This window comes from Mangifera indica, chromosome 7 (genome assembly GCF_011075055.1).
Source record: "Mangifera indica cultivar Alphonso chromosome 7, CATAS_Mindica_2.1, whole genome shotgun sequence".
Classification (NCBI taxonomy): Eukaryota; Viridiplantae; Streptophyta; class Magnoliopsida; order Sapindales; family Anacardiaceae; genus Mangifera; species Mangifera indica.
Genome location: NC_058143.1, coordinates 1,932,565 through 1,992,951, shown reverse-complemented (window position 1 = coordinate 1,992,951; position 60,387 = coordinate 1,932,565). Strand labels below are relative to the sequence as shown.

General features: G+C 31.4%; 9 protein-coding genes, 1 long non-coding RNA gene, 2 other non-coding genes and 2 pseudogenes across 13 annotated transcripts; 8 read left to right on the top strand and 6 right to left on the bottom strand.

Annotated features, from left to right (window-relative positions):
• The first annotated feature begins 1,447 nt into the window (after window positions 1-1,447).
• Window positions 1,448-4,310, top strand: LOC123220173 (stearoyl-[acyl-carrier-protein] 9-desaturase, chloroplastic-like). The gene is made up of 3 exons (XM_044642212.1): window positions 1,448-1,603; window positions 2,165-2,642; window positions 3,634-4,310. The coding sequence occupies exons 1-3, from the start codon at window positions 1,491-1,493 to the stop codon at window positions 4,186-4,188; spliced, it is 1,146 nt and encodes a 381-aa protein (XP_044498147.1). The 5' UTR covers window positions 1,448-1,490; the 3' UTR covers window positions 4,189-4,310.
• Window positions 4,311-5,632: 1,322 nt separating this feature from the next.
• Window positions 5,633-5,759, bottom strand: LOC123222235. The gene has a single exon (XR_006503558.1). It is a non-coding gene; the product is annotated as a small nucleolar RNA snoR86 (small nucleolar RNA).
• Window positions 5,760-9,460: 3,701 nt separating this feature from the next.
• Window positions 9,461-12,645, top strand: LOC123220356 (stearoyl-[acyl-carrier-protein] 9-desaturase 1, chloroplastic-like). 2 transcript variants are annotated; one of them, XM_044642552.1, is made up of 3 exons: window positions 9,461-9,636; window positions 10,180-10,657; window positions 11,944-12,645. In XM_044642552.1, exons 1-3 carry the CDS (start codon window positions 9,524-9,526, stop codon window positions 12,496-12,498), a joined length of 1,146 nt encoding a protein of 381 aa, XP_044498487.1. In that variant the 5' UTR covers window positions 9,461-9,523; the 3' UTR covers window positions 12,499-12,645. The 2 variants fall into 2 exon arrangements, with proteins under 2 accessions (XP_044498487.1, XP_044498488.1); XM_044642553.1 differs by lacking the exon at window positions 9,461-9,636 and adding an exon at window positions 9,889-10,030.
• Window positions 12,646-13,978: 1,333 nt separating this feature from the next.
• On the bottom strand, window positions 13,979-14,105 carry LOC123222236. Its single transcript, XR_006503559.1, has one exon. It is a non-coding gene; the product is annotated as a small nucleolar RNA snoR86 (small nucleolar RNA).
• Window positions 14,106-16,862: 2,757 nt separating this feature from the next.
• LOC123220863 (shewanella-like protein phosphatase 2) lies at window positions 16,863-18,706 on the bottom strand. The gene is made up of 2 exons (XM_044643451.1): window positions 18,684-18,706; window positions 16,863-18,417 (listed from the first exon to the last, which is right to left on the bottom strand). Exons 1-2 carry the CDS (start codon window positions 18,704-18,706, stop codon window positions 17,184-17,186), a joined length of 1,257 nt encoding a protein of 418 aa, XP_044499386.1. The 3' UTR covers window positions 16,863-17,183.
• Window positions 18,707-20,203: 1,497 nt separating this feature from the next.
• On the top strand, window positions 20,204-23,385 carry LOC123220418 (protein FAM136A-like). The gene is made up of 3 exons (XM_044642640.1): window positions 20,204-20,401; window positions 21,725-21,862; window positions 22,916-23,385. Exons 1-3 carry the CDS (start codon window positions 20,273-20,275, stop codon window positions 23,096-23,098), a joined length of 450 nt encoding a protein of 149 aa, XP_044498575.1. The 5' UTR covers window positions 20,204-20,272; the 3' UTR covers window positions 23,099-23,385.
• A 1,750-nt stretch (window positions 23,386-25,135) lies between these two features.
• Window positions 25,136-27,723, top strand: LOC123221226 (trafficking protein particle complex subunit 2-like). Its single transcript, XM_044643997.1, has 6 exons — window positions 25,136-25,242; window positions 25,758-25,857; window positions 26,502-26,587; window positions 26,687-26,748; window positions 27,147-27,232; window positions 27,412-27,723. The coding sequence occupies exons 2-6, from the start codon at window positions 25,777-25,779 to the stop codon at window positions 27,535-27,537; spliced, it is 441 nt and encodes a 146-aa protein (XP_044499932.1). The 5' UTR covers window positions 25,136-25,242; window positions 25,758-25,776; the 3' UTR covers window positions 27,538-27,723.
• A 4,940-nt stretch (window positions 27,724-32,663) lies between these two features.
• On the top strand, window positions 32,664-33,473 carry LOC123220862 (probable E3 ubiquitin-protein ligase RNF144A). Its single transcript, XM_044643450.1, has 2 exons — window positions 32,664-33,288; window positions 33,431-33,473. The coding sequence occupies exons 1-2, from the start codon at window positions 32,684-32,686 to the stop codon at window positions 33,471-33,473; spliced, it is 648 nt and encodes a 215-aa protein (XP_044499385.1). The 5' UTR covers window positions 32,664-32,683.
• A 3,917-nt stretch (window positions 33,474-37,390) lies between these two features.
• Window positions 37,391-38,298, top strand: LOC123221227. The gene is made up of 3 exons (XM_044643998.1): window positions 37,391-37,531; window positions 37,607-37,706; window positions 37,952-38,298. Exons 1-2 carry the CDS (start codon window positions 37,464-37,466, stop codon window positions 37,701-37,703), a joined length of 165 nt encoding a protein of 54 aa, XP_044499933.1. The 5' UTR covers window positions 37,391-37,463; the 3' UTR covers window positions 37,704-37,706; window positions 37,952-38,298.
• A 465-nt stretch (window positions 38,299-38,763) lies between these two features.
• Window positions 38,764-39,897, bottom strand: LOC123220861 (annotated as a pseudogene).
• On the top strand, window positions 39,233-42,135 carry LOC123221224 (annotated as a pseudogene).
• Window positions 42,136-43,032: 897 nt separating this feature from the next.
• On the top strand, window positions 43,033-44,573 carry LOC123220860 (putative pumilio homolog 19). Its single transcript, XM_044643448.1, has one exon. It carries the CDS (start codon window positions 43,033-43,035, stop codon window positions 44,386-44,388), a length of 1,356 nt encoding a protein of 451 aa, XP_044499383.1. The 3' UTR covers window positions 44,389-44,573.
• A 1,657-nt stretch (window positions 44,574-46,230) lies between these two features.
• On the bottom strand, window positions 46,231-48,504 carry LOC123221228. The gene is made up of 2 exons (XR_006503241.1): window positions 48,391-48,504; window positions 46,231-46,595 (listed from the first exon to the last, which is right to left on the bottom strand). It is a non-coding gene; the product is annotated as an uncharacterized LOC123221228 (long non-coding RNA).
• A 508-nt stretch (window positions 48,505-49,012) lies between these two features.
• On the bottom strand, window positions 49,013-53,636 carry LOC123221223 (salutaridine reductase). Its single transcript, XM_044643996.1, has 4 exons — window positions 53,458-53,636; window positions 52,264-52,531; window positions 50,215-50,397; window positions 49,013-49,562 (listed from the first exon to the last, which is right to left on the bottom strand). Exons 1-4 carry the CDS (start codon window positions 53,520-53,522, stop codon window positions 49,170-49,172), a joined length of 909 nt encoding a protein of 302 aa, XP_044499931.1. The 5' UTR covers window positions 53,523-53,636; the 3' UTR covers window positions 49,013-49,169.
• Between the last annotated feature and the right edge of the window lie 6,751 nt (window positions 53,637-60,387).

Here is a 60,387-nt window from a genome sequence, read left to right as displayed (position 1 = left end):
AACTTTCATATTTTATATAAAAGGGATCAAACTTTCAATATTTTATATTGAAGGTATTAAATAAACACATTTAAGGATTACTCTAGTAATTTATCTTTTATTATTTACAATTTTTTTATTTATAAGTAATAAAAGATTCTGATAGTGTTCTATTATTAATGATGATGTGATATGTAATATAAGAAATAATTTGATTGTCACCTCTACCTTAAATATTAAAATATTACTAAGGTAATCTTCATTTTATTATAATTATATTTTTATATATTAATTTTTTAGGAAAAAAATAATCTCATTTTCAATTAATATAACAAATAATATAAAAAAATATTTTAGAATAATTATATCCAAGGGTATTTAAGTAAAATGATATAATAGTATTATTTTATTACCCATAACTAAATACACTAATTATTTATACCCACTTAGTTTTATCAAATATAGTTATAATTTATATTCAGTAATCCTTAAGATAAACTATCTTCAAGGTAATCCTCCAATTTTGGTAATAAAATATTTCCCAAACAAAAAACCCCCATAGAATTGTTTGTTTTGAAAGCAAAGTGATTAATTTTGTGTCTTTAATAAGATATAGGAAAATATGAAAGTTTGTTTTTTAAATAAGAATTTTTTTTTCAAAGTTCAACCTTTTCAATAAAAATAAATTTAGTTCCTTTAATACAAAAAAGTGATAATTCAATAACTTAAAGTGTTGTTTTCCTAAGAACTAAATGATAAGACATTAGCACTATTTGAAGAATGCATCAATAACATGTTGTAGGTGATAAATTTTAGAGATAAAATAAATAATTATATTATTGAATGGTATGATGATATATCAGTCGTTAGTAAATGAAGTATCACTTCATGCATTAACTCTTTATTGTATTGTTAGAATTAAACAGTAATGTTAGGTTTAAATTAACTTAAAACTTGTATCAATATGATTACAGGTGCATTCATCTAAATTGAGCCAAGCTTGAGATCAGTTCGGGCTTGAATTGAATTCATAATATCTAATTCGAGCTTATTCAAATTGATGCATTGTGTCATTAAAGGGCTATTGGATGATATAAATTTTATTTTCGTCAGCAAGATAAATAATATCATCAAATAGACAGATGAGTTAATCTTAATTTGAACTATCAAGCTAAAGTTATATACCGCAGCTTGTATTGAATCCACCTGTTAAATGTTTCCAACAAGAAATCCAAAAAAAACATCTAATTCCACTGAAATCTACTATTGATAATCTCACCTACTTTTGGAACCAAGATAGTTGGTGGTTGAACTCAAATATTTAACGTTTAGATCAATTTAAATAACAATTTAGCATATCCTATAAACTACAAGAAAAAAGAATACGCTATGCCGTTGGATCATCATCCACGTAAAAGATCTAAGAATCCAAAACCATAAATAGAGAAGAGAGCAAAGAAGAACTTGCCCTTTACAATAATAATAATATTATTATTTCTACGCAATTCATCATGTGTAGCATTCAGTCTATTCCATCACTCGCCGCTTTTCCAAAAATGGCAACAAATAGTCCAAGCTTTTCCAAGTTTTCCATGGCTTCCACCCTGGTCCATTCTGGTTCTAAGTGAGTTCATCTTTGCTTTATTTTAATTTTATATAAATTTTTTTATTTGTAAGACTTGTTGCATGCAAATATATATAAGAAGTTAGAGCAGCATTATATGCACAAATAATGAACACTAACTTATGCAAAAACAATGACATATCACCATATAATTGATTGTAGTTTTATCTCTAATTCAAAATTATCTGATATATAATAACATGTTATTGTTTATATTTATTATTTGTGTATATAGTTTTATTAAAGAAGTTACTCTGAAAGGTTCAAATTCGACATTGCTTAATTATAAATAAGTTTTTTTCTAGTGATTTATAAACAATTTCATTTCATTTGTGGGTTCTCCCCTGGAAATTTCAAAAAGAGCTTATTGAATCCTGAAAGATTATTTTCTTTGCGTATGTTTTTTGAAAAATTCCAGGATGGTTTGTTGAATCCGTGGGTTTTTTTTTTTTTTTTTCTAAATAAAATCCTTAAAACAATGACGATTTATAATCGCGTCTCGAGCTTTTGTTCAGCTATTTTTGTTTATTTTATCTTGACTAATTAAAATTCCAATTTTAGAGAGGCAAGAGACCTGAAGAAGGTGTCCTATGCCAATTCCATGGCCCCGGAAAAGGCTGAACTATTCAAATCAATAGAGGGTTGGGCAAGAGACAACATTTTGCCTCTACTAAAACCAGTTGAAAAATCCTGGCAGCCTGGAGACCTTCTACCGGATTCGGCGTCGGAGGGATTTTTCGAACAAGTTAAGGAATTGAGAGAGAGAGCAAAGGAGATTCCAGACGATTACTTGGTAGCTATAGTTGGGAATATGATAACAGAAGAAGCCCTGCCAATGTATCAGTCAAGAGTGAGTACGGCAGATGTATATCGTGATGAAACCGGCAGGGATGAGACTCCGTGGGCGATTTGGAGTAGAGGATGGAGCTCTGAAGAGAATCGCCATGGAGATCTTCTCAATAAGTATCTGTATCTTTCAGGAAGAGTTGATATTCAACAGGTGGAGAGGACTATCCACTATATGATTTCTTCAGGAACAGTAAGATATCTATCCGAAAATACCTTTTCGCAATTTTTCAATTACAGAGAATGCGGTTAGATGTGATTTTATTTTTAATTTAAAATTATTTAATTATACAATGATACATAATTATTAATACATTAATTAGTTATATTAATATTTATTATAAGTATACAAAGTTGGTGAATATTAATTACGCCTAAAATTGTGTCATGCATGTTATGAGCCTTTATGATTTTCAGTTACAATTATGGTGCCTAGATCGCATCTATGGTTTAGCATGAATCAGTCAATTTCAAGTTGGAGCTTTAGTTCAATAATTTGGTTTGAGATCTACTTTACCGGGCGATATTGTTCATTCTACTCATGATATTGTGCACCAATCTAATGATGTTATTCATCTAGTTAATGACCCTTCATTGATATTGTGCAGTAGCTTGAATGAACTTGAGTTTAAGTTGAGTATTATGGTTTCGATTTGAATACAAATCGACCTCTGGTTTAACATGATTTGGATCAAATTAACCCCAATAAGGAATAATTTAAAAATAGTAATAATTTTTAAAATATTAAAATCTCTTTCTTCTATTAAAAAATATAGTTATAGATGTATTTGAAGGTGTTACGTCTGTATTAAAGGGAGAGATCGTGGGCTAGTCTCTCAAGATTTACTAATTTGGTGATCCGACAAGATAACAAAATGACAATTCTATTTTTCTTTTTCAATTAATAATAGGATATTGAAAAAAATACTACTTTTTTATTTGTCTATACAATTTTACCACACATTCTTTTTATTAAATATTTATATCACTTTGTTAGTTAAACACCTAAACTACCATTGTCTGCAATAGGCAATATCGTATGAAATCAAACTTTGGCCATAACAGGAGTAATTTAGAAACTGTAAAACTTTTATGGTATAATTGTTATGTTTATAATTGTTAATATCTCATTAATAATATTTTTGTACCATCAATTTAAATATTTTCATATTATTTTGTGGCAGAATTTTGGCTTTGGAGACAACCCTTACCATTTTACAGTTTACACATCAATACAAGAAAGAGGAACTGGTATAGCTCATGGCAACACAGCCAAGCTTGCTCTAAAACATGGAGACTCAAAGCTAGCTCAAGTATGTGGCACAATTGCTGCCGATGAGAAGCGCCATGAAACCGCCTATAGCAGGATTGTCGGGAAGCTCTTCGAGCTCGATCCTAACGAAGCAATGGTGGCATTTGCTGACATGTTGAAAATGAGAATAATCATGCCTGGAGATTCAATGTACGATGGTCAAGATGAGAACTTGTTCAATCATGCCACAAATGTTTGGATGCGAACGGGCGTGTACACGATTACGGATTATATTAATATCTTGAAACATTTTCAGAGTCTTTGGAATATCGGAAAACTTGAGGGGCTTAAGAGTGATGGGAAATTTGCCCAAGATTATATTTGTGGGTTGCCTGAAAGGGTGGGAAAAATGGAGGAAAGAGCCATGGCTAGGGCTAAACAAGCACCAGCAGTTCCAATTAGCTGGATTTTTAATAGAGAAGTATAGCTGTATCCCGGCTTTGATGGAGTTGACTTGAGATCGCCATAATAAATTTTACGTGTGCTTCATTGTCACATTTTAGAATAAAAGGAGGCAATCGTAACAATTTTAAATGCCATTTACGAAAAGAAATAATATCCTATACTTTTAGGATTAGGCATGCCAATCTATAATATTATATATATTTTTATTTTTTAATTATTTTTCTGACCACCCCACAAGCCGAGCTACACAATATTAAAAAGGCTTATTCTCAACTCAAGTTTGGTGCAAATACAAACTTCTACTCACAACGATTTAAAATTTAAATACCTATCTATCATTTAATTTTTGTTTAAATTGTTTGTTACGGTTAAAGGTAAAATATTAATTTTATCATTAAATCTTAAAAGTTTATATCATTTTCACTTTTGGTTTGGAAAACTAACAATTTTCTCTCAAGATTAAATTTTAAAATGTTACCATTTTATCTTAAGGTTTGAAAAAATTAATTTGGCTAATTTTCGATGAATGATGGTCGCTTCTTTTGATGATGTCTCTTCCTCTCTGATGATTTCTCTCCTAATGACGCTATCTCCTGACAACATCGTACAAACGAAACTTTTGTTTAGAGGGCAAAGATATCGTTTAAACAATTACTCATTGTCCAAACAAAGATGATTCGTTCATCTTTGTTTGGATGATGATGAATCATCTAAATAAATGTTTCGTATAATTTGGAGAGAGAGTCAGAGAGGGAGAGACATTGTCGGAGGGAGAGAGCAACCACCATACTTCGAATTACTTTTCCAAAATCTAAGAGAAAAATGATAACTTTTTTAAACTAAATTTTGAAAAAACTGTTAGTTTTCTAAATCAAGAGAAAACATTATATAAAAGTTTATATTTTTTAATATTACTGATTAAATAACAATTTTATCCTTACCGTAATGAAAAATTATAACCGAAGTTAAATAACGAGTGAATGTTTGAGTTTTAAAAACCCTACAAGTGAAAGTTTGTATTTACACCAAACCTTGGATCTAAATAAGTCCTTCGGCCTATTAAAAACCAATCCAGCCCAAGTTCAAGAGCCCTTTAAAATTCTTAAATTGCTCAAATACGCCAATATCATTACTTTTTTTTTGTGTATCGAAGAAGAATTTTTTATACAACTAAAGATGCATATATTATTTTTCACATGTATTATTCATGTATCATATATCATGTAATTTATATGAACAAGAGAAATTCTGTTAGCTCAAAGGCATATACCAAATTCTAAAGGGTAAATTTTTACGCAATCCTCTTCCATTAATAAAATTAAGGTAAAAGGGTATCACGATATAATTTTAAAACTTATGGGACCAAATTGTTAGGGAGTCGTCCCATAATCCGGCAAAAATAATCAAATTTGTATTTTCTCGGAAAACAAACAGATTAAGAATCGGAAAATAAAAACACGGGAGAAAATGTAGCGACTTGTTCGAGGCCATAATCAAAACAAGATGTTAAATTTGATAGGCACGGAGAATCGCTGATTGATATTGCCAACCTTCAATGCAAATTACGCCATTATTAATCTGACGCCCTTGCTCTGCAAATTGGCTTTTAATTCAACAGAATTCTAACTACAAAAACCCAAACCCAAACCAAAGAAGAGAACTCCAGTGAGTCGGCGACTGCGAATAGGGAGGTTTATATAGAAAATGAAGAAGAAGACCTAGGTCTTGTGAAATGACAATAATGACCTATTGGGCTTGGGTTTTGCTTATGTTATCATCTGCCCAATATTATTTTATTTTAAAATTTATTATCTAGAGTTTTATATAGTTTAAAGTTTTTTTAATCATTTTTAATACAAACAATACTAAAATATTCAATCAAATGTTTTGATTTAAGATTAAAATTAAATTTAACCAAAAAAGAGTATTTCGTTTATAGATTTTAGTTTTTGTCAAACTCAAATTTGAGCTTTAATTCGATAGATAGACCTAATTTCAACTTCGATGACATTATTTATTTTGCAAATGGTATTTTTTTTCCTATTTATGGTACTATTTATTATGTCGATGATACTATTCATCTTATCAATAATTTTCGATTTGAACCGAAGTCATGCTAACCAGTTTGATCAAACTTAAACTCAAATTGAGCATTTAAGATTTGAACCGAAGTCATGCTTACCCATATTCGGGCTAATTAGTAATAATAAAGAATTACAACAATTTTCTAATTTTACACTTACTTTCAGTGTCATATAATTTATATCCAAAACGAGTACACAAAGTCCTAGTAAATTAACATAACCAAAGGTATAAATAGTCGAGCCATTGGCAGCTCAACTATTGTCGAGTTGAAAAAAGTGAATTTGAATAAGCTAAGACAATATTATTTTGATTAATACACATTAAAATGATATCGTTTCAATTAATCTTGATTCAGCTACAATACCTAGTCGAGCTCAGCTTGAGCTTGGTTGGGTATTGTAGTTGAATTCAAACTTGATTCCCTTAAAACTAAATTAAATTCAAATTGATTTGAGAGAAACCCATTGAGCTCGAGTATAAGCTTCAACCTCAACTCTTTTAAGTCAAACTAAACTCGGCTAACTTAATTCAAGTTTGACTCAATTCGAATCCACCCCTATTATCTTCAATTAAAAAAATCAAAACTTTAATCCTTACTCTAACTAGTTCCAAATTCATAATTGCATCGATTATACTTAAAATTATGATTAAAATCATACTAGAATGATGCAATTACAGGTGGAATTTGTTTTCTTGTAGTTTGTTGCTTTCATATTCTTCGAATCATCATTCTGAAATGCTAAATGCTAGGCATTAAAAATAAAATTTGGCATTCATTTTAAGTTAATCTTGTTTAGTCCAAATTCATAGTCAATTTCAGTATATCTTTGGTGATCTTGTGTATATTACCAAGGGCATCCGGACTTAAGGTAAAAGAATATGATCATTTCCAAAAGCATATCCATTCCAAGGGGCAAATGATAATTTTACAATGCATTTACTTTGCTTGAGAAAATTGTTTCAAGGAGTTGTTCTATGTTATGAGTGTGACATTTTATGACGTTAGTTTTAAGCAATGTTATTTACTTTGCTCAAAAAAATTGTTTCGAGAAGCCGTTCTATGTTAAGAGTATAACATTCTATGTTGCTAGTTTTAAAGGGTGTTATTTACTGTGCTTAAAAAGATTATTTTGAAGAGCCCTTCAATTTTACGAGTGTAACCTTTCATGTTGCAAGTTTTAGGGGATATTATTTACCATGCTCGAAAAAATTGTTTTGAGGACTCATTCTATGTTATGAGTGGGACATTCTTCACTGCAAGTTTTAAAAGATGTTATTTACTATACTTAAAAGAATTGTTTTGAAAAGTTATTCTCTATTACAAGTGTGACATTCTATATTGTCAGTTTAAAGTATTGTTATTTATTGCCCTTCTATGTTACTAGTGTGACCTTTTATGCTGTAAGTCTTAAAAGATGTTATTTATTGTGCTCGATAGAATTGTTTCGAGAAGTCATTCTATGTTACAAGTCTTAAGGGATTTATTTACTGTGCTTGAAAGAATTGTTTCAAAGAGTTATTTTCTGTTACTAGTATGACATTCTATGTTGCCAATCTTAAATGATGTTATCTATCATGTTTAAAAGAATTATTTCGAGGAGTTATTCTATGCTACAAGTCTTAATAGATGTTGCTCAAAATAATTGTTTTGCTAAGTCGTTTTATGTTATGAATATGACATTATATGTTATGTGTCATATGATTGATGTTACACATGTACATGTGATATTACAAAGTTGTGTTAAAGTATCAATCACCTATTGAACTTTCTTATTTTATATAAAAGGGATCAAACTTTCAATATTTCCTATTGAAGGTATTAAATAAACACATTTAGGGATTACTTTAATAATTTATCTTTTATTATTTACATTACTTTGTTTAATTTATAAGTAATAAAATATTCTGGTAATGTTCTATTATCAAAGATAATATGACATGTAATATAAAAAATAATCTAATTGTCACTTCTACCTTAGATATTAAAATATTACCAAGACAATTTTCAATTTATTATAATTATATTTTTATTTATTAATTTTTTTAGAACAAAAATAAACTTATTTTCAATTAATATAACAAATAATATAAAAAAATATTTTAGAATAATTATATCCAAGAGTATTTAAGTAAAATGATATAATAATATTATTTTATTACCCATAATCAAACACACTAATTATTTATATCTACTTAGTTTTATCAAATTTTATCAAATATAGTTATAATTTTTACTCAGTAATCCTTAAGGTAATCTATCTTCAAGGTAATCCTCTAATTTTGATAATAAAATATTTCTCAAACCAAGAACCCCCGTCGAATTGTTTGTTTTGAAAGCAAAGTAATTAATTTCGTGCCTTTAAAAAGATATAGGAAAATATGAAAGTTTGTTTATTTCAATAAGAATTTTTTTTTTAAAAGTTCAACATTTTCAATAAAAAGAAATTTAGTTCCTTTAATACAAAAAGTTATAATTCAATACCTTAAAGTGTTGTTGTTTTCCTATGAACTAAATGATAAGACATTAGTATTATTTGAAGAATGCATCACCAATATGTTGTAGGTGAGACATTTTAGAGATAAAATAAATAATTATATCACTGAATAATATGATGATATATCAGTCATTAGTAAATGACATATCACTTTATGCATTAATTCTTTTTTGTATTGTTAGAATTAAATAGTAATGTTAGGTTTAAATTAACTTAAAACTTGTATCAATGTGATTAGAGGTGCATTCATCTGAATTGAGTCAAGCTTAGGATCAGTTCGGGCTTGAATTGAATTCATAATATCTAATTCGAGCTCGTTTGAACTGATGCATTGTGTCATCAAAGGGCTATTGGATGATGTAAACAATATTACCGTCAGCAAGATAAATAATATCATCAAATGAACAAACAAGTTAATTTTAATTTGAACTATCAAGCTAAAGCTATATACCGCAGCTTGTATTGAATCCACCTGTTAAATGTTTCCAACAAGAAATCCAAAAAAAACATCTAATTCCACTGAAATCTACTATTGATAATCTCACCTACTTTTGGAACCAAGATAGTTGGTGGTTGAACTCAAATATTTAACGTTTAGATCAATTTAAATAATAATTTAGCATATCCTATAAACTACAAGAAAAAAGAATACGCTATGCCGTTGGATCATCATCTACGTAAAAGATCTAAGAATCCAAAACCATAAATAGAGAAGAGAGCAAAGAAGAACTTGCCCATTACAATAATAATATTATTATTATTTCAACGCAATTCATCATGTGTAGCATTCAGTCTATTCCTTCACTCGCCGCTTTTCCAAAAATGGCAACAAATAGTCCAAGCTTTTCCAAGTTTTCCATGGCTTCCACCCTGGTCCATTCTGGTTCTAAGTGAGTTCATCTTTGCTTTATTTTAATTTTATATAAATTTTTTTATTTGTAAGACTTGTTGTATGCAAATATATATAAGAAGTTAGAGCAACATTATATGCACAAATAATGAACATAACTTATGCATAAATAATGACATGTCACTATATAATTGATTGTTGTTTTATTTTTAATTCAAAATTATCTGATATATAATAATATGTTATTGTTTATATTTATTATTTATGTATATAATTTTATTAAAGAAGTTATTCTAAGAGGTTTGAATCCGACATTGCTTAATTATAAACAAGTTATTTTCTAGTGATTTATAAACAACTTCATTTCATTTGTGGGTTCTCCCCTGGAAATTTCAAAAAGAGCTTGTTGAATCCTGAAAGATTATTATCTTTGCGTATGTTTTTCGAAAAATTCCAGGATGGTTTGTTGAATCCGTGGGTTTTTTTCTTTCAAATAAAATCCTTAAAACAATGATGATTTATGATCACGTCTCGAGCTTTTGTTCATGCTATTTTTGTTTATCTTTACTAATTCCAATTTTAGAGAGGCAAGAGACCTGAAGAAGGTGTCCTATGCCAATTCCATGGCCCCGGAAAAGGCTGAACTATTCAAATCAATAGAGGGTTGGGCAAGAGACAACATTTTGCCTCTACTAAAACCAGTTGAAAAATCCTGGCAGCCTGGAGACCTTCTACCAGATTCACCATCGGAGGGATTTTTCGAACAAGTTAAGGAATTGAGAGAGAGAGCAAAGGAGATACCTGACGATTGCTTGGTAGCTATAGTTGGGAATATGATAACAGAAGAAGCCCTACCAATGTATCAGTCAAGAGTGAGTACGATGGATGTGTTTCGTGATGAAACTGGCAGAGACGAGACTCCATGGGCGATTTGGAGTAGAGGATGGAGCTCTGAAGAGAATCGCCATGGAGATCTTCTCAATAAGTATCTGTATCTTTCAGGAAGAGTTGATATTCAACAGGTGGAGAGGACTATTCACCATATGATTTCTTCAGGAACGGTAAGATATCCACGCAAAAAAACTTTTTAACAATTTTTTAATTATGGGTGATGCAATTAGACGTATTTTTATTTTTAATTTAAAATTATTTAATTATATAATAATATATAATTATTAATATATTAATTAATTATATTAGTATTTATTATAAGTATATATAGTTTTATTAAAAGAAAAAAAATTAAATTTGATGAATATTGATTACATGTAAAATTGTGTCATGTATGTTATGAGCCTTTACGTTTTTAGTTACAATTATGGGTGTCTAGATCGAATCTATGATTCAGTATAAATGAGTCAATTTTGATTTAGAGCTCTAGTTTTGCAATTTGACTTGAGATCTATTTTATTAGGTGATATTGCTCATCTTATCAATGATATTATGCGTCAATCTAATGATATTTTTCATCTAGTTAACGATCTTTCATTGATACTATATACTAGCTTGAATGAGCTTAAGTTGAGTATTATGGTTTTGATCCAAACTTAAATTGACCTTTGGTTTGACTCGATTCGGATCAAATTCATCCCAATAAAGAATAATTTGAAAATAGTAATAAAAAATTTTAAAATCTCTTTCTTCTATTAAAAAATATTGTTAGGACATATTTGAAGGCATTATGTATGTTTTAATGTGAGAGGTCATGGGCTAGTCTCTCATAATTTACTAATTTGGTGATCCAACAAGATAATAAAATAACAATTCTTTTTTTTTTTTCAATTAATAATGAGATATTGAAAAAAATGCCACTTTTTTGGCCTGCTTATATAATTTTACACACATTTTTTTTATTAAACGTTTATATCATTTTGTTAGTTAAATACTTAAACTATCATTGTCTACAGTAGGAGATAAACAGTAAAAATTGTCTACCATAAACAATAACAGTAGACGGTGAACAATAATATTTTATACAAAGATTACTGTAAACAGTATAGTAGACGATAAATAGTAAAAATTGTCTAACTGTGAACAGTATATAGGTGATAAATAGTAACATTTTATACAAAAGTCTATTATGAACAATATAATAGACAATAAACAGTTGAAATCGTCTATTGTAAACAGTACAATAGGTGATAAACAGTACCATTGTAAGAATTCAAACTTTGGTTATAACAGGAGTATTTTAGGAATTGTAAAGTTTTTATGATATAATTATTATGTGTATAAAAAGTATGATAAAATTGTATAGGCCGGCCCAAAAAATGGTATTTCTTTCAATATCCCATTAATAATATTTTTGTGCCATCAATTTAAATATTTTCATGTTATTTTGTGACAGAATTTTGGCTGTGGAGACAACCCTTACCATTTTACAGTTTACACATCAATACAAGAAAGAGCAACAGGTATAGCTCATGGCAACACAGCCAAGCTTGCTCTAAAACATGGAGATTCAAAGCTAGCTCAAGTATGTGGCACAATTGCTGCCGATGAGAAGCGCCATGAAACTGCCTATAGCAGGATTGTCGGGAAGCTCTTCGAGCTCGATCCTAACGAAGCAATGGTGGCATTTGCCGACATGTTGAAAATGAGACTAATCATGCCTGGAGATTCAATGTACGATGGTCAGGATGAGCACTTGTTCGATCATGCCACAAATGTTTGGATGCGAACCGGCGTGTATACGATTACGGATTATATTAATATCTTGAAACATTTTCAGAGTCTTTGGAATATTGAAAAAGTCGAGGGGCTTAAGAATGATGGGAAATTTGCTCAGGATTATATTTGTGGGTTGCCTGAAAGGGTGGGAAAAATGGAGGAAAGAGCCATGGCTAGGGCTAAACAAGCACCAGCAGTTCCGATCAGCTGGATTTTTAATAGAGAAGTATAGCTGTTTCCGGTTTTGATGGAGTTGACTTGAGATCGCCATAAGAAATTTTACGTGTGCTTCACTGTAACATTTTAGAATAAAAGGAGGCACACTGTAAGTATTTTAAAGGCCATTTATAAAAAGAAATAATGTCCTATGCTTTCATCATTAGCCATGCCAATCTATAATATTATATATTTTTTAATTATTTTTCTGACCATCCCACAGGCCAAGCTACACCACATTAAAAAGGTTAAAATATTATTCTCGCCTAAAGTTTGGTGAAAATACAAACTTTCACTCAAGTTTTTAAAATTCAAACACCTAAAAGCAATTTTTTTTTGTTAAGGTTTAAAATAAAATCGTTATTTAACTATTAAACTCTAAAAGTTTATATTACTTTTGTTTATTAGTTTGAAAAACTAATAATTTTTTCTTAAAATTAAGTTTTAAAATATTATCATTTTCCCCTTAGAAAAAACTAATCTATCTAATTTCCAATGAACGATGGTCGCTCTCTCTTCCTTCTGACAATGTCTCTCCCTCTTTGACTATTTCTCTCCCAACATTGCTCTCTCCTAACAACATCGTTCAGACAAAACCTTTGTTCAGATGACAGAAACATCCTCTAGATAAATTGTCTTCGTTTAAATGATTAGTTGTTGTCTAGACGAAGATAATTCATTCAAGAATCACTTTGGTCTTTGTTTGGACAATAACGAATTGTCCAAATAAATGTTTTGTCTAGATTCATCTGTTGAGAGAGAGAGTGCTAGAGAAGGAGAAACATCACTAAAAAGGAAAGAGCAATCACCGTTTGCAAAATTAGTTTTCTAAAACCTAAGAGAAAAATGATAACTTTTTTAAACAAAATTTTGAAAAAATTGTTAGTTTTTTAAACAAAAAAAAATGATATAAAATGTATATTTTTTAATATTAGTGATTAAATAATAATTTTATTTTTAACCGTAATGAAAAATTATAACCGAAATTGAGTAACGAGTGAATATTTAAGTTTTAAAAACCCAGGATAGCAATTATATTTGCACCAAACCTTTGATGGAAAAAAGTCTTTTAGCCTACTAAAAACCAATCCAGCCCAAGTTTAAAAGCCCTTTAAATTTCTTAAATTACTTAAACCCATACACCAATATCATCACTTTTTTTTGGGTGTATCGAAGAAGAATTTTTTATACAACTAAAGACGCATGTATTATTTTTCACACGTATTAATCATGTGTATCATGTAATTTATATGAACAAGAGAAATTCTGTTAACTCAAAGGCATATACCAAATTCTACAGGGTAAATTTTTACACAATCCTCTTCCATTAATAAAATCAAGGTAAAAGGGTATCACGATATAATTTAAAACTTATGGGACCAAATTGAATTTGTAAAAACTTAGGGAGTCGTCCGATAATCCGGCGAAAATATTGAAATTTGTATTTTCTCGGAAAACAAACAGATTAAGAATCGGAAAATAAAAACACGGGAGAAAATGTAGCGACTTGTTCGAGGCCATAATCAAAACAAGATGTTAAATTTGATAGGCACGGAGAATCGCTGATTGATATTGCCAACCTTCAATGCAAATCACGCCATTATTAATCTGACGCCCTTGCTCTGCAAATTGGCTTTTAATTTAACAGAATTCTAACTACAGAAACCCAAACCCAAACCCAAACCAAAGAAGAGAACTCCAGTGAATTGGCGACTGAGAGGAGGGAGGTTTATATCGAAAATGAAGAAGAAGACCTAGGTCTTGTGAAATGACAATAATAACCTATTGGGCTTGGGTTTTGCTTATGTTATCATCTGCCCAATATTATTTTATTTTAAAATTTATTATCTAGAGTTTTATATAGTTTAAAGTTTTTTTTAATCATTTTTAATACAAACAATACTAAAATATTAAATCAAATGTTTTGATTTAGATTAAAATCAAATTTAACCAAAAAAAGAAGTATTTTGTTTATAGATTTTAGTTTTTGTTCAATGCATTATTAGAGTTGGATTTAAATAAAGTTAATTCGATTTGGTTTGATACCAAATTCAAATTTGATCTTCAATTCGATAGTTAGACCTGACTTTAATTTTGACAATACTATTTATTTTTGCAAGTGGTATTATTTTTCCTATTTATGATAATATTTATTATATCGATGATACTATTCATCTTATCAACAAATTCTGATAATATTTTTGATCAGTTTGAATAAATTTAAACTTAAATTAAGTATTTAAGATTTGAACCAAAGTCATGCTAAGCCATATTCGAGCTAATTAGTAATGATAAGGAATTACAATAGTTTTCTAATTTACACTTACTTTCAAGGTCATATAATTTGTATTCAATACAAATACACAAATCCCAGTAAATTAACGTAACTAAAGGTATAAAGAGTCAAGCCATTGGCAACTCAACTATCATCGAGCAGAACTCAAGCTTACTGTTGGCGGTTCAATGAGCTCACCAACTCACAACTCAATTCAAATAAAATATTAATAAATCTATAAAAGTTTTAAATTTTACATTTAAACCTCTAAATCTTACTTTATAACTATGAATACGAAAGATAATTGATAATTATACAAGTTATAGAGTTTAAATAATGTTTTTATTTACGTTAGGGGGTTAAATTAATTTTTTGAGTCAAACTCCAGTAAGTTGTTTTTATCTTGAATTTGAGTCCAAAACTTCACAGCTCAACAAACTTGAGCTTGAGTTTTGCTTAATGTCATTATGCCGGGCTCAGTTTGGCTCAGCTTATTACACCTCTAGCATCAACACGAACTTTCAAATTTATGTGGTTGAATCCTATAAATTTGCAGTTGAAACATGGAAAATAACAGGAACTCAATTTCATGTACTCAAAACAGGAAGAAATGTCTTCTACAATGGAAAACGCTCAGTGACTCGAGTTCAAAACTAGATTTCTATCGAAACTGTAGAATTAAGTGATCGACAAACATTGAACTATTAATTAGAGCAACTGTATGCAAAATTCCATAGTAGACTAAACAATGTTCATCCAGTTCTTGATAGCTGCTAAACGATTATGAACTTTCCTTGATGTGTGGCAGTGAACATTAAGATAGTGTTCACCATTCATGTTTTCTGTTCTAGGTAACAAAAATCAGAAACAAACAGAATACCAGAACAGTTGAAATCAAGCACACCAGTTGTTTGTCGATCCTGTCTTTCTGCAATACTCGAGCCTTCAAATGTGTTGGAACTCACAACTTGACAAAAACGACCGGTGCTCTTGATTTCAACCATTAAAGATTCGCTACACACTAGCTGCATATTTCACACTCCGAACCTCAATAAAAGCATTCTGCTTACAATCAACAAGAAGAATCTTGAACAGTTGAAATCAAGTACACCAGTTGTTTGTCGATCTTGTCTTTCTACAATACTCGAGCCTTCAAATGTGTTGAGACTCACAACTTCCTGGAAACAACTGGGGGCCTTGATTTCAACCGTTCAAGGTTTGCTACACACTAGCCATGTATTTCACACTCCAAAACGTCAATAAAAGCAATTGGCTGAGGATCAAGAAGAAGAATCTTAAACAGTTGAAACTAAGCACACTAGCTGTTCGTCAATCTTGACTTTCTACGATACTTGAGCCTTCAAATGTGTTGAGACTCACAACTAGCTGGAAACATCTGTGCTTGATTTCAACTGTTCAAGTTAGCTATGTACTGGCCACATATTTCACTCTCAAAAACCTTAATAAAAGCATTTGGCTAAGGATCAACAAGAAGAATCTTAAACAGTTGAAATCGAGCGCACCAGTTGTTTGTCGATCTTGACTTTCTACAATACTCGAGCCTTCAAATCTGTTGAGACTCACAACTAGCTGGAAATGTCCGTGCGCTTGATTTCAACTGTTCAAGATTAGCTACACACTAGCCACATATTTCACACTCCAAAACCTCAATCAAAGCATTCTGCTTAGAATTAACAAGGACACTTTCTTGGAGTTTTTGATTTTCCAGCAATACAATAACAAACATAATCAGCATTCTTGATCCATGCTAGCTCAATCTTGTTCATGCAAAAAATCCAAACAGACTCCAAAATCACCAGTTTCAGTCAAACCAAATATGTCAAGCAACCGCAAATTGGCACAAAATCAAATGAGAATGGAAAAAAAAAAGGTGCAAATCATGATAATCATACATCATGTCAAACAAAAAGAAAATTAAAAAAAAAAGGTGCAACAAACACACCAACTAGCTAGATAGTTCAGGTGCAGGTACTCAAGGAACAAAACAATAATATCAAATGCAAAACCTCAGACGAAAATATAATAAAGGTAACCTAAAGACACAAACTTAAAGACATGTAGAAACATAAAATATACAAGGGATATGCAGAGAACTTCGCAATGAGTTATCTTTGCATTCTTATTATTAATATCATTGTCATTGTAAAATTATTGGAATCTTAGCAGGATAGACTATACATATTCCTTTGACAGGCAATAAAGAAGACCTAATGAAACTACAACAACAGGAATCCCTTTCAAGAAGTCAATACTCAAAAATGTGTTCAAGCATCTTTCATCTTTGTTTTGATTAAAAAACCTACATCAATGTTTTAGATTTCTAGAGCAGATTGCACATACAAAACTAGTTCTTACCAGGGTACAAATAGAAAACAATTATGTTCAAGAAAGTGCATAACGGTTACTTAAACCTTAACCTCCACTTCCGTCAGTCCTTGTCCTGGTTTCGGCAAAGCAAGACCCCTGCTACTGTAAGCATCCATGTAAATTTTGTTCTTGTTTTGATACAATGGATTCAAAGGTAACACCTGCAATTCCTTATCCCCCAAAATCTCCAAAACTTCAGGCAACCCATTACCACATCCCTTGGACATGCCCACGTCAATCCTTATCGCTCGACCATCACAAACATCATTAATCCCAAAATCCTGAATTGTATGCCCCATAATCATCCTCTTCGCACCAGGAATTGTTGCGAGAACATGTTCAAGCAAGGAACAGTCACACTTCACAGAATCATCCGAAAACTTCCGTAACCACACCACAGCATCCCTGCCTGTACAATACCCCGGAGCATGCCTCCCACTCAGCCCATTGATCCAATCCCTTACTTCTTCATTAATCTTTTGTAGCCCGTACTCCACATGCTCCTTCAACAATCCGCCATGCACGAAAACGGACTCCCCGACCACCAAAACCGTCACATTCTTGCTCAGAAACCGCCCAGCAATCGGTCCACTCGGTCTCAACGCTGCTATCCTACACCTGATTCCATTCCAATACTTTTCATCCACACCCTTAAAAACTAACGGCACGCCATCAAACAGATCCCTAGGCTTCTTCAAACCAACACACAAAGACTTCATTTTGTTACCAGCACCATACCAAAACCCCCAATTCTCAAATTCTTTCAAACCCGTTTTAGTCGCATACCTAAAGTCAAGTTCAACATTCATAATCTCATGATTTCCATTCAAGGTCAAAACTTTACCTCCATTTTTCTCAGCTTCCCTCTTCAGCTTCTCCAAAAGATAAAGAATCTTTATCTCTTCACCACCTCTATCTAGAACATCCCCCACTTGAACTACCGTTGTTGACCCACCTGTCCAGCGATCAGCGCCATCGATCAGGCCAGCCAATCTGAAAGCCCGCCTTGATTTTTCCAGGTCCCCGTGGAGATCACCGATGGCAACCAGACGATCTGGAGACGGGTAGTGGGCAGCCATTGGTGGAGGCATTTCAAGGGCATTTTGGGGAAGTGGGTTCGGGAGAAATAGACCGTCGGTTACTGTGAAATCAACGAAAGTGTCCACGAATGAAGAGAGAAATGCTGGTAAGTTTTCGCATGTTACGTTGTTTTCGTTTTCCATTTTAATTCTTTTTTTTTTTTCCCGTTTTTTTGTTTCTTTTTGATCGAGTCTCGGTCAGAAAATAGTGTGTTTTGTGAGAAAAGTTTTGATCTTGGCCAAAGAACTATTTTCCACCCAAACTATGCGGAACTCTTAAAATTCCCCTCATTAACTTTTAAACTATCGTTTACCCACCCATGACCAGTTAAATTAACAAAACCCTAACACCTGAAAATTTAATCTCATTTCCCCCCTAAAAGTTTAAAAACTAACATTTTATTCCCTAAGTCAAGTTTGAAAAGATCGTATTTCCCCCCTAGGATTTTGTTTCAAAACCCATTCATTTTCTTCGACGCCATCACTGGCCGTCTCTCCCTCCCAACGGTTTCTCTTCCATTAATAGCCTATTCCAACTCCACTCCAACCCATCTGATGCCGAGAGATCTCTTCCCAGACGACGAAGATGAGATCGATCAATCTCATCTTTGTTTCGTCTTCCCAAACCAAGACAATACGACTCATCTTCCTCTAGGAAGACGAGTCCTCTTCATCTGGGAAGATGATTTCTCTTCCCAAACAATGTCTCTCTGCGTTGGATGGGTTGGATGGCGTTGGGACGGGTCGTCGGTGGAAGAGAAATTGTAAAGAGAGAGAGATGATTGGCGATGACATTGGAGAAAGTGAATAGGTTTTGAAACTAAACCCTAAGGGGGGAAATGTGATCTTTTCAAACTTAACTTAGGGGAGAAAAGTTAGTTTTTTAAATTTATGGGAGAAATAAAATCATATTTAAGTTTATTTTTAATATTAAATATAAAATAACGATTTTACCTTTAAAATTAATAGATTTAAACGGTCATAGTAGATAAATGAGATTTTCAAAATTAACTAAAAGAACTCTGAGAATTCAACATAGTTTTAGTGGGAAATGGTCCTTTGGCCTTTGATCTTTAACGGAAGGACTGGCTATGGAATGGTAGGGCCCGGGACAATTTACTTCTCAAGTTAAAAAAACAAAGTATGCGCCCAAAGATTTGACATAAAAACAAACACATCAAAAAAATTGATTAGTTTACCATATAACAGGGATGTTTTTGAGGCAAGACATGGCCGAATGCCCATATTCCCATTCTTATTGGAGAGATTTTTTCCCAAACCGATACAAAGATGATGAAAAATCTCACTCTTTACCTGCACAAAAAAATTTCCTTTCCTTTTCCTATTGAGAAAACTCCTCTATTTTTCTATTCCCTGAAAAAAAAAGAAAAATGTATTTAAATGTTAGGTTATATTTATAATAGTAAAACTTTTAAAATTAATTTAATATTTAAAAGTTTAATAAACATATAAAAAGTATGTAAAAAATATAATCAAATTAAGAGAACAAGTTAAAAATATATCTATTTATATCCTCGTTTCATTCTCAAGTGTGAGAGTTTTAACCATCTACATTTTTTTTAGTGAATAATCCTCTCTTTGTATTAGAAGTGATGGACGAGGCCGTGTTTAAGGGCTTGAATTATCATCGCTATCATATAAATAAATTACCTTAATATATTCATTAATCAAACAGTGCAAAAATGTGTCCTTCACAAATAAAATTGTCAAATTATGTGATCAAACAAAATGTGATTTATATGCTATACCGACGGCCTATTCCGAATCAAACAAAATTTTGGTATGAATTAATGGGATTTGAGAAATAATATGAAAACATTAGGGACTTTTATGTAAAATAAAAACTCGAAGGGACTTTCAACTTTGATACGACAAAGCGTCCTAATTTTCTGTTATTACTACGACATGTCGTTTCTTATTCTGGTGCATCTATAAGTATTACACAGATCTCAGGTTTAAAGCCCTAAACCCCCGTCTCTCTTTGGAGCTTTCAGCGAAACAAACAAGAGAACTCGAAAGTTGAGAAGATGAATCACGTGGCAGCAATGGAGGAACAAATAGTATCGGAGAGAATGAGAAAGAAACTTGAAGAAGTAAATGCAGCTGCTCAAAGCCATCTTTTTCCTGTACAAGACCATATCAATTTCACCCTCCAGGTCTCCTCTCTCTCTTTTTATCTCTGAATTTATGCATTTTTTTTTTTTGGCCTTTTAACTGTGTTTCTTATCTTAGTTCCATGTGATTTTTAATGGGTATCTGGCAAAATTTGCAATTTGTTTCTGCAATTGGTGCTCTGTGTTGAGTTGTATCTCTAAATTAGGAAGCAAATAATTAGGGTGATTGTATCTTTGTATACTAGGAAAGTACATATACTCTTTCCTAAATAGGATTTAGAATTTCATATAAATATTAATGTAAATTCGCTCTTTTGATAGATAGAACATTTTTCTCAAGGTTATTCACATGGTATCAGAGCCGATATTAGGCTTCTAAGAATTTTTTTTTTTCGATAATCTTGATTTATTTTCCGGCAAAGTTTACATTATTTTCTGGCGTTCTTTTCCGACAACTGTGCTTCTGTCATTTTCCGGTGGCCGTGTCTACACCATTGTGATCGGAACGACTTCGCCGACAAACCCTGAAAAGAGAGCCGACACACGCGCCTTGTGATTTTTAATGGGTATCTGGCAAAATTTGCAATTTGTTTCTGCAATTGGTGCTCTGTATTTGTGTTTTGCGGCTTTTGTTTGGTTGCTTTATGGATTGTTTGGTTGTGCTTCGCATATGGGGTTTATGTGATTTTTTAAAGGGTTAGTATAAAGATTGAATTTTGTTTCTGCAGTATGTGTTATATATTTGTTTGTGTTGGCTTCTGTTCTGTATTTTTTTGAAGATTTTGGCCTATTGATTGCATTATGATTGGTTGTTGTGTTTCTGATGTTGGATTTATGTGATTTTTAGCAAAATATGAGATTTATTTATGCAATTGTTGTTCTATATTTCTTTGTGTTGACTTGTGTGCTCTGAATTTGTGAAATCTTCGGCCTTTAGATTGCTTAATGGATTAGTTGATTGTGTTCTTCATGTGGGATTCATGTGATTTTTAATGGGTCTGTTGCGAAATTTGAAATTTTTTTCTGCCATGGTTATTATGTATTTCTCTGTTTCGAGTGTTTGAGTTTGCTTGTGTTCTATTTCTTTGTCAAAAGTTATCAGGTGGGTTGGTTTTTGTTAGTGCTCTTAATGGTCTGGTTTGTTTGAAATGGATACCGAAAACTAAGCCTTTTTTGTGAATGGATGATTAAAGACTAAATGAAGTGTAAATATATCTTCTGAATAGAAATTTTGCAGAACCAAGCAGAGAATCCATGATTTTGTAGAAAATGTGATCTTCAATTGCAACTGTGTGTGACATTTGTTTTTTGTGCACTTGTGTGTGAAGTGACTTCGCTAATTGGTTGAATGACTATCTTTTGCAGCAAGCATACTTCAAATGTGCATATGATTGCTTTGATAGGAGAAGAAAGCAAGAAGACATTAGCAATTGTGTTGAACATTGCAGTGTGCCAGTTATGAGAGCTCAGCAACACTTTGAGAATGAGATGGCCAGGTTTCAAGTAAGTTCATTTCCTTATATTGTTTATTAAGCTGCTGGATGGTTCAAAGTGAAGTTTTCTACCATTTTCATTGTTCTGAGTTGTGTTTTTCCCCTTTCTTGACCTTGCATATTGATACATGTCATAACAATATCAAATTAAATGTTTGGTAGAGAAAACCCAGAAAGAAGTTGCATGTAGCAATAGTTAGTTTCTTCTTGTGTGTACTCATCGGGGTGATATCTAAATTGTATAAATTGCAAAATTTGCCTTTTCTTTTTCATCAAATGGATTGTAGAATGTACTAACTAAAACTTGTCTCATTGAACTCTCTTCAAGTAAACTAAGTGTGATCCTTAAACGCTTAGCTTGGGACATTCTATTTGTTGTAAGGGACAATATGTCTAGTCCATAACTCAAATCTTGATGTAAATTTTTGTTTCGCAAATGAAAACTAAATTTATTGGTTTATTGAGGCATGTATACTTGGAACTTGCTCACTTGGTCTTTCGCCCTTCTGATTCTTCTATTTCTCATTGTTCCTAATGTAAACAACTTGTTATTTTCCTTTTTTATTTTATTCTTTTAGTTTTTTAATCCAAATGTTTATCTTCTCATCAGTTCTTTCATCTCTAGTAAACTTTACTTCAAAATAGTAACACCTCTTTTCATCCCTGCCCAACTCAAATGCTCAAAAGGACTATACTAGCCATTTCCAAAAGTTTAATCTAATGGTTTTCTGTCAGATTTTAGCCACATTTATAGTTCTTGGCCTCTTATGGATTTATGTGGCACACTGCAACTCTAAAAACGTACAAATTTTGGTTGTATGATTTTAATGGAAAGCTGCTGGTCGATAAGATTAATTAGAATCGAACTGGTTTAGTAGCTTTGTAGGAAGGTTCACTCATCACAGGGTTGTTGAGTTTATAATAATGAAGTATTTGATCTCCATTTTTTATTCCGAAAGTATCTTGCCATGCTATTGTGACTTCATTACTTCATAAGATTGCACATTGTTCCATTTTTTTTAAAATGAATTTCTATTAAAAATTCTTTTTGTACCGGATGCAGGAGCGATTGAATAGGTCTCTAATGGTTTGCCAAGACAAGTTTGAGTCGGCAAAGCTCCAAAAGATTGGCACCGAAGCAGTAAATGATTTGGAGTCATGCGTTAACCAGTCGATAGATGAAAGCGTCAAGACGCTGCCTCATCTTGTTGGAAAATTGAAGACTGAATTCTCTATCAAGGATTAAGCCAAATGAGCAATACAATAATGCTCTAAATACATTGTGTGGTTAGTCTAGTATTAACCGATACAAAAAAAAACTATATGCATTTACAATGAGTACTAAGTGATACTTTTTTGTCTGTTTTCTTTAAAGAAGTTGAGTTCTATTATGCAACGGCTTGAAAGGTCGAAAGAGATGGAATTATTATTTATATATGCTCAGAATCTGTCTTACCAATTGATGTTAATTGTGAATTTTGGCCTTTAGAAATGGCCTCTTCATAATATAAAATGATGCATTTGAAATTTGCATTTCCATTGATTCAAATAAATATATATAGATAAATAATTGATGTTATTTTATGTATGTAAATTTTGCATATAACTGAAAACTTGTTTGCTTATGAGTTATGAGCTTTCTTTTTAATTTTTTAATTTTGTAATATTAAAATGATTTTTAATTTTTTTGGAAATCCTATTTTACCCTTCTTAATATCATTTAAAAAAAAAAATATTGCTAATAGTATGACCAACTAATTCAAACATGTATTAGGAATAAACCACGGTTATGTACCATAAAATATAATATAAGTGAAAAATGAAATGTGTTTTAATATGCATGAAAATTAGTATAATATGATAAATATATTGTATAATATAATATGTATCAATAATAAAGTGATAGAGATATATTTCAAAAATTTTAAAATTTTTGAATGTTTGTGATATTTTTTATGAAGATAATGTGATAATTAAAATTTTTTTATTATTTAAAAAAATATATTTTATAATATAATATGAGATATATATACGAAAAATTAAGTTTTTGATACATAAAATATAAAATGATACATAATATTTAACCCGAATGAAGGATAATTAAACCATACAAAATAATTTCTATTGTAAAATTTATTTTAATAATTTCTACTTGAAAAAGTCGATAGTCATATCAAATAAACCATTCAATTATTTTATCACATAATTTGAATGTGAAAGTAAAATCAAATGACCAAATTTCACATATATTATGCATTACTAAAATCCATTTAAAAGACTTTTAAATCATTATGTTAAAAAGAAAGTTTCAAAATGTCTAATTTATTTTGTATAAATATCAAAATATTAGAGGAAAAACTAAAGATATTTTTAATAATGAATTTTTCATAGTGATGATATAACGGTATTCCCAATTTAAAAATATTGTCGACCCGTTAAAAAATTGGATAAAATTACTTAGGGTAAATATACCTTACTCGAAATTTTGTTCGATAAAATTACCCATTTGACAAGAAGTCGCCAAAACCTTCTCCTTACCCAATTGAGAAGTTGCAGCCTAACATTCACCTAATTGAAATCTTAATTTTATGTTGACAATCTTATGCTAGTTAGGTTGATTTTATGCTATGAGTGAATAGTATAATTTTAGGTTAAATTTTTTTATTAATATTAATAATAGAAAGAATGAAATTAAAAGTAAATTTGGCACATATATGTTTGAAGAGTTCCATGGATATAAATGTTAAGTAATTTTAAAATTATTGATCTTATATTTGTCATTTGTTTTTCCTCCTTTACTTATTTGAATGGATTTAATCTTGAATACTAAAATTTAACTTATTGGATCCCAAATCAAATTCAAATTCGAACGGTATAGATTAAATCTAATCTTAAGTTACGGTTATTGATAATAATATTACTTTTAATGTTTTGAAAATCATGCAAAAATGACGATAAAGACTCACAACGTTACACTTTTTCAATTAAGCGATCCATTTTTTTTTTTATTTCTAAAAAATGTCGAATTCTATTACCTTTAAAGGTTGAAAGAGATGGAAACATTTTTTGTTTATTATTAAATTTTTTCTAATCAATTGATAATACAAAATGGTCCATATGGAATTTTGCATTTATATAAGCAATTTAAACAATTTCAATATTTTGATTAAAATTGGGGCATTAGACAAAAAATAATAATTTCGTAATAACAATGGCTCCATGCAATGCATCCAAACCTTAGGGGGGTACAGTTTTTTACAGGAAAACTCAAACCGGTTTTTTCGTAAACTAAACCGGGTTTTTTCTGTCAAGCTGATTTACACATTCTGTCAAATCCGACACACTGGCAAGATTTGATTTTCTTCACTTGTTTCTTCACCTTCGGGTTAGGTGAGTTCAAGCTTTCATTAATTCATTGATTTCTTCAAACGGGTCTTGATCAAATATTTCATTTGATGGTGAAATTTTACTGTTTCTGGATTTTTTTTGGCTTTGTTCTGTTAGGGATCTGGTGATTTGAATGTTATCACTTTCTTTTTTTGTTTTTTTTGCTTTATTGTTACTTGGTAATGGTTTCTGAATCTGGGTTTTATCTGATTAGTCTTGAGATTGGGAAAATGCATGTAAAATGGAAGCTTGATGAGAATGAATGACTTTTGCTTTGAACCAAAAAAAAAAAAAACCTAAATTTTCTTGAATGATCATTATTGTGATGTAAAATGAAGTTTGGTGAACATCGATTCCCCTGTAATATGCCTATCTATTTTGAGGGTAAGGAAAATAGGTTACATTTTGATGCATTGTGCTGATTCTCGTGAGGACCGTTAGGATTTTTTGTTGAGCATCATGAGTCTTGATTATTTTGTTGTTATAGTGTAGTTGAATTCTGGTTATATCTTGCACAGGTTTTGGGAGAAAGCAGGGATGTCGAATACAGCTTGTTTTATCGTTGTGAGCCGAAATGAGATTCCTATATACGAAGCTGAAGTTGGATCAGCTGTGAAAGTATGCAATTTTTCATTTCTGCCTTATATTTTTCATGTTTAAGGTTATTGCTTCATTGGTTTAGCTTTCAAGAGATTTGTATTGTTTTACCGCATTTGTTTCAAATTTCAGTTTTATCTTGATGTGGGCTTGTTTCTAGTTCCATGTAAATGGTATGCTGATTACATCTAAAGAAAGCACGGTGTCTTTTTTCAGTTCAAATTTTTTGTAACTAGAAAACCCCTTGCCAAGTTTGACACTACAATAGGAGGATTTTTGAATCTCCAACCTCCTGGTTGGAAATTCAAGAGTCATTTTTCAATTCATCTCTTGGGGTTCCGTTAAAAAAGTCATTTGGTATTGGATTTTTCTTTATTAGCATTCCTTAGGATTTTGATGGAAACATCAAAATATTTTGTATCTCTAAATAAGAATATCATAACACAAAATTATTGTCTTGGAGAAAACTATGGTTTAAGTGCTGTTTTTGGTGTCGTTTTGTAGTAGTACTTCGCTAAATTTTCAGTGCCAAGGTTTTGTCATCTAGGACAAGGTTTTAACTCTCATTAGTGATCTTAATTATATATGCATATCTAGTTTTAGTTTGATTCTTGCTTGCAAGTTATTTCGAAGCTGACACCCTGTTCCTATGGACCTCACGACAGAGAGAAGACACTGCACAGCTGCACCAATTCATATTACATGCAGCTCTGGATATTGTTCAGGACCTTGCATGGACTACTAGTGCCATGTGAGTATCCATCTGAATCTTATCACAAACGTTGTCCATCACCTGAATTTGTTTTTATTCCTGAACCTCTTAGTTTTTATTGTCATGGTTTTCTCTCAGGTTCTTGAAAGCAATTGACAGATTTAATGATTTGGTGGTTTCCGTCTATGTTACAGCTGGTCATATCCTTTCATGTTCTTCAATTACGTTATATATATAACATGAACTTTCTGTTGTTAATTTTTACTTCGCTTTTACATATTGTTTGTGGTCACATCAAATTACTCTAAATTGATTTAAAGATTCAATAATGTTTTGGGTACAGGTTTCGTTTCTTATTTCTGTCCCAGTTGTGCATCTTTGATTCTGAAACGACAATAATACAACAACTTTTTCCCTGCAATTTATATTTATATATTTATATATATATATATATTTTTTTTTTTTAAACTGTGCCAATGGTTGTGGTTGTTGTTGTATTGGTTTAGTATTGCTGGCTTTGGCAGTGAAGTCATGTTGCACTTGTAGTTTTCTGTTAATAAATTAGTTTTGAGTTTATCTTTTCTTTGACTTTCCACACATACACGATTTATGCTGCTTCATGACTCTCGCAATGATGATGGAATCAAGAGCTTTTTCCAAGAGGTTCATGAGCTTTACATAAAGGTAAGATCACTGATTTCCTGTTTCGTCTTTGAAAGTTTTCTCCATTTATATGTATAGCGCTGTGTTGAATTATTAGTCATTTTTCTAGTCCTATGAATCTTGGTAACAAATTTCAATTGAATCTTTGTTCATTATCCTGAGATGGACCGTTGATCAATACTATTTCTAAAATTTTGCAGATTCTTCTTAATCCATTATACTTGCCGGGCTCCCGCATTGCATCATCTCATTTTGATACTAAAGTCCGTGCACTTGCTAGAAGTATCTTTAATTTTTTTGTCACTTCTCTTAGACTTTGTACTTAATATTACTTGTTTTGGGATGGGAATGATATACATGAGGTCTGAGTCCTTCTGGTCAGAAACAGTGGCCGGATTCGCTGTCCGGAAGAGAACAATGAAATTTGCTATTTCTAGCTGTGTGGATGCATTTATTTGGCAGTTGTTGACATTCTTCTAACAAATGGAATCCAAAGTACATTCTGGGCTGGATTATAGATTTGTCATCTATGTTTTAATTATCGGACCAGGCCTTAACCTAGTTAAGGGTTTGGATTGAGCTTTTTCTAGTCCGATCGGTTGAACTAATAATCAAATTAGAAAAATAACACTTTAAAATTATATTATTTTTAATATATCATAAATGAATTTGTGATGGTGGTGTATCGTCACCTCCAAATGATGGTGATGCAATGCAATCGCAGTTAGACTAGTGTTTTAAAGTGGTCCAAAGTCCGATTTGTCGGTTAGGTTTTCATAACAATAGTTGCCGTTATAATATATATGTGACAACTAGTATTAGAAGTTTAATACCATTTGCATTTATTGATCAGAAATGTTGGGGAAGAGAAAGAAAAATCATTAAAGATAATGAAAAAAAAGAATCATAGAATAAAAAGAAATAATACGTCGGAAGATAAAAAGTTATAAAAAATGATGAATTTATTGATGATTTTTCAATGATTTGTTCGATTTAAGTCAAATTTTCTCAAGCTTGAGTGAAGATTTCCTTAGCTCAAATTCTCCTTGTATTGAGCGAAACGCTATAGAAACCTTTTTTTTTTTAAATAAAATTTTGCTATTTAGTAATGTGTTATTTTATCTCTCTAGTGCTCGTAACGGAATTGAGAGTGATAGAAGAGACTTTATGGGCCTTAATGAGGTTTTTCATAAGGTTAATTGTAACCATCTTGTATTTCCAAATGTTGAGTTAGAGTATGGTAGAATTTGATTTGGATTGAGCCTAAATAAGGTTTATCTTGAGTTCAGCTAGAAATCAAAGGAATCAAATTTGATTTAGACAAACCAAGTCTCAAACTTGATTAAAAAATCATACTATTTTAGATTCGATCGAAGTTAATTTAAATTCAAAAGTTTAAATCGATTTAAATTCAACTCATTTTTAGAAAAAGGAATCCAATGTTTATCTCAAATCATTTTAAGAAAAACGAGTTCAATGTTTATCTCAAATTCAGCTCATTTATTCGAGTTTAAACAATTGAAATTGAATCTAAACCTAGATTAATAACGAGATTACCTTTGATGTTTTGAAAGTCATGCAAAAACTATCCTTACAACTAACAAAAGTTGCATTTTTCATAAAGCATCCTTCTTGCATTTCAATGAGTGTGAGAGCATGAAATATAAATGATTACCAACATACTAATTACATTACATTTTGTAATATAATTTACAACATTTTGATTAAACTTTGAGTGTTAGAAGAAAAAAATTTTGAATTAATAGTTGGGGGTCAGAAGTATTTTCTTTAAATATTGGAGGAAATTAAAAAATTATAATTATTAATAATTATAAAATTAGATTGTGCTATCAGTTGAGTAATTAAATATGCTATATGTTATCAATTCTTATTTTTTCATTAAACATCCATTTTTGGTTGATTATAATTTCTTTTTTTTTTTAAACAGAGACTGTCATTCTGGCAAGAGAGTCTCAGGAGATCAAGTTCATAACCTGCAAACTGATTTACTTGTTGAACTTGTGAATTCACCCCTGCACAACCAAGCTGATAATGCATCAACATCATTTGATATCGAGGCTGGAGGGATATTGAAACCAGAGCGGTCAGCTCAAATGAAACAAGTCCTTCTGATGCTGATAATGAAGCTGAAATTTCCTCTTCTCAGATAGGAACCAAAATCCAACTCTTAATTACGATGATTTTGAGTTTGAGATAAAATAATATTCATATTATGTATATATTTTTATAGATATTTATTTCATGGTAGTTGAATTACGTATTGTATATCGAAAACCTATATAATAAAATAATAAAAATTTTATTTGTCATATTATCATACTAAAAAATATCACAAGCATCTTCTAAAAATTTAAATTTTCCAATTACATTTCTACCGTATTATTATTTCTTTAAAAATATGTATTGATATGTATCACATCGTAGTGATTCGATACACTTTAAAATATATATCATTTTTTACCTGTGTCATATCGTATTATAAGATACGTATAGTGTATAATAAACTACTGATAATAATTTGAATTAGTTGACGTAGTATGCTAGTATTATTAATTTTAGAAAAAAAAAAATCTGTGGGTAAATTAAATTAGTATTTTGATTAGATTGCACTCCATAACTAATTACTATTCAACTAAAACTTTATTAAAAAATAAAATTAAATAAAAAACAATTCCTACTCAAACAGAACTTCCTAAATTTTTCACAGATGAATATCATTAATAAATGACCTCTACAACTCATTGTTGTATGCAAAAACCCTAAAATCAACCACATTCCATGAAACAGGCTTGGCAAAATCTGAGCAAAAGCATGCACCATCAAGAAGGAGATCAAGTGGATGCTAATGCAAGCTCCACTTGCAAGATTTGCATCGACCCATCTCAGTAGGCAACAAATTCAAACTTTATGGGTCATAATGAAGTTTCTCATAGGGTTAATTGTAACCACCCACATATTTACAAATTTGAGTTTGAGTAGGGTTAGATTCGATCCAGATTGAGTCTAAATAAAACCTAAGTTGAAACTAGTTAGAATTCAAAAAAATCCGTTCGAGATATATTAATCGATGTTCGATTTCAATTAAAAACTAATAATAATTTAGATTCAATTCGAGTTCATTCAAATTTGAACTTGAAATTAAAAATCTAACTTGAAATCGGTTAGAATTCAAAAGAATCAGTTCGAAATATGTTAATTGAAGTTGATCTCAATTAAAAATTAATATTAATTTCGATTCAATTTGAGTTGATTCAAATTTGAATTCGAATATTTGGATCGATTCGAACTTGCGTTGTTTTATGAGTTATATTTTGCAATGAAATTGTCAATATGAAAAAAAATAAAAAAAAATACTATGAGCATTGTCAGCATATGGGTGAAATGGTGTAGAAGTAAGAGCTGAAGTCCTTGGACGATTATAGTAAGGCCAGTTTGCAAAAAAAGAATTGTATGGGGTTTAAAATTATAACTGGTGAAACCTGTAACTAACTGTTAATTTTAACGGTTTCCATCCACTTCTTCCATTTGAGTCTTGAAGAAGGGAAAATATCCCGTTTCTGTAAGTTTTCTCATTTTTAATAAAAGAGTTTTCTCTCATCACTTTTAAGCATTTATGCTATAAAACTAAATTTATTTTTATGTTAAAACAATTCAAATGATGAATTGTATAAAATTATTTTAAATATTAATTTTAATATTTATTTAAATAATTAATTAGTTGGACCGAATCATCCATTTCAATGGGTGGGCATTTAGTCGGATTCTAAAAACATTGTGCCAAACACGCCGCCCTTTGTCATCAGGTTACCTCTCTGGCCATGAATTTGGTTTATTCTATTTGTTTTTTTTTTCCCCTTTATTTATGATTTTGATCTTGAATGAAGTGCTGAGAATGCAGCCTATGAGAGCCCATTTTCTGTTATGGTATGGAGATATAATATTGCTATGGATGGGCTGGACTCGAACCAAGCCCGTTTGAGTTAGAGTTAGAGCTTAGCTCAAACGAACCTGAAACGAGTTAGTTTTATACAAGATCGAGCTCGAATTGAAGCTATTCATCAAATTTTTCAATTAAAAATTTTGATACAAAACGACGTTGTTTTGACTAGTACGTATTAAAATGATATCATTTTAATAACGAAAAATGAGTCAAATCGAATTCGAACCGAGTTCAAATTTAGCTTTCACGAGCTCAAACTCAAGCTAAGTTATATGTAAGCAGAGCCGAGCCTCGAGCTCGGCTCAAATCCAGCCCTAGCTATGGAGATATAAACTGTTTTGTTGTGAACTGTGGCAATAATTTTATTGGATTATTGAATTTTTGTTATGAAAAATTTTGTAGGGAACGAATTAAGGATAATTAATTTGTTTTAATTGATTATTTGTATAAACACCCATACAAATGTTGATGTGTTATGGCCTTAATTAGTAAAAATGTGAATTATTTGTGTTTTAAACAAGTTATTCCGAATTTTTTAATTTAAAACATATTAAACGCATATTTTATATTTTTTTGTATTAAATGTGTATTTTTTCACCACAAGATTTACAAAAAATGTTAAAATTATGTTTAGTATGTTTATATTTTTATAAACGTATTATTGATGATATATTGTATTAAACTCGTATATACACGTTTCATATTTTTTTCATATTTGAATTTTATGACCGTTTTTTATAAACATAATTTTCACATTTACTACATTATATTTGTATAATTCCTGCACCAGTTTTTTTCCATTCTCGTATTTATTAACTACGGTTATGACATGATTTTAAATTAAAGATAAAATATCACTAAATTACATAATGATATATTAACTTTTTTTTTATAATTATTCTTTTTTAAATTAGTTTATATAGGGTTGGATTCGAACTAAGTTAGATCGCTCTCAAAAGTTAGTTTAGCTTGAATTCATTTATCTTAAGTTTGATCTAAGTTTGAATTGAAATGATTGGTTCGTTTTATAAACCAAACATAACTCAAGTTAGAGGGAGTTCAAGTTAGTTCAACTCGCAAGCTAGGGAATTGTTCAATTCGGTTTGAATTTCGATTCGAGTTATTTTAAACAATTATTAAAATAATATCATTTTGTCAATTATTCAATAAAATGGTATCGTTTTGTCAAGTAACTGCAAACATGATTCATAAATCCGAACCACATATTTGAGCAAGAAACTCGAACCAAAATAAAGTTAAATCTAACCAAACTATTTTTCATTTGAAGAAATAGTATTTGGACTCAATTCGGTTTGTATCCATTTGTACTTATAAAATTAATACTTTAGATTACAATTGAATTCCTTAACTAATTACTACTCCACTAAAACTTCATAAAAAGACAATCCTACTCAAACAGAACTTCTTAAATTTTCACAGATCAATAACATCAATAAATGACCTCTACAACTCATTGTTCCAAGCAAAAACCCTAAAATCAACCATGCACCATGAAACACTCTTTGCAAAAACTGAGCGAAAACATACAGAATGAAGAAGAAGATGATGGTAATGCAAGCTCCACATGCAAGATTTGCATCGAACCCATCTCAACACACAACAAATTCCACAACAGTAATCATTGTGCTCACGCCTTTTGTGTAGACTGCATAGCCAAATATATTGAACTCAGGGTCGAAGATCACGAAGCGATGATAGGGTGCCCCGAATTGAACTGCAAACAAGTTTTAGATCCTCTATGGTGCAGGACCATCATCTCAGAAAGTGTATTTGCAAAGTGGTGTGACGTTCTGTGTGATAATTATGTTTTAGGGTTTGAGAGGAGCTATTGCCCTAATAGGAATTGCAGGGAGTTGGTGGTGAATGAGTGCGGTGGGGAGGTAAAGAAAAGTAAGTGTCCAAATTGTAAGGAGTTGTTTTGTTTTGGGTGTAAGTTGAGATGGCACGCAGGGTATGGATGTGAACAAAGCAGAAACTTGAGGGACCCTAATGATAGTTTGTTTGGGCAGCTTGTGGAGAGAAACGCCTGGGTTGTTTGTCCTGCTTGTGGATATTGTCTTGAACGCGCAAATGGCTGTAACGTTGTCAAATGCAGGTTATTATCTTACTCTCTCTCTCTATACATATATGCATGCATGCATGTATATATGTATGTATGTATGTATGTATGATGCAGTCCTTGACTTTGTTGCTTTGATTTTGCATTTTCTACATTCTTTTTTGCCAAAATTATATAGTTATTGCAACACCTTGGTCCAAAAAAACAGTGGATATGAATAAAGCCTAAACACGTCTTCACTCAAATTCGACTCATAACAAATAATTAAGCTCAAGTTTAATTGAAATTTATTAAGTCAAAATTAAGGATCATTCGAGTTTGTCAGATTCTAATGTAACCTCTGTTGCCCTCGCAATTAGATTTTTTTTTTTTTTTAATAAGAAGCTCCTAGACAATATTTGGTTTGAGTAATATTTTATTATCAAAATAGAAAAATTATCTTGAAAATAGAGTACTTGGAAGATTACTGAGGTATAAAGGATTACTATGTTTGATAAAATTTGATAGGTATAAATAATTATTGTATTTGGTTAAAGTTAATAAAAGAACACTAATAAAATATTTTACTTAAATAACCTTGAATATAATTATTTTTAAATATTTTTTATATTATTATTATTGTATCAATTAAAAATAAATTTATTTTTATCTCAAAAAATTAATAAATAATAATATAATTATAATAAAATCAAGATTACCTTATTAATCTTTTAATACTTAAGATGAAAATAGTAATCAGATTACCACTTATATTACCTGTCACGTCAGTATTAGTAATAAAATATTACTATAATATTTTATTACTGACAAACCAAACAAGCTAATAAAATATAGATTACCAAAGTAATTTTTAAATCTTGAAACCAAACGACCCCTTAGTTTAACAAGACTACTCCCTAATCAGGGTTTAATCGACCAACAAATTTTGAAATCATGTCTCTTTTTTGGGTATCCTTATATTTGTCATTCAAGTTATCCCTTCAAAGGAAACAATTAGATCATATTACATTATTAGTTACATAATATTACATACTGAATAGAGATTGAGGTAGATGAGTGCTTCGGGATGGATTAAATCCAAGCCCAAAGTTGTAGAATGTCATCGACCAAACAAAATAAGCCAAGTTGTCGAACTAGAGTTTTATCTTAAAATTAACTCGTTCAAATCAAGTCAGCTTCGAACCAAGTTCATCTCACCTCTGCAAGTGTTTATATTAGATTTAATTGGACCTTTCAACTCAGCATTCAACAAGAAAGATATTGTAGTTTATTTTTTTGTATTTGTTGAATTGATTATTTATTTATTTTATTTTTGATTGCAGATGCAGCACTTTTCTTTGCTATAGATGTGGAAAAGAGCTTGCAGCCACATCATTATACAGATGTAACTGCAGCTACTTTAATGTTATCCATTTACCATTCGACGTTTATACATATACCATGGTTGTAATTTTACTTTTGTTTTTTACGGGATTAATTTACCTTTCGATAAAAGAGGGGATATTAACCGATTAACACTAATTGATTTGTCGTGATCTAATTATTTTTTTAATTTTTAACTTAAAATTATTTAATTATATGATATTATATCAGTTTATTTATATTTATTTACATACATTTGTTTGTACATAAAATATTATTGATATTTGTTTGAATTTATGATAGTGGGTAGACATGTCAATTAGGTCGGGCCAAATGGAGGCCTGGCCTGAAACATAAAAAAAAACCCGGTCTGACACTGTAGAGTGTCGGGCCAAGCCTATGGGTCTATCAGGTCGGGTTTAGGCTTTAATATTAGACCTATAAGCTGACTCGGCCTGCCTCGATACTATTTATAAAATATATTTTTCTTTTCTGGACGACATAAGCAAGAGGCAGCAGAAGCAGAAAATTTGCTTCTGCTTCTGCCACTTGGCAAAAGGGCAGATTGGCCTCTGCATTATTATTTTTATATTTTTATATTTTTTTAAATAAATCTATTTTATTTTCCTTTATTTTCACTTTTATTTATAAATCTTTTAATCACTCAATTTTAATTATTTTATTATATTTTTAATCTCATTAACTCTCTTTCAAAAAATATCTAAATTCGTAAATAATAATTCTTTATATTTACAATTTCATTTTTATTTTAATTTTATTATTACAAAATATTATAAAATATCTAAATTCACAAATAATAATTATTTATCTTTGAAGAATTCAGAGATTTAAATATAGAAAATGAGTATATAAATATTATATAGTAGATATATTTTATTTATGTTTCGTAATTTATACAGTATGTAAATTAATTTATTTGTATTATGTTATCAATTTATAATATTTTTTATCATATAACCACAATATTCATCCATCACAAGTGAGAGATTATAAATAAAATATTCATGATACTGTTATCGATTTTAATAATTGAAAAAAATTATGTTAAAAAATTGATTAAATGGGTCAAATCGGCCTGATTAAAGCCTAACCCAGTCTGACCCGATTAAAGCCCGATCCGACCCAATTAAGACCCGTTATTATATGGGTCAGGCCTTGGGCCTTTATATTTCAATGGGCTAGTTCGGCCCGAAGGCTCATTACTATTTGGGCCTTAGGCCCAACCCAACCCATTAGCCCAATGGGCCGAACTAGAGCCGGCCCGGCCTGGCCCATTGACATCTCTAGTAGTGGGAGAAAGAATTTTAAAATCAAATCCTTCTTGTATTGACCTAATTGAGATGACATTGTTTGTTTGAGTTTGTGAATGGAAAAGATCGAGATCAAATCCATAACTCTTATATTAACCTTGACATGGTATCGCATTTTGTAGGGTGCGAGAGCATAAAAAATAAATGGTTACTAATATATTAATTAAATTATATTTTGGAATATAATTTACATTACTAATAGGTATAAAGTAATTAAAGCAATTTCAATATTTTTATTAAACTTGGGGTGTTTGAAAAAAAAAATTGAGTTAATAGTTAACGGTTGGAAATATTTTCTTTATTAATAAAATTATATATATAATTTTTATACATAATTTTATATTTAAATTATAATATATTATTATGTGACTGAATGTTATTTTATTTTTAATTATCTGATTATATAATAACATATTATTATTTATATATAAGATTATATATAAAAATTATGCATATAATATTACTCATTTTGTAAATATAGAGGAGAATAGAAAAATAATGCCCAAAGAATATTTAAAGTAATTAATAAAATAAATGATACTTGTCAAAATGGAAAAATAAATAAATGGCCAAATGACTATTTCCCACCCAAGGTTTGGTGCAAGCCTAACGATCCACTCGTTAACTATCGAAAATCTAAATACTTACCAATATCTTAAATTTTACTATTACTGTTAAACATAAAATTATCATTTAATAAAAATATTTAAAAAAACTAAAATTTTATCATATTTTCATCCCCCAGGTTTCAAAACTAACAAATTTATCCCACCCAAAGTTTGAAAAACTTCATCTCCCCCTTTAGGGTTTTCCGAACATTATCGATAGCTGAAGACAGTGGCGTTCTCTCTCCCTCTTGGTTTTTCTCTCAGCGGTGCTTCATTCCTAGCCATCATTGGTAGACAAAACAAATCGACGAAGAGGAATCGGTCATCTCTAGACAAAGACGACTCATCATTGTTGTCTGAGAGATGATGACAATGCATCGTCTTTGTCTCTAACGAAGATGAATTGACGTCTTTGCCAAGAGAAAAAGGAATGCCTTTGTCTCTAACTCTCATCGGTCGAGATTGGTTGAAAATTGAAGGGGGTTGATAGAGAAGTAGAGAGGGAGAGAGAATGTCATCGTCGTCGCTGTTGTCTCTGGTTGTCGGCGACATCATGAAAGAACCCTAGGGGAAAAAGTTAATTTTTCAAACCTTGAATAGGGGAAAATTTGTTACTTTTTTAACTTGGAGAGTGAAAATGTGATAAATTTTTATTTTTAAATATTTTTATAAAGGATAACTTTATCCTTGATAATAACAGTAAAATTTAACAAATGGATAGATATTTGGATTTTTGATAGTCACAGGTGGGACCTTGTATTTTCACCAAACCTTGGGTGGGAGATGGTTTTTTGGCCTCAAAATTGCCTTATCCTGTCGCCCGGACGGATTCTATACTACCATTTGAATTGCAAAAGCGCTAAAATACCGGAAAAAGCCTAGGAAAAATTTCATCAATATATTTCTGAAGATGGAGAAAAGATTCAGCTTGATTGAGACCATTGCTACTGCCGCTGCATTCTCTGCTGTTTCCGCATGGTATACCTAACTCTGTTCTTACTACAACAAAAATTTCATTTTATTTGTTAACTTTTGTGATTGTAATATTTTCAGGTACGGGTTCATGTTCGGAAGAGAATCTGCTCGCAAAGAGCTCGGACAACTAATAGAGGGTCTTCGTCGAGGAGATTCACCTCCTCCTCATCCTTAATCGGTATTTTATGACCTGCTTTATTTTCAGCTGAAAGAATATCTGCATTACTGATTAAGAGGATTTCTTGAAAAGTTGTGATATTTGTTTCTGGATTGTTTGTTCGTGGTCTAAACCTGATACAGAGGAAAATACACATAATTTTGCCTTTGATTGTTTGCATTTGATCTGCTTTATTATTAAGCATGCATTTTCATGTTGGTCCATATCTGAACTGTGGATTTTTAATGCATGTTGAGCAAATTCAGATGTTGGAACTAGTCTTCCGTAAGAAGTGGATTTAAGGTGTTGGACTGAGTCAAAGCTCTCTGCCGAGGTTTCTTGAAGCTGCACCATGACCATCTCTGCACCAAATTTTTCATGGCTTCTTACATTAGAATGTCTCTTACCGAAAACATGTTTTCCCGGTTGATGATTGTTTGTCACTAAACCAGAGCATGTTGACTAATGGTCCTGATTTCTTCTTCCTTTCCTGGAAAAGTTTGTATTTTGATATTCTTAAGACATGTTGGCAATGAGCTTGGTTTGCTACCTGTATCGATGTTCTAATGGCCTCCTATTATAATAAAGTGTTTTTGAAATTTTGTTTGGTACATTTGATTCCAGGAATTTATTAATTTTCTAATAGGAGTAATGTCAGCCTTGAGTACATAGAAGGTGATTCTCTTGAATCTTGCATCATTTCATCACTTGAGTTTTAGGTAGTATTTGAATGACATCAGTACATCAATATTGATCATATAGAATAGAGAATGAGTTGAAAGCCATAGGTTTCTTTATTTCCATAAAAGATAATGTTTTGAGAAGAACAAAATTCTATTGGATATTGTTGATACACAATGAATCTATTCAATCTCACACCTAAATGTCATTTATCTATAGACCGATTTTTCATGTCTATAAAACGGATTGAAATGTATATTAGCTGATAAAGATGTTCTCCAGTCATGATTTGGAGATAGGATGTACAGTTCTTATTGTGTATACCTGCCACAACATTTTTTTCTTTCTATATTATGATACACTATGTACTGTAATAGTGCAACATGAGAATGCTTTGCTACACAAGAGCAGCTTCCTTGTTTTTCTTCTCCTTTTTGTCTTTACCAAAATCAACATAAAGGTTGCTCCCAATTGAGTCACATTCTGGAAGTCTGGTTCTACCTCCTTCTCACATGCTTTTCACAAAGTCCACGAAATGTCTCCAGTTGTCCCCCTCAAACAATTTCTTGTTCATTCTTAGATATGTAAATGCACTCAATTCATTGCCAGAATCTGATCTACTTGTTGCCATAACTTGAGTATAAGCACTTGCATCATACCTTCCAGGGCATTCTCTCCAGCAAGTTCTGCTGCAGCAGTCTTTGCTGCCATCTTTACTTGCTGAACTAACCCTTCTGGAGAGCTGTTTGCATTATCAGGTTGTTCTCTGGCTCTTATTTCCATGCAGGTGAAGTTAAATATTTTTCCATGCTTACTGAACATTCTTGCTATTGGTGGGTAACCATCTCGATGTTTGGTATTGTAGTACCCAGCGGTTAATTCAGCCAGATGAGACATTGTTTTGTGATGCCAGTGAATTCCAGCTACTTTTCCAGATAGATTTGCACCATTTCCTTGAAATATTCCTTTTGCAGCTGCCAGAATCCGATCTCCGTGATCTAGTAGCTTTGCAGAGTACCATTCCAAGAAAAATTGTCCATACTCGGAATTCCAGGTACCATCCTTCTGAAAAAGCCTGTATCTTCCGGAAATTGATGGTATTGCCCAGAATCATGTGGACCGCTTCTTCCCCAATCCTTTTTTACCAGATGCCTCTGCTGATACTGCCATTGAAGCTCTCATGTACTGTTTCAACATGGTAGCTTATTAATCTTAAATTCAAATAGGTTAATTTCTCCAATTGCAGTATGCAACACTCACCTTTTCATGGCATTGGAATTCCCTGATTCCGGGAATCTCCAGGTTCCATTGCTTTCTGGATGAGCTGGGTGTCTCAGTTCTCCACAAGGACCCATGCCCACTTGAATTTCCTGCAATAGGAGTTGATAATGAGTCCAAGAAACTTCTGATCAGTTTTAAGGCTTGAAAAATGCATGTAAAATGGAAGCTTGATGAGCATGGTTGACTTTGTTTTGAGCCAATTTTCTTGTGATGAAATGGGGAAAAAGTTACATTTTGTTGATATGATCATTATTGTAATGTAAAATGAAGTTTGATGAACATGGATTCCCCTATCATAGGTCTTGTGTATTTTGCAGGAAACTAAAATAAGTTACATTTTGAGGCATTGTGCTGATTTTTGTGAGGATCATTAGGATGTTTTGTTGAGCATCACAAGTTTTGATTATGTTTGTTGTTATAGTGTATTTGAACTCTGGATTCATCTTGCATAGGTTTTGTGAGAAAGCAGGGATGGCGAATACAGCTTGTTTTATTATTGTGAGCCAGAATGAGATTCCTATATATGAAGCTGAAGTTGGATCAGCTGTGAAAGTATGACATTCTCCATTACTGCTTTATATTTTTCATGTTTAATGAAATTGCTTTATTAGTTTAGTTATCTAGAGAGCTGTATATTTTTAGTATGTTTTTAGTTTTATGTTGATGTGGGCTTGTTTCTGGTTCCATGTAAATGGTATGCTGAGAAACCCCTTGCCAAGTATGAGACTATAGACTACTATCTGACTCTGGGAAACCTTGTCTTTGTTCTGTTCAAATTTTTGGTAACTGAGAGCTGCTTGCCAAGTATGAGACTATAGACTACTACTGGACTCTGGGAAGGTGTCACTAGGAAGGTATATGAATTTCCAACCAAGAGGTTGGAAATTCAAGTGTAATTTCTCAATTCATCCCTTGGGATTCTGTTAAAAAAGTCATTTGGTATTGGATTTATTTAGATTCATTAGGATTTTGATGGAAGCATCATAATATTTTGTATTTCTCGAAAAAGGATCATCATAACACGACATTATTGTCTCGGAGAAAACTGTGGTTTAAGTGCTGTTTTTGGTGCTGTTATGTAGTAGTACTCTTCTAAATTTTCAATGCCAAGTTTCTGTCATCTAGGTCAAGGTTTTCACATCGCATTTGTTATCTTAATTGTATATGCATATCTAGTTTTACTTCATTGTTGCTTGTGAGTTGTTCCGAAGCAGATACCCTGTTCCCATCAACCTCGTGACAGAGAGAAGACACTGCACAGCTGCACCAATTTGTATTACATGCAGCTTTGGATATTGTTCAAGACCTTGCATGGACTTACTAGTGCCATGTGAATTCTAGTTCTCTCTATATATCCATCTGAATCTTATCACAAATGTCTTCCAGCACCTGATTTTGTTTTCATTCCTGAACCTCATAATTTTTATTGTCATGCTTTCTCTCAGGTTCTTGAAAGCAATTGACAGATTTAATGATTTGGTGGTTTCCGTCTATGTTACAGCAGGTCATATCCTTCCGTATACTTGGATTTTGTTTTATATATATTACATAAAATTTTTGTTATTTTTTTCTTTTCTTTTACACATTGTTTGTGGTCACAGCAAATTACTCAAAATTGATTAAAGAAATTCAAATGTTTTGAATACAGGTTTCATATCTTACTTCTGTCCCAGTTGTGCATCTTTGATTCTGAAACAACAATAGAACTACAACTCTTTCCGTGCAATCTATATGTATATTAATTTTTTTTAAACCATGCCAATGGTTGTGGTCGGTGTATTTTTTAAGTATTGCAGGCTTTGGCAGTAGAGTCTCATTACACTTGTGGTTTTCGTTTAGTAAACTAGTTTTGAGTTTATCTTTTCTTTAATTTTCCATACATACACGGTTTATGCTACTTCACGACTCTCGCAACGATGAAGGAATCAAGAGCTTTTTCCAAGAGGTTCATGAGCTTTACATGAAGGTAAATTTATTGATTTTCTGGTTTGTCTCTGAAGTTTTTCACCATTTATATGTCCTAGCACTGTGTTGAATTATTAGTTAATTAGAGACTGCACTGGTTCTAGTTCTATGGAGCTCGATTATGAATTTCAATTGAATCTTTGTTCTTTATCCTGAAATGAACTGTTGATTAATACAATTTCTAAAATTTTGCAGATTCTTCTTAATCCATTATAGTTGCCCAGTTCCCGCATTACACCATCTCATTTTGATACTAGTCGGTGCACTGGCGAGAAAGTATCTGTAATTTTGTCGTCACTTTTCTGGCTTCATACTTGATATTACTTGTTATGGGATGGGGAATGATATACATGAGGGCTGAGCCCTTCTGGTCGGAAACGGTGGTCGGATTCGCAGACCTGTAGAGAACAATGAAATTTTTAAGGCGTACGATATGACTTTTATAAAATTCTATTAAATTTTAGTATCTTTTGAGTAAGGCAACAGAGGCATTGTACACTTTTATTATTAGTAAGTTTCACCTTATTCTATATGTAATATACTCCAAACTAAAGTGGATTCAAATCGAATTGAGTCTGAATAAAGACTAAAGTTTGCTCAAATCTAGAACAGTGAGGTTGAATTTAAGCCAGCTCAAATGCTGAAAACTGATGCTAGAGAAAATGATAAGTTGTCAAATATGGAGAAAAAGAAAAATCATTAGCATAGTAGTTGAATCGTATATTATAAATTTAATTTTTTATATCGTGTATTATATATCATATCATATGATATATGTTTTAAAAAATAAAATTATAAAAAATTATAATTAACATGTTATTATTTTAAAAAATATTATAAACACCCTTAAAATTTTATAAATTTTTATATATATCCTTAACACATTATCATTTTCCTTAAAAATGTGTATCGGTAATATATATTGTATCGTAGAACTTTATAATATGTATCATTTTTTACCCTCTATTATATCATATTATATAATATATATTGTGTATCATAGGATACTGATAACTATGATTAGTAGAGAAGAAGTTACCTTTGATGAAGACTCATCAACAAACTCTCCAAGTTGAGCCAAACTACCATGTTCGTACTTCACTTATGTGAGAGCCAAGCGCAGCTCAATCCCACCCTGCTTCCAGTCGACAACATAATGATTACAGGGAAGATGGCCCAAATTTTACAAGCCCTATCCCAGTTGGTATCTAAACCAGAATCCTTTACAACTTTAATTCGGATTCCTAATCGTATCAGAACTTGTAATCAAAATAAAAAGAACCTACTTCAATCAGAATTAAATTAAGTTTCCTCTTTTCAGACTAATTTCCATACGAGTTTAGGATTCCTGTAATTGTTATATTTATTCAAGAGTTGTGATAACTCTATCAAACTTTCAATTTCTTTCTCCTTGTTCATCATGAAACCCTCAACTGCTTCTTCTTCTTCTTCTTCTTCTGCATCCTCTTTCTTAAGTGCTTCTGCATCTGATTATATACCCCCAAACTCAAGTGCTTTTACCTCAGCCGATGAACTCTCAGAAGTCTTTGCGAATCTTCAGGTTTATAGTTCTTCAGGTTTCTCTTCTTCTTCTTTACCTGCTGCTCCGTTGTATTCGGATAGCATCTGGGCTGTTGACAGTTTAAGTAATGGTGGATATGGCTGCTGTTTTAATCCTGGAATTTGCTCTTCTTCAATCAACAACTTCCTAGATGCAAGTCGTTTCTTGTCCCGCCCGCCATCGATCCTGGAACCCGGCCTGGAGAGTCGAGGAAACTCTTTTCCAATGTCAGGTGATGAATTTTTTAATCTCGGAGTCAATGGAATTCTCCTGATGGCAAAAGATGAACATGGCTCGAAGTTTCTCCAGGAAGTTATGTCTTTCCAAGGCGATTCCAGGATTGTTACCAGGGTGTTTGAGATGGTGCTGGAGTTCACCCTGGAAGTGATGACAAGCCAATATGGACGTTTTGTTTTCGGAAAATTGATTGAATCCTGTAACCAAGATCAACTCCAAGCGATTACCTTCAAGATTGCATCGGACGATAACTTGTTTATCAATGCATCCAGGGATAAAAACGGTTCTTCCTGTATCAAGAAGCTCATCCGAATTCTTGGCAAAACCCAGAAAGTTTTCCTGGAAGAAATCATGTTGACATTAGGAAAATTTTTTCAGTTTCTGATGATTGATAAAACAGGATCCTCTGTAATCTTACTCAGTCTAGACAAAATTTTTTCCAAGAAGAATGATTTTGTATATCAAGCAGCTTTAGAACATTGTCTCACAGTGGCAAATAATGAACAAGGATGTGTCTCCATGAACAAGTTCATCGATGAGATGAGAGGTCCACGCAGAAAACAAATTCTTCTTTTGATTTCGATGAATGCAGCATACTTGGCGAAGAATCTCTATGGTAACTACGTTCTGCAGCATGTATTAGACCTCGAGGATCCTGAACTTATCAGGAGAATTTGCTTGGTGCTGAGAGGCCGCTTCATCGATCTTTCCATGAGAAAGGGAGGGAGTCATGTGGTAGAAAAATGCCTCAAATATGATAAGTTCATGCCTGACATAGTTGAGGAGATTATGGGAAGCGATCGAATTGTGCAAGTTTCGAATCACAGTTTCGGAAACTATGTGATGCAAACAGCATTGAGGGAAACACTGAGAGTGAATAGAGACCTCCATGGGAGACTTGTGATGAAGCTCAAAGAACATATCAATGATCTCCACCAATTCGGACATGGCAGACATGTTTGTAAATTGATTAGATAGTATTGTGAATGTGTAGAAGTACATTTTGAAAGTAATTTTATGTATCTTTGATGTAATTTAATTATGAAATTTAATGTTGGTCTGCAAATTACTGATTGATTAGCTAATGTATAGGCCTTAATTACTTGGATGTGTTGAGATGATTGTTAATATTTGTCAAATAATAAGGATTGCATATTTAATTACTTGTATTTATTTGCTTGAATTTGGAGAAGATTGGGTAGATTCGGGAAAGAGAAGAGTTTATGGGAAAGAAGAAAAATTGCTAAAATAGAAAAAGGAAAAAGAATTGCTGATGAGACATCGATCTTGTGTTTGATAGATTGATCCTTCTTTAGCTGAAGCTTGGCCTGTTCAAGTTGAACACCGAGCCAAGTGAGCTTGACCCAGGTTGAATCCACTCCTAGATATGAAAAGAAGGGGATCAAGGAATCGATGCAAGAGAATTCCCTGAAATTATATGTACACACACACTGCCGATGATTATAATTAACACGAGAAGGGGCTTTGTTTGAAATGTTTATCATCTAAGTGGGTTGATGGATGATGCAGACCTGGATTCAGAGCAATGGCTATCTACTGTGGAGTTCTGCTGCTGGATTCAGAGCAATGGCTATCTGCTACGAAATTTTGCTGCTGTCAACAATCCAGATGCAAGGAAAGACCAAACTCAAGTAACAACCAAAACACAACGAGATAGAACAATGTAATAGTGTTGTAGACAAATGTAATCTCGAAATATTTATGTATTGAACAATATTTTTCAGAAATAGAAATACAACTACTTGATTCACTCGGTTCACTCCTTCTACATAAACTAAAAAATCACACTGAGAATGAAGAACCACAATAAATCATTAACCAAGTTTCTCCAGCATTCGAGAGGCTGGAATCTCTCCCACTTTCTCTTTTCCCTTCAATTTTCCCTCTGCTTCCTCTCTCTTTTCTTCCAGGTTTATATCCTTATTTTCCTCCTCCTCTCTGATGGGCCCATCCTTGCTTGCCGTCTCATCAATCTTGTCTCCTCTTGTGGTCTCCTGATTCTGATGTGAGTCTGCCATTTCTTCCACTCCCAAGTTACCATGTGTATGTGGGACCTAACAATGGAAAATAGAAAAATTGAGAAGGTGAGATCAATTTTGAAATAAACTGAAAATTACAGGACTGTGATTGAAGAATATTAAAATCCTTTTTACTTTGTAAATTCAAAGATGCCTATTGCAAGTCCAATAATATGTTAGATTGGTAGATTGTTCAGGCAAACAAAAAAAAAAAAAAAGAAAAAAAGAAAAAAATTATTATGATATCATTTAAATGTATACATTATATGATATGGCATCATCATCATTTATCATTTAAATGATGTGTAGAAACAATTATGCATGCTATTGGGATGACAGTTAAAATTTTGTATTTGTATGTGTTTTAACAGAGTAAATTATTGGAGGAAACTAAACTGTTGAATTTGAGTTTATAGGAAGCACCAAAATTGTAAAGATTGATGATCAATGACTCTACAGGAGATCCGTGAACATCTCAATAACTTTTCTGGATTGAGCATGGCAAACATGAAAGGCATTGGAAAAATGAAGTTCCCTGTTCATGCACATTTTCATTGTTCTCTTTTTCTAATATACCATGCATAGATCAAATTTGTGCTACTTATTTGTTGCTGTACAATCTTAAATGCTATTGTCAAGTTTCAATTTTGTTAGTTGATCAGCTTATTCCTAGAATGTTAATATCCATACAAAGGTAATTGATATGAGAAAGTTCAAACATTCCTGCTTTCAGCAGCTGCGATCTTTGTTAAATAATCATTTGATTGCAGAAAGGATAAAGTTGCAAAAACAAGAAATATAAATAGAAAGAAAAACTGTAATCGGTTCTTACATGTTAAAATTGACCTTTTTTCTTGTTCAGCTTCTTACATTTTCACACAAGGGAACAATAAAACAAAGTCTATAATAGATGATTGATTCAAGTATCTTGCTTGTTTTTCTGCGCTTCGAACTTATCTATAGCTGTCTGAAGTTCATCCGTACCTCCAACAGCTCTCATGGTGTAGAAATACACCCCAAAGACAAAAGAAGTCAAGCCTCCAGCAACTAGGAGATTCTTGGCCTTAGGAGCAAGGCTGCTGTATCCCAAAAACCCAGCCATCACAGAGAAAATAATTCTTACTGCAAAGTAATTATACCTCAAAGCTGCACACCATGCAAGAAAAGAGGGAAAAAAGTCAATTTCATAAACTCTTTCTAGCACCACCAAAGATTACGCACACAAGAGCAATGATTTCCAGTTAAGTTAATCCTCAAATTAAAACTCAAAAATCTAACACAGATCAAGCATTTCTAATGTTTCTCAATAATTATAGCATCAACAACAAAGGCATAAATATCCATAATCAATCAACAAGAATAACAACAACAATGCACTTAGTAATGCAAGCCATAAGATCCATAATCTATTGTGTTTCTGTTAGGAATCCAGCCAATTTCAACCAAAAACACAAATAACGCCACAAATAAACAAACTGAGACAATTTTATAGATAAAGGAGACTACAATAGGATAATCCAACAATTTAAGTTATTGGCCATTTGAGACATCAGAAATTTCTCAAATAAGCCCTAAGACTATTTGCAACCAAAGGTTGCCTAAAGACCTTAATTTTCTCCTCCCCCTTCTACAACCCTAATTAACCTTTTTATACATTTATTTCACCCCTAGAATTGAAAAATGTGTCCCCTAGGTTCTAATATTACCTGCTCCTTTGAAATCACCTCGTCCTAACAATTTCTCAACTGTGTCGAGTGTTTTTCACAGTTAGCCATAAAATCCAAAATTTGGTTAAGTATAGGTCTCTATGTTGTGTATAAATCCTGCTTCTATGAGAAACTTTAATGACTGTAGCCTTCCCATCTAAAACACTATTTATCACATCACATGGGAACCTTCACCCAGATGGTGCATTATCTCAGCCTTAACCAATATAATAAAGGAGGTCCTTTTGGCACGATTTTAACCTTTCTGTTTTCAATCTTAAACTATAATAAGATTACACAGGTAACAATTTCAGTAACAAATATAGATCCAGAAACAACATTTCTTCAAACTGTTACCAGAAAAAACCATAAAAAAAATCTCATTTCCAGCAACCACACTCTATGTAAGCTTATATGACCATCCACTTCTTATTATTAGCCATACATCTCTAAAATTACAATCGGATTCTTCTGCATGACTGCAGGTTAACTCCAACATAAGAATAAAACCCTTTTCATTTCTGCCTTTTCACTTTCAATCTTAAATCGTACAGTAAACAATACCATCTAATTCCCGACAATGGTGTTTACAGAAAACAGTTTTCCTCCAACCGTTACCGGAAACAACCTCCAAAAGCTAATTTTTTTCGATCCAAATTTTTGAAGTCAGCTTATCTGAATGTTAATTACTTATTACTCAGCTCGTATGTATATTAATTACTCCTCTAATTTCATCCTTTTTCTATACAAAACATAAACACTGAATATAAACAAAACATAAATAGGAGATTAAACAAGAAATTCAAGGATCTAAAACTAAAATCTCTAAGAGTACATAATAAGACGCATTAACATTAATTCTAACCCGAGCAATATTATATGTACAAATATTCACTTACTAACGGCAACAAACAAGCTGACATATTATCATGTGATCGGGTGATTCAATTGTATCAATTAGTAAGAGAATGTTTGTACATAAAGTACTATTCTTGAAACACCAAAAAGATACAAAACTGAAAATTTATCCAAACAAAACAAATCCTAGATGAAATCTTAACCGAAACCAAAAAAAATCCGAAAGGGTATCGAGAAAACATGAAGAAACAGAGAAAAACGCAACAACAAAAAAGAATTGAAAAATGAAATATAAAACCGAACAAGACAAGCAATTAAACCAAAAATAAAAAATAAAATATTATGAATCAAAACAAGTATAGAGAGTGAAAAAGAACCTAGTGCTGTGAAACTGTAGATAAGAACAAGCTTCTCAGAACCCTCAAACACCGGAGTACAGAGGAGAAACTAAAGATTGGTGTTTCAACTATGAACTGGGCCGAGTTCGACTTAGATAAAATGGGCTTTTTTGAGAAAGAACAAGCCCACTATTTTGTTTATGTGTTAAGATAGAATAAAAAACAAAAATAGATTTAAATCGAACTGATCCGAGCTCAGGGCCAGCCTAAGATTGGTTCAAGTATAAAACGACCAGCTTAAGATCGAGTTCAGCTTGCTCAACTATTAAATAGTGCTGTCAAAGAATAAGAAGTGTTATTAGAGAAGAAGAAGAAGAATCTAACCTTGGTTCTAGTAAGTGAAATTTTTCGGACAATATTTTCCTAAATTGATGTTACATGAATCAAAATACGATAAATAATCACTGTAAAAAATAATAATTTGGATCAACTTAATTTAAGTAATCACTTGATCCATAATTTTATTAAATAATGAAACTAGTTTGTAATAATGTAATATTGGTATAAACAATTGATTTTATATAATATTGTATTTCAAATACATTTGGGATATGATAGATTTATAATAATACTTCATGTATAAATGGTAAACATTAACAGATACAAATAAACTAATGTATTATTTGATGATGGAATAATTTTAAATTAAATATAAAATAAATAGTTAAATTAACCAATAACATGATAACATCCATTTATTTATGCTGGTTAATATCTATTATTTGTATATATAATATTATTGTTAAATTTAAGACATCCTATAAATTAGATTTAACAAATGGGTTAAACCCAACGTAAAATTTAGATGTTGAGAGCTCTTCAGGAGGAAGCAAGACGAGCCTTGCGGCAACTTGTGCAGCTTCATCAGCAGAATGAGTGCCTTTACCACGAGTCATGGATGTCTGCGTGAAGCCGGGACAATAGCAATTTACACTGATTCGGTTCCTTTTGCAACGCTTGGCCAAAACCCTAGAGTATGCATTTAGGGCAAGCTTTGAAACTGCATAATCCGTCCATAGTTCTGGCCAGCCTTGGCTCTCCCATGTCCCATTTTTCACACTTTGGAGAAAAGATTTGGCTGTTTGGTCAATTTGATCTTCGGAGAGGTCTTCTTGTTGAAGAATTTGCTTTATGTTAGGGTTTCTCACTTTCTGCATGCATGATCAATAATATGAGCTATCGACAATTGTTTATATGTGAAAAAATTAACGATAGAAAGCAAACCAAATGACAGCATACTACTTTCAAGTATTAATAATGAATACGAATACGGATACGTGCGTTGATATATTATTATATAATTAGGTAATTTTAAACTAAATAATAAGTGACAACTAATTACTTGATGACACTATAAATTTATATGCATCTTCGTATCCGTAGTTAATTCATATAGTATTATTCATAAAATGAACCATAACTAAAACTGGATTCAATCCAAATTGTTCTAACTTAAATTTAAATCAAAAGATCGAGCTTATTTTTGTAAAAGAGATGAGTTTGAGCACACAGATCGAATCTAAAATTAAATTATTTTTAACTCGATTTTAATCCTCAACTGATCGATCTCAATTGGGTCTTGTTTAAACTTTGTTCAAATTGAATCTAACCTTACAACTAACCAAACTTTTTCTTCAATATCACCTTATCTGTTCTCTTCACTCTTAAGAGACCACCTATATAATCTCTTGTTTTCACCATTAATTTCAGAAAACAATTCTTAAAAACATTTTCTTTTTCATCACTAAACCCTAAAGAAACCACAAAAGATAATCAATAAATAATTCTTAATTAATCACTTACAGCTAATGAGCCAAGTCTGGAGCTAATGTTGAGAATTCTGCTTCTGGAAGGAGAGAGACGAAAGAAGGGCAAGAGGGATTCAGTAAGAAGCTTGGCTCCATAGAAATTGGTTTTCATGACTGTCTCTGCATGCTCCACTGAGTTCTCTCCAATGTTATTGAATGATACAGCTGCATTATTCACCTTCAAAGCATTTATAATATATTATTGTTATTCCACACAACTCAAAATCAAGAGAGTTAAGGGTATTATAGTAATTTCCTATACAAACGATATGAAATTTTACCCTTACCCATAGAGTTAGTAAGTCGTAAAAATTATTATTTTGATCAAATGATATTCTCCCCAAAAAAAAAAAAAAAAACAAGAAGACTATGTAATATATTTAAGATTTATCATCAATCAGTATTGAGGGTGGATTCAATCTGGATTTGAGTTGACGAAGAATTAGCTTATCAAGCTTGCTATCTACAAATACATTAATCTATTTGGTCAATCTTTGCGTGCTCCATTGAGTTCTCTCCAGTGTTATTGAATTACTCAACAGCTCATGAAATAATACCTATAAAATTAAGAGAGACTTAAGGGTATTATTAGGGCAAGCTCGGGTGGGGCTAAAGGGGGTCAACTGACCCCCCTTAAAAAATTTTTCAGATATAATTCTTAAATTTTTATTTGATCTCTTTTAAAATTTTAAATGACCTCTTTTGATTTTGAAAAATTTTTAGGTATAACTCTTAAAATTTTATTTAATACCTCTTAAATCTTATTATTATTTTTATTCAATTTAAATCTTCTAAATTTTATTTCTGGAATCGTCACTGGATATTATAGTTATTTCCTATGTAAAGGTTCTTTGACCAAAAATATACTTAATAAATTTTTGGTAAATAATTTCATAAAATATCATTTATTGGACAAAAAAAAATATATTATTATTATTTTTTCTAATAATAAATGTCTTTCTCTTTTATAGTGTTTCATCCAAAATATTAATATAGTTTTGGCTTTTAAACAAATTCAGTGGCGGAAAGCTTAAACTTTCCAGTTCATGCATCATAATTGACTTTATAAAAAATTAATCTCCTTGACTCCCTTTCTCACTTTTTATATATTCCAGATTCCTCACAAAATTTATTAAGTTTTCTCCCTTAAAGTCTAAAATTATCCCACTAAGCATATCTTTCTTTTAGCATGCGGCAAAGCAAACTTGCGGTGGAAGAAGAAATTGATTAAATTATTATTAAAAGTTTGCATGAGAATCATAGCACATGGAAGGCACAGATCGATATTCTTATTAAAAGTTTATTTAATATTCAAAAGTTAGCAGATTTTGTGACTCTTGATCTTCTTCCAAGTCAAGAATTTATTGCAAGATCTTAGACTTGTATACCTCAATTAATACAATAAAATTTCATGTACAAATTTTTGAGTATATAATTAGATATATTAATAATATATCATTATATGATAGTTTTATTTTAAATATAACATATAATAACATCTAATCATATGATAATATATCATCTATTTATTCAATTGTGTACTAATAATACTCTTTATATATAAACGATTGGATACTAATAAATACAAACAAATTGACGTACTTATTAGTAGAGATGGATCCAATCTAAGTATGGTTGGATCAAATCTATAACTCAGTTCAAATGAGTTGATTTCGAATTTGAACTCCAATTTAGCTCAAAATCAACTTTTTTGCTCATTTGACGATACTATTTATTTCACTAATGATACTTATTTATTTCTCTAATAATATTTATTTGTCTCGACAATAATTCTCAAATAACACTATATACTAACTCAAAAGAAGTTGAATTTAAGTTGGGTATTATGGTTTCCATCTGAACTCGAAGTGGCCGAAACTCAGCTCAGCACCCCTACCTGTTAGTACCAACCGTTTCTCTATACTGGGTTATTCTAATGCAACTTAATATATATGTATGTATGTATGTATGTTATCTTATTTCTGTCTCACGTAGTTGCAAAGAGCAGATTAAATATTTATGATGTTTTCAAGGGAAAACTTACAAGAATATCCAGGGCAGCAAACTTGTTTCTGAACCATGAAACGAAGGTTGAGATGGAAGAGGAATCAGAAACATCCAGGCGAAAGAATGTGACATTGAGAAGCCCTTTGTTTCTGAGTGACTCAACTGCTCTCTCTCCTCTTTCGGCATCTCTAGCTGTTAAAACTACTGTCAATCCCAGCTCTGCAAGTCTCTTCACCAGCGCAAATCCGATCCCTTTGTTTGCTCCTGTAACTATGGCCACTGTCTCCTTTGACCACCATCTAATGCTAAACAAAGAAAGAAGGAAAGCAAGAACAACATTAGAAATTACCAAAATAATTTTTATTCAATTACAAAAATAAAAAAGACATTGGCGCTTTCGTAGAAGCATAGGACTTCTGGGTGCATCCTCTTAAACAAATATTATTTCAAGCTTACATTTCTTCTGTTTATACTACTTATTTCGATAATGCTGAATATAATACCCGGTGCAATAGCAATGGATATAAAATATTGGTATAAACCCTGTCGTATTTAGATCAAATCGATAATATTCAATTTGAGTCAAGTTTGGACATATTTGAGTTTGTATCAAATTGATAATAGAAAAAAAAGGTTGATTTAAAGTCAAACTACCAAAATGAAACTCTAGGTCTAGTTCTCTCATTCAAATTGAATTAATTTAGATCAGATCTATCCCTAATACATCATTAAATTAGAGATAAACTACTAAACAATCATATATGCAATGACCCGTGAACATTTGTGCACGCACTTAGATGTGGTACTAAGGAAAGAGAAAGTTATGTTAAAAAAATGAAAGCACTTCTTTGTGAGTATTTTTTCCAAGCAAATAACAACAATATAGCTCTCTTGTAAGAGTTGAAAAGCACCTTAGATATTTTGAGAAGCACTTTTAATTTGAAAAAAGAAGGGAAAAATGTTTTTGCTGATTGCCAAGATGGAAGCCCTTTAGAGAATAATAGTAAAACCATTTCAAGACCATTTTGATACATTAAGAGAAAGGAGAATATCTAACTGAACATACTTTTACTGTAAGAGTTTTTTTTTTTTTCCCGGAAAATAATACAGAAAACACTTTCATTTATTATCTGAATGGTGCAAAAATAAAAGAGATATAGAGTAACTTTTCCTGGGCTGAAAGCGCTTTTTAAGAAAGAAGAAGAAGAAGAAGAAGAAGAAGAGTTGTTACTTTGACGATGAGATGGAGGAAGAAGAAGAAGAGATGCTGATTTCTACTTGATCTTCTGCTTTCATTATAATTTGCAGCTGAAACAAGAAGCTGAATATGAAACTTCAATTGAATCTATGAGAGATTTCAATCAGAGATTTGATGAGAAATACATATATATAGGGGGAGAGAGAGATAGAGAGAGAGAAGGCAAGTGTGAAAACAAGAAAGAAAGAACGCATGCACTTGATTTGAGAAAGAAATATATATAATTGGAGGGGCCAACCAACCAACCAGCATGGACTTGCGTGAAACAGTTTTAATTTTTTTTAATTTCAAACAATTTTTTTATGTTCCAAGCATGGCCTTCGCTTCATTTATGCGCAGGTACGAGCTTAGTAAAAAATCTAAGGGTCAATTCAAATTTAGTTTAAATTCAAAATAGTGAGTTAAATTTTGAATTTAGCTCACTCAAATGGATGGATGGTAATGTCTTAGAAGGAAATTAATCATTGAAAAAGAAAAATTACAAGAGATGACATTAAGTTAGATCAAATCGAATACACCTCTATTATTGATGACATCTATACAGATTCAGACAAATTTCATTGAAAAATGACACTTGTTCTAATATCTAAACATGTCATTTGAACAAATTAAAGCATGTGAAATAAAAAAACAAAGTCAGAACATGTGATTTATCTTGGTATACCCATAATATAATTATTTTGACATGTTCAATTTGAAAGATTAAAAAAAAAGAAAAAGAAAAAGAACCACCCTCTCTTTTGTGGTTAAATGATAAATAATCACATATACCTTGGTGATTTCGGGTGTATGTAAGTACGAGTGGATTCAGTTTGAAATATTTGAATTTGTATTGATGTTCGGTTCAAATGAATTGATTTTAAATTAAAAAAATTTCAGCTCAAGCTTGTCTTGAACTTCTCATCGTGTCAACCTAACCACACTAAAAAACTAGTTCGTTGGTGATTCTTTTTTTTTCTCTAAAGAACAATTTTTTTTACAATAATTCGAACAAGCCAAACTTAATCTCAAACTAATTGTTTTGGACTCAAGCAAAGCTTTGGTTGACTTTGGCTTTGCTTGAAACCATCCATAGCCACAAGAGATGTAATATTTCAGTATAGCAATTACATTGAATGTAAAAAGGAAACAGAAACATTCATAAGTAATATAAATTCTTTTTTTTTTCAGAGGATTAAATAAAATAAGCAAAAAAAAAAAAATTCACCTACACCTTTTTAGGCCAACATAGTTGAGTTTTACTTTTATAAGAAAACCTATATTTTATATTAATAATACCATTTTCATTATATTTACATTCTCTTTCACTGGTCTCTTCTCAACAAACCATATTTTAGTTGTAAAATATTGAAAATAGTATTGTGATGATTTATATGATATATTTTATTGTTTAATATTTGTAATTCGTCTAGATTTTATCTGAAAAAGTCATCATCGATGGAGATGGAAACAGTACACAAACACACATAAATACAGTCATGCAAACAAAAATTGCTGTTCACATAAAAGACTATTCATAAGTCACCGTTCACACAAAAGTTACTGTATACAAATGTTGCTTGTGTGAACAGTAACTTTTGTATTTGCATGACTGTATATTACATCTGATTTAAAATTAAACTTATTTGACCTAAAAAGTATAATTGCTCCTATTTTATTTAATATCTCTTTTTCTTTCTTATTTTTTTGGGTTACTCCTTGGATGTTCTTGATTTCTTTTCAAAAAGACTATTATTTGTTTCTATAAATCAGGGCAATGTTAAAAGAAGAAAGAAAATTTATTTTTCACTTCTATATATTATACACCCACCAGTAGTTTGGTTTATTTATTTTTTGTGTTCTAAAATTTATGATATTATTATACGTAAGAATTCTAAATAATTTATCTATACACAAATAATCCAAATATCGCAAAAATGAATTCAAGTAAAATGCGAAATAGAAGGGATTGAATTTTCTATTAATGGAACCGAATTTTCATATTTTCTTTTAAAAATGACTCAACTTTCAATATTTTACTAAACAAATATAATTAGGATTATTTGTTTTATTTTAAAAATAAAATAATTAGTTTAAAATCTTTAACAGAAAATAGTAAAAGTTTAGTTCCTTAAATATGAAAATCCGAAAGTTTGACTATTTAATAAAAAAATTTGAAAATTCAACCTCTTTGAGTAGAAAATAAAAATCGACTTATTCAATAAAAGATATATATGGTACTTAAATAAATGGACTGTTCATCAATCCTGGAAAAACAAAACCTAGATATTAGGCTTCATTTTCCAACTAATTGTAATATATATATTTTAATTTTTTGTCCTTTAATTAATAATTCATAGGGTAATTACAAAGTTCAAGTAGGGGACATCTTCTTGAGGAGCTAATTCAATTAACTAAGTAATGTTAAAAAGAAATAATTTATTAAGCTGATTATGCTTTGCATGCTTGGAATCCACAGGGAGTCAAAGTGCTTTTGCCATGCTTAAAAAGCCAAATGGACTGAGCAAACTTTTGACAATATTAACTAGTTGATTAAAACTCTTAATTAAGCTGGATTGGGTAGGGGGCCTCTTCTTCTTCTTGCTTTTTCACAATTCTTGAGAATAGTTCTTGTTGAAAAGTCTTCATAAGAAATTAGGTCAACTTACAAATATGACTAATATTTACTTATTTATTGTTTTAATACCTTTATGAAAGTAGAGTTTAACAAGAACAGTGGGGCTGCGCCCGGAATTCTGCGCATATAAATGGCGAACAAGTTCATTTCGAGTTGAAGTTCTAGTTCAATAACTTAATTCGAGATCAATTTGTTTGTTTATATAATAATATTGTTCATTTAGTTAATATCAATAATACTATTTATCTTATTGATAGATCTTGAGTGATATTGTACATTAGTTGAAACTTAAGTTAAAGATTATAGCTTTGATTTGAATTCAGATCAAATCCACCCATATTAATCATTTGTTGTTGTCAAAATTCAGGGTAAAATGGATACTGTATTTAGAATAACATGCATAAAAACTAAATAGGGAGCTACGTCTGTTTGACAAAGTTTCACAATATATAACAATAAAAGCGTTAAGTATGGATAGATTCAGACCGAGCCCCTCAGACTTGGTTTACTATTTAACTCAAATGAGCCAAATTTAAGTTAAAGTAATTTTAGTTCATTAAGCTTGAGATCAATGTTGACGATAAAGTTTATCTCTCCAACAATTTTTCTTCTTTTTTGATAATTCTCCTCCTTTTTCAATACTCTGTTAATTTTCTCTACAATTTGATATAATTCACTTGGTTTAATCTTGAACCAATTGAATTTTCTTAATAGGTAAAACAGTTTTTATCAATGACTTGAATCAAAATTTCCATCGATTTTAGGTCAAACAGACTGGTCCAGTCTAGGTTTTTTAAAACACTGGCATGGACAGCCTCCCTTAGTCGTGCTTTAAGAAAATTTAAGTCTTGTCAGTCTTCCATGGTTTACATTTATAAAATAAATTATAACAGAAAATCTTAGAAAATTCTAACCAAAATTTTGGAAGATGAAAAAAGAGCAATCAAGTCTTTGGCGGGGTTGTGGGGTTAGGTGTTTATGTTTTTCCAAATTTGACTTCCAAAGTCGTCGGCTTGTTGAAATAAAATTAGAGATTCGATATTGAAAGTTGATGTGACACAATGGGTTGCATGTGGACTACGATACATATTATGGTCATGCTATACATTGAACTAAAAAATAATTAAGAATTGACGAAAACTTTCAACAAAAATTTCCATACTGGAAGACCCATTCCCAGTACTTGATAAGAAAATTAAATGCCGTTTCCTATAGAATGCGTTGAAAAAACAAAGAGTTCCCTTGTCATAGGCCGAATTTTCTCGATTTGTCTGTGCGGCATCCTCAATAGGCCATCTCGAGGATCAACCTTACATGTGCCTACATTTTGGTTTAGGATCACTGATTTCGTCCTACCTTGGACTCATCAGGCTGCTCCCCTGATGAGTTTAAGGTAAGACAAAACTAGTGATCCTAAACCAAAATATGGGCGCATACAAGGTTGATCCTCGAGATGGCCTATTGAGGATTTCGCACAGGCAAGTCGAGAAAATTCGGCCTGTGACACTCCTGAAATTTCTAATCAATGATCATAGTACAAAATTTGTATTGAAGTACCTTTGATCATAGTATAAATTACAAATAATATTATAAGTATCAATTTTAAATATATAAATATATATATATATATATATATATATTTATTTATTTATATATTTATATGTGTCATCATATAATTAGATATTATTTTATTTTTAATCCAAGATTATTTGATTACATGATGATATATATAAGTGTGTATATATTTATATATTCAAAATAGATATATATAATTTTATTGACAAATTAGTACCTTTAAATACATATATATTGAAGTAGAAGTCTGAATTGTAGGTTGTTAGTATAATATTCCCAATATTTACTTGTTTGACTATTTGGTTTGACCCTTTAAGAGTGATTGAACTTTGCTAAGTGGGAAGTATAAGATACTATTTAATTTGCATGTTGAGAGAACAAATCTAGAATAAGGTTAGGTCCGAATAGAGTTAGTTTGGTCTTAAAAAGTCAGTTCGATTTGATTTAATTTAATTTGAATTTATTTAGTTTAAATTTGAGTCGAGTTTGAACTGAAATTGTTAACTTGTTTTTAAAAAGAAGTCGATTCAAGCTAGAAGAAGTTTAACTTATGAGTTGAGAGATGGTTAGACTCGGTTTGAACTTGACTTGATCATATTATGTTAAGCAGTTGTCAAAATAACGTTATTTTGATCTCATAGGTTAACAAAATTGGTATAACATTAAAACTTCTAAGATAAAGGTTTGAGTTCGAGTTTTTGTCATGTTTGTAAAATTTTAACTTATCTAGTGTAGTAATTGTGGATTCAGTTATTGCGTCTCGAGTTTATCTATCCAACAAATATTGGCAGAGACCTTGGTTATAAAAAAAATAACATTATTTTACCACCTGTTAAATAAAACGACATTGTTTTCTTAATAAATCATAAACTCGAATTACAAAGTTGATTCATAAATTCAAACTGAGCTCTAATCTTACCAAATTAAGTAATTTTTCATTTTAATTAAATTAAAAATATCTTTAATTTTAATTTAATAAGTTATTTTTTATTCAATTTAAACCCGATTGACCGGGCATCTAGGCTGTTGCAGTTTTCTCGTATTCTTCTCTGATTGATTGGAAAGGAGCAAATGAGAGATATCTTTTTCCAAAGCATGGAAAACACAACCTGAAAGCATACGATGTTGAAGTCGATTGGATCCAATGGGGGAGATTTAAGATTTTGGGTGTTTTAAAAATTAAAACCGTTGAAAATTGATTAAGAATAATGAAAGGTAAGTGAAGGGTTCTTACACGGAACGTAACGAGAAATTAGGGTGATCAAGATAGATTTGACTACCTGAGAATAAATAAAGACTTTTTGGATAGGTTTGATTAACTAATCGGATCAATGACATCAACATCAGCGTTAAAAATATAATTAAAATATTAAACTGAATTAATATACTGCTTGAATGGAAATTTAGGCTGACATCATTATAATGGTTTGACTCAGTTCGGTTCAATCGATTTCACCACAAATCCATAAAGTCTTTATATGATATCTTGTGATATTCAAGCTATTTTAGACTCTGGCTTTTATTTCACTCAATGAATGTTATAAAATATTGAGTTCGGAGATCATGTGCAAGAAACGCCCCAAGAACAGTTGGACATCCCATTTTACTCCAGCTCATATGTTATAACCCATAAATGACCAAAATTAGGGTATTTAGAAAAACGTAGATTTTGGTGGGTTACAGGTTTTGAGGTCCTCAATAAGATCATATACCTTGATTCTTGAGGGGGGAGGTGTGAAAAAAACTCCAAAAATCATCATGCATTCTCCCACCCTTGAACCTCATATGCTATATAGCTCACAAAGATTGGTCCAGATCGAAGGTTTTTAGAAAAAACACTTATTTGAAGATTTTGGGGCATTTGTTTCAAGGATTCTAAGTAAGATCATCTACCTTGATTCATGAGAGGTAGATGATGTGAAAAACACTCTAAAAACTGTCAAACATTCTCCAACCTCTGGGATCATGTGTTATAACTTGTAAAAATAACTAAGATTAAGGGTTTTTAAAAAAACATAAATTTTGATAGATGTTAGACATATGTTTTGAGGATCCTCAATGAGATCATTTACTTGGACTCTTGGAAGGGCAAGAAGTGTGAAAAATGCCCCAAAAACCGATGGGCATGCCTCCACCCTTGGGGTTTGTGTGCTGTAGCCTATAAAATAGGCTAAAATTTGGTGTTTTTTGGAAAATCATAGGTTTTAGTGGGTTTTGAGCAATGATTTGAGGATCCCCAATGTGATCATCTATCTTGATTCATGAGAGGGTATATAGTGTGGAAAACATTTTAAAAACTATTGGATGTTCCCCAATCCTTAAAGCCAATGTGGGGTTTTGGAAAATTGTAGATTTTGATAGGTTTTGGGCACATGTTTTGAGATCCTAAATGAGTTCATCTACCTTAACTCATGAGAAAGTGGATGGTGCAAAAAAATCCGAAAATCATCATGCTTATGCCCATAAAATGGTTAAAATTAAGAGATTAAAAAAAAAGTGTATTTTAGTGGATTTTTGATACATGTTTCAAGGATCTTCGATGAGATCATCTAGTTTGACTTGCAAGAGGGTAGATGATACAAAAAATATCCCAAAAACCTCTAAACGTCCCCTTACCCCTCTCATTAGAGCTTGTGTGTTATAGGCTACAACAATAGCCAAATGTGGGAGTTTTTAGAAAAGCATGGATTTCACTGGGTTTGGGCATAGCT

Excerpts from the sequence above, each read along its gene's own strand:
- LOC123221223 (XM_044643996.1), bottom strand. The coding sequence starts at position 53,522 with ATGAAAGCAGAAGATCAAGTAGAAATCAGCATCTCTTCTTCTTCTTCC. Across the intron at positions 50,398-52,263 it reads TTGCTGCCCTGGATATTCTT|GTGAATAATGCAGCTGTATC; the intron begins GTAAGTTTTCCC and ends AATGCTTTGAAG. Across the intron at positions 49,563-50,214 it reads CCAGACTTGGCTCATTAGCT|AAAGTGAGAAACCCTAACAT; the intron begins GTAAGTGATTAA and ends TCATGCATGCAG.
- LOC123220173 (XM_044642212.1), top strand. The coding sequence starts at position 1,491 with ATGTGTAGCATTCAGTCTATTCCATCACTCGCCGCTTTTCCAAAAATG. Across the intron at positions 1,604-2,164 it reads CTGGTCCATTCTGGTTCTAA|AGAGGCAAGAGACCTGAAGA; the intron begins GTGAGTTCATCT and ends TTCCAATTTTAG. Across the intron at positions 2,643-3,633 it reads ATATGATTTCTTCAGGAACA|AATTTTGGCTTTGGAGACAA; the intron begins GTAAGATATCTA and ends ATTTTGTGGCAG.
- LOC123221226 (XM_044643997.1), top strand. The coding sequence starts at position 25,777 with ATGTCGAATACAGCTTGTTTTATCGTTGTGAGCCGAAATGAGATTCCT. Across the intron at positions 26,588-26,686 it reads GCATGGACTACTAGTGCCAT|GTTCTTGAAAGCAATTGACA; the intron begins GTGAGTATCCAT and ends GTTTTCTCTCAG. Across the intron at positions 27,233-27,411 it reads TTCATGAGCTTTACATAAAG|ATTCTTCTTAATCCATTATA; the intron begins GTAAGATCACTG and ends AAAATTTTGCAG.
- LOC123220860 (XM_044643448.1), top strand. The coding sequence starts at position 43,033 with ATGAAACCCTCAACTGCTTCTTCTTCTTCTTCTTCTTCTGCATCCTCT.
- LOC123220863 (XM_044643451.1), bottom strand. The coding sequence starts at position 18,706 with ATGGCGTCGAAGAAAATGAATGG. Across the intron at positions 18,418-18,683 it reads GCGTCGAAGAAAATGAATGG|ACTCGATCAAAAAGAAACAA; the intron begins GTTTTGAAACAA and ends TTTCTGACCGAG.
- LOC123220418 (XM_044642640.1), top strand. The coding sequence starts at position 20,273 with ATGAATCACGTGGCAGCAATGGAGGAACAAATAGTATCGGAGAGAATG. Across the intron at positions 20,402-21,724 it reads ATATCAATTTCACCCTCCAG|CAAGCATACTTCAAATGTGC; the intron begins GTCTCCTCTCTC and ends TATCTTTTGCAG. Across the intron at positions 21,863-22,915 it reads ATGAGATGGCCAGGTTTCAA|GAGCGATTGAATAGGTCTCT; the intron begins GTAAGTTCATTT and ends TACCGGATGCAG.
- LOC123220862 (XM_044643450.1), top strand. The coding sequence starts at position 32,684 with ATGAAACACTCTTTGCAAAAACTGAGCGAAAACATACAGAATGAAGAA. Across the intron at positions 33,289-33,430 it reads TGTAACGTTGTCAAATGCAG|TTATTGCAACACCTTGGTCC; the intron begins GTTATTATCTTA and ends AAAATTATATAG.
- LOC123221227 (XM_044643998.1), top strand. The coding sequence starts at position 37,464 with ATGGAGAAAAGATTCAGCTTGATTGAGACCATTGCTACTGCCGCTGCA. Across the intron at positions 37,532-37,606 it reads TTCTCTGCTGTTTCCGCATG|GTACGGGTTCATGTTCGGAA; the intron begins GTATACCTAACT and ends TAATATTTTCAG.
- LOC123220356 (XM_044642552.1), top strand. The coding sequence starts at position 9,524 with ATGTGTAGCATTCAGTCTATTCCTTCACTCGCCGCTTTTCCAAAAATG. Across the intron at positions 9,637-10,179 it reads CTGGTCCATTCTGGTTCTAA|AGAGGCAAGAGACCTGAAGA; the intron begins GTGAGTTCATCT and ends TTCCAATTTTAG. Across the intron at positions 10,658-11,943 it reads ATATGATTTCTTCAGGAACG|AATTTTGGCTGTGGAGACAA; the intron begins GTAAGATATCCA and ends ATTTTGTGACAG.